This window comes from Miscanthus floridulus, chromosome 7 (genome assembly GCF_019320115.1).
Source record: "Miscanthus floridulus cultivar M001 chromosome 7, ASM1932011v1, whole genome shotgun sequence".
NCBI lineage: Eukaryota > Viridiplantae > Streptophyta > Magnoliopsida > Poales > Poaceae > Miscanthus > Miscanthus floridulus.
This window is the reverse complement of record NC_089586.1, coordinates 118193202-118254149: the sequence shown is the minus strand read 5'-3', so window position 1 is coordinate 118254149 and position 60948 is coordinate 118193202. Positions and strand designations below refer to the sequence as shown.

Below are 60948 nucleotides of genomic sequence, written 5' to 3'. Positions count from 1 at the left end.
ATATCTGGGTATCCGCCATGGGCGGTGGCGCCGCCACCGACGGCACCTGTAGGAGCAACCCCGCGGATTGGTCGCTGTCGTTCTGCGGCGTCGCGGAGTACGTTCCAGAGCTCCAAAAGCTATGGTTTGGCATCTCGTCCAGGGACCAGGGCAGCGTGCTCTGCGCGTTGGACCTCGCCGCGGCCTCCTTCTTGTAGGAGCATTGCCGTCCGCCGGTGTTGCATGAAGTTTTCGACGACGACGTGGCAGGTTCGCACAAGGGGTGGCATCTGCTAACGTCCCACGCCGTGCACCTCGCACTAGTAGAGAACAGACCTTTGATCCTCGACCAAAATGGGCTCTAGTCCCAGAATTTTTTGCCCCCGGGACTAGAAATACCTTTAGTCCCGGTTGGAGGCTCCAACCGGGACCTTTAGTCCCGGTTGGAGCCACCAACCGGGACTAAAGGTATACTTTTACTCCCGGTTGGGCAGGGACCTTAGTCCCGATTGGAGCCACCAACCGGGACTAAAGGTATACTTTTACTCCCGGTTAGTGGCTCCAACCAGGAGTAAAGGTCTACTCCCGGGCCGTGGCTACGCCCGGGGTTGGAAAGTTACCTTTAGTCCCGGTTGGATCCATCAACCGGGACTAAATGTTCTCCCTTTATAAATCGGTCGTCTCCTCCTTCCTCCCGGCCCCGAGCCCGAGCTCAGCACATTTTGAAGCTCACTGCAGTAGTGTTCTTGCTTCCTCCCTCCCTCCATTGTTCCTCCATCCATTCTTCGATTCCTCCGTCGATTTCTTCGATTCCTCCGTCGATTCTTCAGTTGTAAAGGTTACCAATCTCATACTCTCATTTTTACCATTGTCTTATCTCATTTTGTTCACTATATATATATGGTTTTTTATTGTGGTTTTTTTTTCATTTATAAGCAATTTGAGCTTAAAATCACTTCAAGCTTGCATATTTACATGAAAGAAGTTTAAAGTAGCTAGTTGAACTTGCGGACCGTGTTCATCTCGGCGACCATGTTCTCTGCCGAGCGGTAACGGACGTCAAGGAGGAGCTTTGATTCTACGAGGGAGAGCGGCAATGGTCGTGGAAGACCGTGTTCCCTTCCTCGTAGAATCGGAGCTCTTCCTTGACCAAGTACGGTGTCGTTCGGTGGAGAAATGCTCGCCGAGCTGATCATGTAAGCAAGGTCAACTAGTACGGATGGTTATTTATTCACATGTCCCAATATCGTCGCAGTAGTCTGTCAATCACCGTACCTAAACATAGTATATATAAATATAAAGTTAGAAAATAGTTAGAAAATTATAGCAAATCCTTACTAGTTGAACTTGCGGACCGTGTTCAGGTCGGCGAGGATGTTCTCTGCCGAGCGGTAACGGACGTCAAGGAGGAGCTTTGATTCTACGAGGGAGAGCGACAACGGTCGTGGAAGACCGTGTTCCCTTCCTCGTAGAATCGGAGCTCTTCCTTGACCAAGTACGGTGCCGTCCGGTGGAGACATGCTCGCCGAGCTGATCACGTAAGCAAGGTCAACTAGTACGGATGATTATTTATTCACATGTCCCGATATCGTCGCAGTAGTCTATCAATCACCGTACCTAAACGTAGTAGTCTGTTATGTGTGTACATTCCCATTCTTCTGTTAATTTGCGGAAATATCATATGAATTACTTACCTGCCGCAGTAAAAGACGAGAACACAATGACCATTAAAAATATCATTGTTTAGAGATCTAGATAATTTTATAGTTTGTTAATTTTATTTGTTTATAAAAGGAGAAATTTATAGTGTATTAAAAAATGAGTATAGAGAGTAGATGGCAACTGCTTCCGGGTCCTCGGCCTCTCATGGGTTTCCAAAGCGACTTAGGCCGGGCCTTCCTCTCATTCCATGCGGCAAGTGTCGTGATGAGACGAAGATTGTGATGGAGTACCGAGTGAAGAAGGAGGGTCCCAACAAGGATCGTATCTTCTACAAGTGTCCGGATCGCAATGTGAGTTATTTTATTGTATTTAATGATTATGGTTAGTTTATACCTATTTTCATGATGGTTGTGATTAAAGTTCTAATTTTTTGTTTTAATTTTAGTGGGATGGTAGTGGACGATGTTCAGGCTTCTACTGGGAGGAAGAGTATGTTGAACTTATGTAAAAATATCTTGCACAACAGGCAGATACGGCGGCTAATGAGGCAGTGATCCAGCCGAAGAAGCCCAAAGATGTTGCACAATCGGGGGATCTGTCTGTTTTAGTTGAGATTGGTCACGAAATCCTTATGCTCCTGAAATGTATTTTAGCTTTAGTTCTTTTAGTGGTAGTTGGGATTGTCTACATTGTAGCGATGCTTTCATAAATTTGTATCTTTTGTGGTGGCACGCATGTTGTATAAATAATTAATTATGATCTAGGTTTTAATATGATATTTATGTCATGTAATGCAAATGAGCCGTTATTGGATGTATAATGCTGATCGCTGCTCCCAAGAGTTCATTGACGGCGTGCATTCTTTGTTACGTGCGGCCGAGGCAAACAAACGCGACGGTTTCATGTGCTGCCCATGTGCCATATGTAAGAATACGGTGGAATATCCTTGCTCAAGGACTCTTCATTCACACTTGTTCAAGTCGGGTTTCATGCCAAACTATATTTGTTGGGCAAAGCACGGAGAAACCGGTGTTGTAATGGAAGAAGGTGAAGAAGAACAATGGGACGACAATGATATTATTCCTGATGGTGCGTGCTTCAATGATACTGCAATGGGAGAAGCTGAAGAAGAGGTAGCCGCAGAAGATGAGCCGGCTGATGATCTTTGTCAGGTCATTCGTGATGCACAAAGAGAATGTGAAAGTGAAAAGGAGAAGATCAAGTTCGAGCGGATGCTAGAAGATCACAAGAAATTGTTGTACCCAACTTGTGATGCAGGGCAGAAAAAATTGGGAACCACACTAGAATTGCTGCAATGAAAGACAAAGAATGGTGTATCTGACAAGGGATTTGGAGAGTTACTAAAAATCCAAAAGAAGATGCTTCCGAAGTATAATAAATTGCCCGCCACTACCTACGAAGCAAAACAAGTTGTCTGTCCTATGGGGCTAGAAATAGAGAAGATACATGCATGTCCTAATGACTGCATCCTATACCGTGGCAAAGAGTACAAGAAATTGGATGCATGCTCGGTATGCCATGCGTCGCGGTATAAGATCAGGCGAGATGACCCTGGTGATGTTGAGGGCGAACGTCCACGTAAGAAAATCCCTGCCAAGGTTATGTGGTATGCTCCTATAATACCACGCTTAAAACGTCTGTTCAGAAACAAAGAACATGCAAAATTGTTACGATGGCACAAAGAAGACCGTAAGGTAGATAATATGTTGAGACACCCTGCTGATGGGTCCCAGTGGAGAGCAATCGACAGAGAATTCCTAGAGTTTGCAAATGACGCAAGAAACTTAAGGTTTGCTTTAAGTACATATGGTATCAATCCTTTTGGAGAGCAGAACAGTAGTCATAGCACTTGGCCTGTTACTCTAAGTATCTACAACATTCCTCCTTGGTTATGCATGAAGCGGAAGTTCATTATGATGCCTGTGCTCATCCAAGGCCCGAAGCAACCTGGCAATGACATCGATATGTACCTGAGACCACTTATTGACGAACTTCTCATTTTGTGGAATAAAGAAGGTGTACGTGTGTGGGATGAGTACAAACAGGAACACTTTGATCTGCGAGCATTGTTGTTCGTAACAATCAATGATTGGCCTGCTCTAAGTAATCTTTCAGGACAGTCAAACAAGGGATATAATGCATGCACACACTGCTTCGGTGATATTAGAGGTGTATTCTTGAAAAAATGTCGAAAGGTCATGTACCTTGGCCATCGTCGATTTCTTCCTGCAAATCACCCCGTAAGAAAGAAAGGTAAGCATTTTAAAGGGAAGGCAGACCACTTGACTAAGCCTCGCAACCGAACTGGTGAGGATGTACTCGATATGGTCAATGATGTGAAAGTCGTCTTTGGAAAAGGACATGGAAGCCAACCTATTCCGAAAGACGCTAACGGTCACGCACCCATGTGGAAGAAAAAGTCCATATTTTGGGACCTACCCTATTGGCAAGTCCTGGAGGTCCGTAGCTCGATCGACGTGATGCACCTGACGAAGATATAGTGATTTAATATAGTGTGTGTTTGAGATATTATGTAATAATTGTGAATTTAGATGTTTATTATGTCATGTTTCAAATTAAATCAATGTTTGATTTGGTGGGATTTCTCTCTCAAAAAGGTAAATTAGGATACTGAGTGATGAAAAATTAAAATATTAACGTTAAAATGATGTGAAAACAAATTTCCTGTCCAAAACCAATAATTTTAATAATTTTAATTAAACACTACATTTTTGCATTAACGAAATAATAAATATTAGTCACATTATGTTTTATAATTCTAACAAAAAATAAAAAAAAGTTAGGTTATCGATTTTTCCTATGTGCAATAAACAAAAATAAAATTCATATTTTTAACAAAATAATTTTATGCCTTTTATTTAATTTACTATGTATTTAATAAAAACTATTGCATTTCTATTGTATTTAACAAGACTATTGCTTAAAACAGGCGGGAAACGAAACTGCAGGCCACCTTTACTCCCGGGTGGGAAGCCCACCCGGGAGTAAAGGTGGGCTGCAGTTTCGTGGCCCGCCAAAAAAAAGCCTTTACTCCCGGTGCGTGTTACCAACCGGGAGTAAAGGTATACCTTTACTCCCGGTTGGTAACACGCACCGGGAGTAACGGCACCTTTACTTCCGGTTGGTAATACGCACCGGGAGTAAAGGGTTTTTACTCCCGGTTGGTGGCTGGCACCGGGAGTAATTCTCTCTGCTATATAACCTCCAGCGCTTAGCGCAGATCGATCCGCTCGTCTTCTTCCTCGTCGAACACCGCCGCCCTCTTCTTCCTCGCGCCGCGTCCGTTCGCCTTCCGTGACACCGGCGCCGCCGTCTTCTTCCTCGTGCGGCCTCCACCGCGCGCGCCCGTGCCCCTCCTCCGCGCTTGCCCGTGGCCCTCCACCGCGCCCTCCTCCGCGCCCGAGGCCCTCCACCGCGCGTTGCCCCATCGCGCCCAAGGCCCTCCAGTACACTGCCGAGCTTGATCGAGGTGATATATTCGTCGATCTCTTTGTACATTCGTCCGAGCCCTCCACTGCCGAGTTATAGATCACGTCGAAAACTACAACTTTGGTGTAAGCCATGTCAACGGTCGAGGTCGATTGAAAATTCCAAATTTTGAATCACAAAATCTAGAAACTAAAAATGAATATTTGGAACTCTAAATGATTTTAAATAAAAACATATCTTAAGGCAAGTTTTGAATATTTGGATATTATATGGATAAATTAGCAAGTTTAATTAGAGTGTTAAAAACTGCATTTTATGGTACAAAAATACATTTTAAGATCACTGGGACCTGAACTCATGACAAGTATAATTAAGGACCACCAATGAAATTACTTTAGAAATTAATTAGATCGATGTAAATCCATGGCTTGTATAATAAACACGTTATATATTATTTGGAAACAACGCTACGAACCATCCGCTAATGAACTTTCGTTACAAACTCCTCAGGATGGCAACCATTGTCGTTGTCACTAAAGCTGAAAATGATCCAGCCCATCAACCGCCATATATTCATCACTATATAATATGCCATTATTTCAAGATGCAGTTTCAATAGAAGAATTTTTTCTATCTTCATAGATCAATGTTTGTTAATGAAATTTTATCCAAATATATTCATGTAGGGTCTTTTTTTTTTGAAGGATTTGTTGTAGGATATATAATGGTCAAATAGGAACTCAATTTTGATACCCAGTTTGTAAACTAAGCGTTTTGTAGTTTATCAAAAATATCACATATGATGATGTTAGCAGTTTTTGTTGGACTTGCATGCATGGCTACAGACAAATGAAGGAAAACTTCAATGTTTCTTCATTTGTGAACTTTGAATATACAGATATAATATATTAATGTTGCTAAAGTAATATGAGCATTACATATTTTTTTCCGGGAAGACTATCTTCAAACTTTATATCATAGCATCAGAGATCGCCTGTAGAAGAAGAAAATAAATTCTTATCATTTCGGAAATAGTAATGGTTATATGAGCAATAAGACACATATACTTACATTTCATAATGACTTATACTTACATTATTAACATAGAATTTTCTCATAAGATGAATGACTACATGGTTCACATGGTACATAGGATCACAACATCACGCACCGACACCGCCCCGGCCCGCCTCACGTCGTCGTCGTCGTCAGCACGCCGGCCCGCCTCACGTCATCGTCGTCAGCACACCGGCCACCGCGCCGACACGTATATATACGTCATTTGTATTCATATGCATTTCGTCCATGCGTTTCTATGTATATGGCGGAGCACCGCCGCCCTCGTTCACCCATGTGTACAGACATATATACGGCGGAGTGGAGCACCACCACTCTTGTCACACCGCCCTTTCTCATGCCCTAATTCGCCCTAGTACCGATGTAGTTCGTCCTAGTGTGGCGAATTGCGTCCGTGATCGAGGGGCAAGATTTAATAATGCATATTGTTTGTAGATTTTACGCATGTAATAAGCAAAGATTTGACGTACTATATATTGGTTTTGTTTTTTGAAGCTAGATGGCCGACCCGAGAAATATGGATGAGGAGGAGTTGATGATGAATTTGATCAACACTGGCATTCAAGTTGCCGGCGATGATGGTGCTAAAAATAACGTGCAAGAGGATGTAGATGACGGGAGTCAGTACTTAGCTCTTGAACAAAATGAGCAACAACATATTGGCCAAGTATATATTTTTTATTATTAGCTATATATATATTATCATATGTCTTATGTGTGCTCATGACATTAAAAATAATGTTTATGTTTTGTAGCCCTCTGGATCGACATCAACAACTACAACGAAGAGTAAAAATGTTCGAGGTTCCAAAAAGCCATTGGAGGGTCGCTTCATCATCTCGGAGTTCAATGTGGATATAGGAGAACCGGGGGGGCCGAATAAAATGAAATTTGTGCACCACTGTGGTTACCTTGTACGGGACCGGCTCCCGATTAGTACCCATGAATGGAAGAAGAAGACCAATGCTCCTCATATCAGTTTTGTCTTCAATCGTGACAAGGCGTTAATTTGGAATGATGTCTTGGTACATTTCACGCTCCAAACAGATGGTTATGATGATATAATAGATGGTGATGAATTGAAGGAGCGAGTTAGGGATTGGGCAATGAAGAAGATGGCCACCCAGTTTCAGACTTGGAAGAAACACCTATACACGACGTATGTCAAGAAGAACATAGCACCAGATTTTACTGTCTCAGGCCCGATCTCAAAGCAGAGGCCCTATTGGGATGAGTTTGTACAGTACAAGACTTCGGAAGAGGGTGTGAGTCAAGTGATAAAGAACCAACGTAATGCCCAACAGAAGACATACCACCATACCTTGGGATCAGGTGGCTACCCGACTGCCATTAAGAAGTGGAACAAAATGGAAGCAGACCTTCTTGCCAAGGGTATCAGACCAGAATCACTCGAGTGGGGAGAACGTGTAAAGAATTGGTTTTTCGCTCATGGGGGAACACTAGACTAGGAGACAGGGAAGTGCGTTTATGGCGCAAGACTGCAAGAAGCAGCAGAAAGATTGTTTTATGCTCAGAGAGCTACTGCTAGTGGTGCGTTCAGGCCCAACAGAGAGAAGGATGAGCTGACATACGCCATTAGGACTATTGAACATGGTGGCCGAACTAGAGGCAAAGGAAGTGTCTCGTGGGAGCATGGATTCCCTCAGGACAGACCTTCCTATAGAAGTCGCCAGAGAAAGAAGGAAGAAGAGGCATAGCGGCTCCAGAGGTTGGAGGAAGCGGTGCGTGAAGCACAGGAGCGGGAAAAAACCTTGAAGCGAGAATGCAGGAGAAAATCAAAAGGCAAGTGCAAATAGCAGTGAGTGCAAGCAAGCAGGCATCAGAGCCAGGAATCAACATTAGCCAATTTGTTCAGTTGAAAAGCAGCTGCGCTTCCACGGAGATACCAAATCAAGGGGACATAGGACTGCACTTCCCTGTGGATGACGTCACTGAACCTTGTACAACGTGTGAGCTACACATTCTGAAGGAGAATTTCACAATCAAGGTGGCTATCGGTCTTGTTAATCCTATCGACCGAACCAAGACACCAAGGATTCATGGGAATATAATCCAAGAAGGATATGCTACCATCTCGGTAGATAAAGCTGAAAAAGGTTTTAGTGATTTGCCTCTTGACATTCCTGGAGGTGATGGCGAGAAGACTCTAGGAGAAGCGGAGAAGACATTCATTCTATGGCGCAAGCACTACATCATCATTCCAGGGATGTCGGCTCCACCTCCTCCTGAACTACCTCACCATAGGTACGTGCGGATGAAAACACTACATCATTAATTTGTATTGGCTTAAATAATTAACAATCTGCTCATAATAATATGTCATTCCTTTTTTGTAGCAGATCCTCCCCCAACCTAAATCCAATTGTTCAATCGCCAGATCATCATAGTGCTCTGTACGATGACATTATGTTGGAAGACGAGGCTGCATCCACACCCTCTCCAAGGAGGTCTCCAACGCCGCAGCCGCCACCTCCAAGGAGGTCTCCAACGCCGCTGCCAACACCTCCAAGGAGGTCTCCAACACCTCCCCCGCCCCCGCCTACCAAGAAGCCTAGCAAGAGGCCAGCCCCTCAAACGAAGAACCAGTCCCCGCCTACAAAGAAAGCCACCGTGAAACCAAGGGCTATTCCCAAAATAATATCTGAAGAGAAGGAAGAAGGAACTGATGCATATAAAAAGACATGTCTAGATTCTATGACAAACTTAAAATGAATCAAGAAGCAAGGAGAAACCCAGAGAAACCGTACTTCTTCGTAGCTCCGGATATTTTAAGAAAAAAGGTGACTTCTTACCAGCAACAACAGCGGAAATCTCGTAAGCCGTCCAAATCAACGTTATCAGACTATGACCGCACTCTCACCAAGTCAATTGAGGCGGCACAGAAAAAGAAGCGGGCAGGGAAAGGAGTTGCCCAACTCGGACAACAAGCGCACCAATCAATCCCTCCGCTAGTTGTTGGTAATGAATATGGTTCGAATTTAGGATTAATGCATCAGGCAAACATACCTCCGGATGTCGATTTGGATCACCTTGGTGAATTTCTTGATGAGACTGGTCTCGACCTTTACCAGATGTTTGGTGATGGAAACATTGAGAGTGCGGCGAAGGTTGATATTTGGAAGAAAAAATTTGTACTAGGCCAGAGTCTATACAACCCTCAAGCCTTATCTGATCTGGGGACGCAAATATACCTGCTAAACAAGTGGTACATGCAGGCGTCTACCAGTGGAGACTTCTACGTTGGTGTCAGAATTAGAGACGAACATTGGTTCCGTGGCGATGATGTTATGTATGTTGACTTTGCAGAATTTCATCAACTATGCCACCTGACCTCTCTGGACAAAGTTATCATTAGCTGCTATTGCCTGTAAGTAATAATTCTTTCGATCTATTATTAAACTCATCATATGTGTGTATATGCATATAAATTATCCTAACAAGTACTATATATATACAGATTTACAATGACAGAGCTCAGAAAGGAAGGCTGCAATGAAATTGGTTTTGTTGATCCCCATATAGTATTCAAAGACCCAATTACTCCAAAGACTAATTGGAAGTCTGAGTCAGAGAGTAACCTCATAAACTTCTTAGTGAACCAACGCCACAAGAAGGATATACTCTTTCCCTATAACTTCAAGTGAGTGTTAATCATGTCGATCATAGCCTTAATGGCTCATATGTTGATTCTAGTTAATTAATGAGTGTTATGCGTTATATCCTATAAACACATGCAGTAATCACTGGATATTGATGGACATCGATCTGGTGAAAAGTCACTTGATAATCTATGACTCGATGAGAAAACCACAACAAGACTGCCAAGATATGATAGATATTATCCAGAGGTAATTTCGGGATCTCTAGCAACTATATATACACACAAACATGATGATTAACTATATCTGATGACGTTGCAAATTTTTTTTTGGGCAGTGTTTGGAAAACCTTTATTGAGAAGCAACACATGGAAAAATGCAAAGCGCCACTGAATGTAATCCCATTGAAAGTAAGTCCCCTGAATCGCATCATCTTTATTAATTAAACATATAGCTTTCACCGGATCACCAGATTGGATGACAAATCTTTTTCTCGTAAAGTGGTGTCTGAGGCAGGAACAGGGGAACAACTACTGTGGTTACTATGTTTGCAAGTTTATCAAGGTGCTCTCCCAAAGAACTCCTACAGAGAGACTCAAAGTACGTTAAAAATACACTATATATTCATTTAATTATTATTTTTGATTATGTTACTATGTCTTTATATATATATATGTACATATATTAATTTATTTTCCTTTAATTCAAACCTGTAGACTCGATGGTTGGAGGAAAAGGTCATACGGCAAGACCAAATCAAAGCAATTCAAGAGTCTATAGCCGGATTTTTTAATGAGCAGGTCATCGATTCCAAGGGCGAGTTCTACTTCGACCCAACACTGCCATTGAAGCCAAGCTAGAGGATGAGAAGAAACTTGTTATGTCACAACAACTATAATGCAATCTTTTGTAATATATGCACATGAAATAATATAATGTAAAATACACATATGCATGCATACATGTAAATATATATATGATGCATGCATGCATATATATATATATATATATATATATATATATATATATATATTTCTATGCTTGAATTGTGTGATTTAATATGTTCATTGTGCTTGAACCGAAACATACTATATGTGCGTATAAATGTATAATTAACAGCGTACAATACGACTTCGAAAACCTATTTTGAAAAGAAAACAAAAAAATGAAAAGAAAAGAAAAAAGAAAAAAACCTTTAGTCCCGGTTCGTATTACCAACCGGGACTAAAGGTGCCGGCCATCGTGGCATGTCAGGAGGCACCTTTAGTCCCGGTTGATGTTACCCACCGGGACTAAAGGTCCTCCTTTAGTCCCGGTTCCTGACCCGGGACTAAAGGACCCCCTTTAGTCCCGGATGCTTGCTCCCGGGTGGGGAACCGGGACTAGAGGAAGTTCCCCATCAGAAGTAAAGCTCGGTTCTCTACCAGTGTCGGTTCTGGCAAGTTCTGCATTGCTAGGTTCTTCGACCGAAGTAGTCCAAACATCCACCGATTTGAGCTCTGGGACAACTGCATCGTGTTTGCTGGCGTGGAGGTGCTCAGCTGCGACGGGAAGCTCCACATGGTGAAACACAGGTCGGAACGTTACATGTTCCTTGACGAAGAGCTCCACGTTGTGCTTTAGATAATTAGATTAGATTTGGTGTATACTCTAGCTGCAACAAGTTTTATTTGGTGATCGTCCGCTAGTCAATAGCTACTATAGGTTTGGGTTGCTCATGATCAGTCATGACCTGATTCTGACCGAGTACTGACAAACATTTCTAGTTCTGGTAACTGTTAAATAGCGCGTCTTATCTTGCTAGTTATCATCGTCATCAACCGGTTTGCTAGTCATTATCTCAGGAACCTAATCACCCCTACAAATACACCCGCACTGCACAGATAGTGTCCTTATGAAACTTCAGAAAGACTAAGCTGGAAGCTTTAAAATTACGACAAACAACTTATTATTGATGGGTATTGTCATCTAGCACTGAAACAATATCGTGATTAGATTCTGAAATTTAAACCGGAACAATTTGCATTATCTAAAAAAGTAACATACTTGTTGACGACCAAATTGGGCCCAAGTCAATTTCAGAATTGGCCCATGATAGTTTGGCCAAAACTCCATAAAGCGACGTAAGAATAGTATCACATTGGGTTTTCAACAGGATAAGACCATCCTACTCCTTATAAAATAAGGGGTACATGACCAGTTGAGACACCCAACAAATACAATCGTCTTTTTACATCTACAACTCCTTGACCAAAACTCAATAAAAGCAACATAAGAATCGACATAAGAATAGTACCACATTGGTTTTCCAACGTGATAAGATTACCCTACTCCTTATAAATTAAAAGGTACATGGCCGGTTAAGACACCCAACAATTCAATCGTCTTTTTACATCTACAACTCCTTCATGTCCTCTTTCAACCCCATGCTGCCGGTCATCGCATAATACGACGATCAAGGATGGCGTACGTCCTTGCCCCCACAGGGTCCTCCCGAGCGAGAGCTTCGACGGTTCCTTTGCGTCACGTAAGCACGTTGGTTATCCTTTGGTGGTTTGCTCGTAAACCTCTTCGTTCACCACGGAAGCGTGAAGCGTGACATCCTCGCTGCGTTCTTTGGTCTGTGGCGGACCGGGCAATCTAGCCCTAGCTGATGTGTGATTTGAGATCAATCTGGCATCAACAATACTATCCCTATTAAGGAATAAAAACTCACTTTTTAAAAAAAATCAAATCTGACACCCACTCTGGCTTAGTCCATATCTTTTTTGAAACTGGCTTAAGTCCATATCTGCTTTGTATCGCAGCAAGACTCCAGCCCAATTCCTCTACGTGGTGTGTTTGAGGTAACGTTTGCTCGGCTGTACTATGTATGGGCTAGGTCTAGAAGGAAATGGGCTTATGGCCCATTTGTTCACGGCAGTAGGAGAAAAGTCCGCAGGCTTAGAGAGTAGAGACACTGGAGGCCGCCAGATAGTGAGATAGAGCTGCTGCCTGCTGCTACAAAACACAGGCAGCTTTTGTCCAAATGACCTAACAAATCATGCTTCCCGGCTGATGCCTCCCTTGTGACTTTTGCCTTTCTGTCCAGTCCACGAGCATTGCTTTTCGCCTTGCTGGTGCTGCAGTGCAGGCAAAGAACTTGGACACAAGGACGCCTGTGCTTGGTTTTGGTTGGATCTGCCGCCTCTGCCCTCTTGTGTTCTGTTATCGAGGGATGCACGTTAGCTTTCTTTCCATCTGGGTTTCAGTTTCGCCCTCCAACTCCAAGCCTCGATTCTTTACTGATCATTGTGCCTAGCTTAGCTTGGTACTACTATAGCTTTATTCCCCGAAATTGTGTGAGCCCGATTGGTTCTGCAATCTGCAGGACCAGCCTCGGAACGCGAGGCTTGCATCCGTGACTGTTCCACAAGCTTAGGAGCCAAGCAAGGGTGCCCCAGCCTCTACCCCAAGTATCTGATGCCTTGGAGTAGACTACTAGACTTGGTACTCTTCTTTGTTTGCCTGTGCCATTTACTCGTTGTCTTCTCTGTGATATCACCCCAACTTTTCAATGCAAGAACTTGGCAATGTTCTGTTCGGCTGATACATAAGTCGGCCGGCTGAAGCTGTTTTGTGATGAGAGAAAAATACTGTAGATTCTATCTGATAAGTTCAAGCGAAAAGGAAGGGACGGTATCTTTCACATGTTGAATTTTGATGACAAAGTAAGTGGGATCACTGGCAGCTGCTACGCCTACGTACTAGTACTACTACTAGCTCACCAAATCCACGCTGCGTCATGGAAGACTGACGACTAGTTTCCTGCACTGGACTTCAGTCTTCGGACTCCTTTGCAGATAGTCGGTCTGCTGCTGCTGGTGCGCCGAATGCGATCGAGTACGCCCGGCCGTACTCCTTCCTAACCCGGGCCTGTGATATTCCTTTGGTCCCGGGAGTAAGCTTACCTGCACGCATTTTGGTGACCTACCGAGCTGTCACATTCCTGTTCGTTGCTTAACCAAACCTGCTGCTAATCAATGGCTCGGTCACACAGCCCCTGTAGTGACGCGTATAAATCATTGAGAGATTTTCCAAAGGTTTTACACTTGGATTGTTGGATCCATTACATGCATGGCCCCACCATTTTGTTCTTACGCTCTTTAATTATTGATGACAGCAAGAATTATTTAAAAAAAATCATTGACGCCGAGAAGAAGTCGTTGAGAGCTGTTAGTGTTAGGAGGACGAACGCCTGCACAGTGGTGCTCTAAGCCTCTAACCATTTTTTTATGCCACGCCACGAGACTGGAACTTCAGATGCCTTTGGAATTTAACTCAGAATCCGAGCTAGCCAGCAGGACTTGATGCCGCTGTCGCCGACGCTTGTCGTTACGATCTTCTTGCCTTGACGTCGATCGCCATTAGAATAACAGCGACAGGAGCTGGGCTTATTCGGTGGCCACACGGCTGCTCAATGGCTCGCTCGCGGTGGTTGGCTTTTAGGTGCCCCGACCCCGAGTTTGTTATGCTATTAGCGATTATCATTATCACTTACTCACTCTCAAGTGCTGTACCACACTTTTGATCGATTCATCGAAGCAAAAAGACAGGCTACTCTTGTCCCCCTACGCCTTTTGGCGCCATTTTCCATCCGTCTCCCTGCGGTGCACGAACCATACCAATCACCCCCCTAACAAAACCTCTGCGGCTGCCTAAACGCTTTTCTGTTCGGCGTAGATGCTAGGCTCCAAACGTCGATCCACCCCCCAGCACAGCACTGGCCCAACACATCACGTCGATCGTGAACCTGAACGTGCTCGCGCCAGCGGATGCGGATCGCCACGACCGCGACCCGGAGGCGCTCCAAAACTTCCGACGCGCTCGGTGTCCATGTCCTCCTCTCGCTGACACGGGATTGGAAAGTTGGAAACGGTGGTGGACCCGGACGGCCGGCCGACGCCGCGGCGGCAGCACACCAACCGGACCTGCTGCACCTGCCCATAATAGTGGCTGGAACGGGTAGCTTCCAGGAGGGGAGGTGTGGCCTGACGTGCATGAACCACAAGGCGATCGAGCAACAGCGATCTTCTAAAGATCACAGGGGCGATGTCGTTGGGCAGTGCCCATCATTGGCATGGCATGGCACATTGGCACTGTCCGGCCGGCCTAAAAGAACTCGTGCTCTTGTCCGTCGTCCGTCCCGGGAGTACGTACGGGTACAAAGCATGTGAAAGGAATTGAATACGATGGCGTAGGGTGGTTGATGACCAGCAGTGGGTGTGGGTGGAAGGAGTTCATCGCACTCACAAGGCTCATGGACTGTTTAAAAATACGAAATGTGAAAAGAGCAGTGGCCAAGGAGGAGGAAGGAATACAAGCAATCATTAGTTGCACTTGCCTTGCGTTTCCAGCTCTCCAGCTGGTCACTGCCAGCCTCCAACCTGGTCAGCTGTGTACAGTGTAGCCTTACACCCTTGCCAAGCGATGTGGGGAGCAGGATGTCGTGCACCGAGAGCCGTCCGATTGGGAGGTAGCGGCATCAGTTTCTCCCAGCGTGGTATCAGTGCATTGGACCATGATATTTAGGAGAGTGATTTGTTTTGTTTTGTTTCTTTCAGAATCGTTATTGCTCTGTGGTCTGTAGTGTAGTGGGAGCAAGATGCCCAGCTCCAGTCCAGCTGCAAAAGCCTACAGCTGCCTGCTCAAGTTATCGCCAGAGAGAGATGTCACTGCATGTGGAGTATGCCTCTTCGGCAGCTGCATTTCAGCCTCACCAATCACCGCAAAACATAATTGAGATGCTGATGCCGCTGCCGCTGCCGCGATTTCAGAAAACACAGCCTTTAGAACTTTGATGTTTATGTCAGGTTTCAAATAACTATCCTCCAATCCTACTGCATTCCTGCGGTCTGCTTTCAAAGATTCCATCGCCTGCGACTGATAATTTAAATAGAGGTCGTCTTTCTCTCTGGTTTTGTGTAAATTTAGGTGGCGTTAGTTGGAGGATTAGAGGTAGTATTAACACTGTATTATGAGTCTGTTGAGAAGTCCCCATCCTTATTGCTATTTTCCTTTCTTTGGAGCTCTCTTGGTGCACATCCATCTGTAAAGATCCTCGAGCAGTCTAATGCTCTTTCAACTCCTGATGCTCCTGCAGATGTGTAACACTGAAGAAACACCATTGGCCACAGCTCACGAGTCAAATCAAACAAGTCATCACCATCTTGGAAGCAACATGAACTTCCAGAACACAGGAAGCGGCATTTCAAGTTCAACAGCAGGTGAACACAGGAATCAAACATTAGCTGAAGCTTGTGAGAGGTCGAAGAACCAAAGGGTGTAGAACTAATAACAGCAGACAGACAGTACTAACAATGCCAGAACTACAACATGTTAGGCCATTCTGGATGGAGTAAGGATGACAAGGAGATAAATGAATTAGGCCATTCTTGCTGAGCATAATAAGCAAAACCAGAACAGCAAACCATTGTGCCATCCTAGATTGGCAGGACATCAGGCCATTCTGGATGATGGAAGTCACATCTAGAACAGGATTTCAGCAAAGAGCCTGTTCGCTGGTTGGTTTCTGGACTGATAAGCCCGACTGGTGCTGGTTTATTGTGAGAGGAAAACACTATATCATGGTTGATAAGCCCTGCCTGAAACCAACGAGCGAACAGGCTGAAAGGCACAAGACCAGGATGCACTCAAATTGTTTCAAATCAATTTAATTAATCCATATTATACGAGTGTACTGAATAGACATGTAAATGAAACAATTCTGAACTAATAGACCAAAAACTGAAACCTGTATCCTATCCAAGAATTGTACACCACCAATCAAGTAATTCCTTCCAACCCATGATAGTCACAACCTCCAAACCAGAGCCTAATGAATCAATCTGAATCATAGTGCAAAATGAACAAGAATTTCCTCCACCCCCCCCCCCCCCCCCCCCCCTATTCACTGTCTTCATCCTCTTGCTGCTGCTGCAATCTGTATACCGCCCCTCCCCTGTACAGCCGAAGGCGGCAGCTGGCTTGTAGCAGCAGCAGCAGCAGTGGCAATGCATTGCAAGGCAATTCCATTACCGGCCAAGAACCACGGCAACCCCAAATCAAAGAATTATTGTGTATATCTGAACTTCTACCATGCCGCCGATGATGACAAGGCTGACCGGGACGGCCCTGATGCTGATGATGAATCGTTCTCGCCAATGTAGAGGTCGTACGACCTCCAGGTGTGGTCGAGCGGGCAAGGCTTGCCGGCGTCGAGACGGTCCCAAGGCTTGCCCTTCCCGGACCAGTGCATCAGGCTGACGGGCCCGTTATGGAGAGGGCGGCAGCTGCCGAAGACGTTGTCGCCGCCCAAGCCGTGCTGGTTCCACCTGTGGTCGACGGCCTCTATCTCGCCGGCGAAGACGAGCAAGAAGGGGGGCAAGGAACCAAGCTCGTAGATTCTTTTCTCCTTCTGCATCTCCATCCAGCGCTCGATGCGCTGGCGGTAGTTGCCGACGCGCCATCTCCGGAGGTCGATGACCATGACGCCGGTGTTGAAGTAGCAGGGCGCGCGGCGGCGGCCGGCAAAGACTCTGGCGCCGAGGACGGGGTCGTTCCAGAAGGCCTCGGTGAAGTAGCGGGAGAAATTGGCGTGGCAGTACTCGGGCGCGGCGACGACCGCTGCGGCGGGCAGCCGCGTCTCCCAGAGCCTCCGCACGTCGTCGACGGCGAGCACGTCGGAGTCGAGGTATATCGCGCGCGGCACGCAGCGCGGGAGCAGGTCGGCGAGGTGGTTCCGCGCGTAGTTGAGCGGCGCCTCGAGCGCGGCGCGCACGGACGCGGAGATGAGCCCGGCGACCGCGTCGGCGCGGAACGGGTAGATCTCGAAGCGCAGGGACGGGAAGGAGGCGGCCACGGCGGCCCGGAGGTCGGCGACGGCCGGCGCGCCGCCGCCCTCCGCGGCGAGGAAGTGGAAGAAGAGCGACTCCGGGCAGGAGGCGTGCTTGAGCAGCGAGTAGATGGCCGCCATGGAGCCCCTGAGGTAGTGCGCGTCGAGCGTCATGGCGATGTGCACCAGGCCCGGGTCGCAGACCCCCGCGCCCGCCACCGGGGCCGGACACCCCTCCCCGTTCCTGTACTCGGGCGCCTCGGCGAACCTCGGCAGCCCCGCCACCCCTGCCGCCGGCCCCGATGCGGCCAATAACACCACCAGCACCAGCCCGGCCCACATCGCCGGGGACGCCGCGCCCATGGTCGCCGCCGAGGGGATCCCCGTTGGTCCCTGCCCCGGCCGGCTCACCGCTCGCCCTCGCCTCGGGGGCGTCGGGTCGGGTCCGGTTGCGTGGTTCCCTCCGTGGAAGTGGTCGGCGTCGTTGGTGTATGCGCCTGCGCGTAGGTGTGCGCGCGCGGGTGGCGTCCGCTCCGCTCGCTGGATCCCTCAATGGCAGCCTGGGCTGGGTCGATCGGCCGGGTCGTTTTATCGGGGACATTTATATGTGGCGTTACCAATAAAGCACGGGTGGAATGTGGGTCCCACGTGCGCTTCGTTGGCTTCGGCATTTTTCTCTTTGCTTGCCTACGCGTTCATCCGTCTGCAATTGCAATTGCAAGCAGGCATCGGTTGGGTGGGGCCGCGGCGGGGCAGGGTTAATTACGGCGTGGTTAACGAGCTGGGCTGTTTAATTAGGGCTAATTCGGGCGGGGATTAGCAGCACGCCGCCAGCTGTGTACGTACGGCGACGCGTATATACTCATATCATACACCGCGTACGTATGCAACTCACCTCTGTCCTCTTCGACGTCTTTCCAGTGTTCTCTCGTCGTCGTCTCATGCTTTATTATTCTAATTCTACTAGTGCTGCTGTTGGTAACGGCCACAGGTTAGGTTAGCACATGCGCGAGCGAGCTAGGAAGCCCGTGACATGGTTTTTCTTTTTTACTGTTGTGTGCTAGCAAATTGCCAAGTGGCTGGCGCTTAAAGCATGTTTGTTTGGCTGTAGCTTGTCGTAAACGATCGTAAATTTTTAGTCAGAATAGTATTTTCTCTCACATAAATCAGCCAGCAGTACTTCTTCACAAATCAGCAACGATACGAACCAGCCAAAACGAACAGGCTGTAAGCGTCTTCCACCCGACCCGACAACGAAACTACCCAAAAAAAAAAAAAAGTTTAACAGTCTGGACGGCCAAATGCGAAACGATCGTGAACGCACGAACAGGTACGCATGTATGCGTGAGGAGGGCGTGCACAATCTGGTCCGCCGCAGCTAGCTGTCTGCTGGATCGCAGGAATGCACAGAGAGCGGCACCCTGCAAATGGAGAGCGCTCAGCACGTAACTGCGATTATTATAAACCATTTTCGTTGCTAAAAGTGGAGTAAATTGAGACCAAGACCAGCTGCAATCCTGCTGGATTTGCTTTGCTGCACAGCTTGTGTTCCGTAGAGATCCACTAATCCAGGGGTCCATTAAAGTCCGTTCCGCTGGCCGGAGCCAGCTGATTCTTTCTCATAAAACACTGTTCACCTACCAGCCAAACAGTATTTTTTCTCACAACAAATCAGCCGAAAACGACTAGCCGGCTTTAATACAGCTCAACCGAACAAACCAACGTAGGTGCTTTGTTTGTGCTGTGGTAACTAAATTGTCCATTATCACGGGGTTACGAAATAGTCAGCCTTGACAGGGAAACCATGATGACTCCCAGGAAAGTTCACGGGGTTACGAAATAGCCAGCCTGGCCAGGGAAACCACGTAATCCGTCTTTTTCAGTTTATTATTTTTAGTTAGAACAGTGTTTTTCTCTCACAACAAATCATCTGGAACAGTGTTTCGGTTTGTTTTTTCAGCGAAGCGAACGAAATCTATACATGGACGAAATAATCATAACGCTGTACAGACAGTTTTACGCGTAATCTTGGTTCACCTTCCATTAAAAACTGCCAGCAAATTAATTGTATTTGTTCCAAGGGGGGGGGGGGGGGGGGGAGAAAGGAAGAAGGAACTGTGATATATGACGATGCTTTGTTATATATACTGTATATGCAATGCTATATAGGGCGGTCGCAATACATGGGTGTGTTTGGTTCACCCCTCCTAAAGTACTAAACTTTAGTCGCTTTTAGTTATTAAAATGTCAAACACCTCAACTAAAGTTTAGGAGTAACTAAAGTTTAATGGCTTTTAGTCACCAAGGGATAGCTAAAAGTGACTAAAGTGTACATAGGACTATTGCTTTAATGAATGCAACCAAATAGAGATCACTAAACTTTAGAGGGCTTACTAAACTTTAGGGACCACTAAGGTCCCGTTTGCTGGTCTGAAACTTGGCTAAAACTGGTTGAAAAATACTGTTCTGGTTGAATTATTGTGAGTAAAAAATACTGTCCTAGCTAAAAAAATAAATCGAACAAGCCGAATATGAGATAAACCGAATGGGGCCTAAAGTTTCGTGGATGAACAAAACAGGCCCTGTATCCAAGCCTGCCAAGTTCCGTTGATGTAACTCGTCGTGTGTGACAAAAATGTACATATATACGTCGATGGCAAATCTTGTTGCGTAGCATGTACATGAACACATACCAAAATTTTGTACGGTACCCGTGGTCTGCTCCATGTGACGTCAATATTCTGTATACCACACGCCCTGAATTTTGCAACTTTTGTATAAAGCGGCAAGGAAATCAAAATTGGTATCTCTGATTTAGATTTTAGGTGGGTGCCGCTGCCGCCAGGACGGTCCCGGTCAAAATTCGCTCACACGGCCCAGCGTCGCGGGCTAGCCTCGGGGCCCCCAAGACGGTGGGGCCCATCGAACAGTGACAGCTTTTAAGTGTGCACAGGCAGGCTGACGTAAACGTGGCGCCACGTGCTTGGTTCCACCTCCGTGTTCCTAGGTAGCGTGCTCAACAAACGTGCACAAATATACATGAGTAACGTCCACCAGCGGTCCTCAAATTTGGTAGAGTGTATCATTTCGGTTCTTAATCTTATAAATTGATTACTTAGGTCCTCAAATTTATTTATTTGTATCATCTTGGTCATTAAACTTACAAATCGCTCATTTAAGTCTACAAACTTGTTCGTCTGTATCATCTAGGTCTCTAAACTTGCAAATCACCCATTTAGATCATCAAATTTGGTTTGTTGTGTCATCCCGATCCGTAATATGTTGTAAATACTGTAAACTTGTAATTCAACATATATTTATAGAAATGTCAAAAAATTATAAATATAATTTTGTTAGATTCCTGATAACATGTACTTTAAATTGAAATAAAAAAAATCACCATGTACTTTGTATTTTTAACTCTATGCTTAAATGGCTAAATGGGCATGTATATTTTTACAAATCCTAAAAATGTACGTGCCTATTTAGTTATTGAAGTATAGAGTTAAAAATAGAAAGTACATGGTGATTTTTTATTCTAATTTAAAGTACATGTTACCAGGAGTCTAACAAAATTAGATTTATAATTTTTGGATAATTCTATAAATATATATTGAATTCATAAGTTTATAGTATCTAGAGACTTGAACAAGTTTGATGACCTAAACAGATGATTTGTAAGTTAAGGGACCTAGATGATGTAGCCAAACAAATTTAAGAACCTAAACGAGCGATTCGAGAGTTTAAGAATCAGAATGACATAAATGAACACGTTTGAGGACTTGAAAGGTCTATTTATAAGTTTAGGGATCAGGATGACACAGTCAAACAAATTCGAGGACAGCCGACGCACTTTTATATACAATACTTTTCTTCTCCCAAAAAAACGCCTAACAAACTTGATACTTGGCTGATTTATTGCAATTCATGACGGAATTCTTCACAACCAGCCTCCGGACGCGAGAAGCTTCCGGAAAACAGTATGAACATTACGTTGTGTGTTTTTGATTAGTTGACCATCTGAAGAGCAAACTACCCGACTCTGCCTTTCCGTGAACGTAGTATTTCTAGAAGAAAAGAGGTTTCCGTGTTGGAAGAGTCCTCTCCTACGCCGGTGGCCAATTTGCTGGTCCTCAAGGTGATGGAAAAAAAAGGGACCATACGCCGCCACATAATAACGGGAGCATTTCAGAATTCAGAGGATCTTTATATATGCAGCACAAAATATTGCTGAATTCAGAGATAGTTGCTCGCCGTCGAGGTCCCCCATCTCTGCTGCGGCTTTGGCTCTTCCTTTCCTTTAACCGTGGCTTCCGAATGAAGGCTTCCAACTTTCCAAGGCAAATGCCAGCAGCTCGTGAAGCACGGAAAAGTTGTGCCTGGACACGGATGCATCGCATCGTATATATGGTTCTCGAAGGCCATCTGGTGTGTGGTCGCATCCGCCGTGAATGCTTGACGTCGCTGCCAAGTATTTCCGTGGTTTAGATCAAGCCTCAGAGTTTTGGGTGTCACGTTGAATATCATGAGGTGTCGTATAGATATTTGGATACTAATAAAAAAACAAAATACAGAATCTATCAGTAAACAACGAGACGAATTTATTAATCCTAAGTAACCCGTCATTAACACATGTGTTACTGTAGCACTTTATTGTCAAATTATGAACTAATTAGGCTTAAAAGATTCGTCCCATAAATTAGTCGTAAATTGTACAATTAGTTATTTTTTAGTCTATACTTAATACTCCATGCATGTGTCAAACATTCGATGTGAGAAGGTATAAAGTTTCATTCCATTAAACCGGGAGCAGTTGGTGGATCGAATCAAGACTGTGGCCCCGTTCGGCCTACCCTATATTCGATTTATTCGGCTTCTTTTTTTAGTCGGAACAGTGTTTTCCTTTTATAATAATTCAGCTAGAACCGTATTTTTTAGCTAGTTTCCACTAAAATTCTACCAGACTAACGGGGCCTGTGTTTCGAGGAGAAGCTGGGATGCAAAAGAGCGGGCTCTGAACGCCCACCTTTAACAAACCGATCCAAAACAATAAAGAAAGAAAAAAAGAAATTTTAGCACAAGGTTCGCGAGACTTGCTTCTCGCTGCGCTCGCTCAAAGAAAGAGAAATCGAACGAGAGCTACGCTCAAGGGCTTAGTAGTAAAATCCATCGTGCCGTCTGACAGCCTGATGCGTAACAGCATTCCCTACTCAAACTACTGGACCAGCAATTTCCAGAAACAAATTCGACCTCGACACGTACTGGAAATTCGTTTTCTGCGTTCTATTATCTGCCAACGCTGGCTTCACCTCCGGAATGGCGAGCAGGAGTGGGTGGGCCTTCTCGCTGCTGTACACGCATGGCTTTCGCAAGTTTGCGACGCCGACATGCCTGCACGTTTTATTGGTTTTCTATCTGTGAGTTGCTGAGGAAAAAAGCACCGGGCAGCTACTCGATCAGCTGGCACATGTCTCCAATTCGTTTTGCAATTTTTAAAGGACAAAAGGGGCCCTTTGATCTCTGTAGCCTGAACATTTTTTTATATACTTGTGGCATTTTCCGCACATAAAGTGGCGTACACGTTGATACATACATTTATAAAACCTTGGCGATCTGGGTGGGACTGAGAACAGATCTTGACGAGAATCATTCCACACTAATAAGAACTTCATTTATTTGATTGATGGCAATACTGATTATAGACGGATACAGTATTGTATTTTGTACGACTACCACTAGTGCTGTACGTGTTAGTAGCCATGGTAGTACCGAGTACCGACCATGACAGGTTGCCATAAGTACTTTTCTACGCTGCAAAAGGCTTGGGCCCCGTTTAGTTCGATGGCAGAGTTGGCGCCGGCGGAATTTGTAACACTGTAGATACACTGTAGCGTTTTGTTTTTATTTGGTAATAATTGTCCAGTCGTTGACTAATTAGACTCAAAACGTTCGTCTCGTAAAGTACAACAAAACTGCACAATTAGTTTTTGATTTCGTCAACATTTAGTACTCCATGCATGTACCGCAAGTTTGATATGACGGGGAATCTTCTTTTTGCATAGTGCCAAAGTTGGGAATTTGGTAGAACTAAACAAGGGCTTGCTTATGTTGCCGGGTAATCCACGTCTAATCGGGTCCTTTTCAGGGTACGGTACGTTGGTAAAATTGGCAGCGTCTTGTCACCCTGAACTTGACGTCGCTGTCAGAGTTTGTTGCGTGCTTCTTGCAGTGATCCCTTCCTGTTGCTTTATGCACGAGCCTGACAAGTGTGAGAGGGCTAATGGTACCATTACCATAGCTAAGTTTGTTTTGGTTAGTTGCCTGTACTAGGCAAAGTTGTTTACCTGCATGTTCTGTTACGTCTCTCCATCCCGGATTCCTGATTCTGGGTAGCTTTTCCTTGCCGTGGATTGTTGTGCGTAACAGTCATCCGACCAAACGCAACAGTGAACGACGTCGTTGGTGACAGGTTGCTTTGCGTGCGCTAGTTTCCGACTTGGACAATGGACTACTTCTTCCAATAATTGCTCCCACAAAGTAACACCACACCACTACTACTAGTAGAACCTCGTAGCCTTCTCATAGAAGCAAGTATGTATGTATATGTACACAAAAGCTCTGAGCTGATTCCGGCAATTTAATTTGCGAGTGCTGACAATAAACAAATCCCCCAATTTCTCCGTGCTTTAACTGCTTATGCATCACTCGTCAATGTCTGAACTCTGAACCGGTCGTGCAGGCATATATGCAATTGGGATTGTCTCCGTCATGGAAATTAGAAAGAACGGGCACCGTACCTGCCGGCTCAGCGCATCTACTACGGTACTATAGAGTAGGAGTACTTAGGCCCTGTTTAGATTCCACCTAAAATCCAAAAAATTTTTAGATTTCCCGTCACATCAAATCTTACGACACATATATGGAACATTAAATATAGGTAAAAAGAATAACTAATTGCACAGTTTGCCTGTAATTGACGAGACAAATCTTTTAAGCCTAAATAGTCCATGGACAATTTTTGCCAAATACAAACGAAAGTGCTACAGTAGCCAAAAACTAAAAATTTTCGCATCTAAATGGGCCTTTACTATACTAGGCGTCATCCCTTATTTAGTTCCACCCCAATATCTCAAAAAGTGCTACAGTATCTGTCACATCGAATGTTTACGGCCCATGCATGAAGCATTAAATGTAGACGAAAAAAAACTAATTACACAGTTTGTTGGGAAATTACGAGACGAACGTTTTGAGCCTCATTAATCCATGTTTAAACACTATTTGCTAAATAAAAACAAACATGCTACAATAGCCCCAAATTCCAACTTCCTTGAACTAAACACAGCCTCAGTTTACTCGATCAAACCTGCAAATGACGCCCGTTTCCCGTCCGTACTAATGAATGGATCCATCCGCGTCTCTGTCTCACCAATCGCGTCTTTCAGTTGCAATTTGCCACTGGAAAAGCGATGCACGGGAAAGTCCGGAAGCTGGACAGCTCGGGCGCTGGACAGCTGCTTCGTCATCAGCATCCAAGCAACTGGTACTGAAACGACTGAATATGAATATTACGAGCCCATGCGAAAAGGAAAGGAAAACTCCAGTTGCGGCGGGTAGTCAAACCCCAACCAAGCCTTAACGCGAAAGCAAGAGAAATGTAGCCGAAACAGCCGCAACAACATCGAGCCGGATTCGAGAGTAGCTACGCCGCGAAACTGGACGGGCTCCTTGACCGACCGGGAGGAGGATGGGGATGGGCGGTCTCGATCGCGCGCGAGAGAACACGGTGAATCTTGGGAACAACTCTGGGTTTATTCGGGTTGGGTCGTTTTAACTTGCAGAGACAGAACGGACAGCGACCGCGTCTGTAGCAAGCAAGGAAGGAACGAACCCCAACGCGTCGCGAGTCGCGACACCGACGTTCACACGGAACGAACGACAAAACGGAGGAAACAAACGAAGCCAGATGAAATCAAAACCGAAGCAGCTAGTAGCTCGGCAGGAAACGGGACAGTTTTCTGGTCTCCTGCGGCCTGGGCTGGCCAGCATGGCACCATTCATGTGACAGATGCCCTGGTTTAAGAAGACGGCGTGTCATGAGTCGTGACAGGCGGGGGCGATCGCGTACGCGTGGGGCGTGCCCCCGAACAGGAACGTGTTCTTGGGTTCTTCCCGTCGCGTGTACCCTTGGTCTGCTTGGACCAGGAAAACGAAACGAAGGGGTGGTGGGCTCGCGCCGGGGCCATCCAGGAACAGGAACGGATGGTGCTGGTCGCGTGCCACCCGTGCAAGCTATTGACTGCTTCCAATTATGTGCCGCGTGCGCTGCAAGTCCTCGTGCGTGCGTGTGCTCGATTCGCGCGTCCACGAATTCTTGTGAACGAAGAATATTATGCTGTGCATACTTGTGCGCGCCAAGAGAAAGAGTTCGTCGCCGGAGAGGGAGGGAAGGAATTGTTTAGCCTTTTTCTTTGCTTCCTGCTAATCAGCCAAAGTTTTTGGATTTGGTAACGGTTTACGTATCCGATTCGCTGGTTCTGGGTGGCTAGTTGCCTTGTGCAGAGGGGCCTTCAGAGTTCAGAATATGTTACTAGCACCGAGCACCACACCCACCGACACCGTTCGGCGTTCGTCAGCGTGCTTCGTAGTGGCAGCCGGGTAAGTAGCAGTGACATCCGCATGGCGTCATCCCCAGGCGAGGACCACGCCAGTTTTCTGACGGGTTACGAGCCTACGACTACCAGGCCGGCGGCGTCGGAGCACGTAGTACTGGTACTACCGGTCTACCGTTCCAGTTCATGCGGCGCGCGATCCAACCGGCACCGGACACGCGAGACCGGCTGGCTCGTCACACGTGTCGCCTAGGCGCCCACGCGGGCCGCCGCCGGAAGCACGGCGGTGCGCCGGGACTCGGCCGGCGGTCATGGGGCGGGAACGGTAAAAAGTCTTGTCTCGTCTCGTCTCTGACGTCTGTGCCGCGGCCTAAGCCTACGCGGTCAAGCACCGAAGCAGCCAAGTCGCGTACAGCGACGGCCACGCGCCGGCGTACGTACACACACCGCGCGCTTTCCTTCCGCTTTTCTGAGCGTGCGACCGAGGCCAGCCTTCCGCCTTCGCGTCCCGTCGTCAGCTGTCCCGAGAGCGACGTGTGGCGCCGCTGGCCGCCTGGCCCCCTACGGTTTGGACCGGTAGTCTGAGTGCTCGACTCATCTGATCCCCACCGGCGGCACGGAGACGCAGCTCGCGATGCAAAGGCAGCGGGGGCAGCGTGTGCCTGTCGAGTTTGAAGCGGTCCCGCGACGCGGTGCGCGGCGGCGTTGGCTGTGTCTTATCGTAAATGATCGTAAATTTTCAATTGAAATAGTATTTTTCTCTCACACAAATCAGCCTATTTTTTTATGAACCAGCAACGATATGAACCAGCTAACCAAACATGCTGCTGATCGCGTTCGCGACTCGCTTACTAGCGTCCTGGTTCTGACGGCAGACCAACGGCTACTTTCTAACTGCGCGTGGCAGCAGCAGCAGGTGAACTTCCGGATGGTCAGTTGGGATTTGGTACCTGCACTGCATGCTTATGGGCTTGCGAAGACGGTCTCAATGACACGTAAACCTAAAATGAATAGTAAGAGAACCAAAATCAGCTTAGAGTATTTATACGGAAGATCTATTTTGGGTTGTCTGAGAGACACAACCCAAATATAGGCATCTTCTTTCCTGAAAACTCATTTGCAAAAAGAATTCTCTTTTTGGTCCTGTTGTTATAGAAGATGCCGAATATGTATTGAACGAATGGGTCTTGTATTTTGAATGTTGTTGTCAGAGATAGCCTAATAGGTCTTCCAATCAAGTATGATTTTTTAGACAAAAATAGTTGTTTGGCTATCTATAGAGCCTTTACCTACATCTACTGCTACCTCTGTACGAATAAATCAATTATATTATTATTTGTGTTAAAGTTTATTATGATTAACAAAATTTGTAGGAAAAGAACATCAATATTTATGACTAAATATGTGTGCTCTTTTTTATAATTTTGAATTTTGATCAAATATAAATTTTTTTGACTTAACGCAAGTCTAAAAAATTGGTTTATCTGAAGAACGCAGAGCTTACAAAAGTAGCAACGAATTTGGCGAGGAGAATGTCACGTATCGTGTCCAAAGTACGTTGGCACACAACCCGGCTTTTTGCGTCCAGGACCATCGACCGTCATGCCTCATGCCGTCATGCGAGGCTGCAGCCACAGCCCACAGGCAAGAGCCCAAGGTCACAGGCGTGGCATCGAGTCGCGTTCGGGCGTTCGGCCTAGGCTTGGGAGCGGACCGAAGCCCCAACTCAGGCCTACACAGTTTCTTTGAGAAAAGCCCACTCACAACTGTTGGGCCTCCAAAGTGTGGAAGCTGTTCCAGACTCCGAGGCCCGAGCAGCGACCCCAACTGAACTGCCGCATGTTCCGAAAAAAAAAACTAAACTGGCGCATCCTCCATAAATAAATGCTACAGTGCAACTAGCAGATTGGTTCCAACTAAAACGCTTAATGGCAATCGTCAGGAGAGATTTAGATTTTGACAGTTGCATGCACGATAATCTGAGTTACACTGTCTGATGCATACACCACGTTTGGTAGAAAAAATTAAACAGCAGTAGATGTGTAATGACGCACTGTATGCTTGTTAGAAACTGATCAAGCAATCACCGTAAAGCTAAGAGTGGGCAGGTCGCCAGGTCTAGACGTTAGACGTGAGCAAATTTATAATCTCCAGCTTCGGTTTTCTTGGACCGAATCAATTGCAGACGATATTAGCTTCAAAAAGAAGCCAGCCAGCAGCAGTTAAAACTGAATTGTAGAAATGAAAAAAAAGCAAAACAACGAAGCTGATCCTCCTGACAACGCATCTCTATACATGTTCATTTGGCAACAAAAAATTTCCAGCAATGTCTGCGGCCTTCATCAACGTTTATTTCTCCTGGCTATCATATCATATTACGAGGGCTGCCCATCATGCTGCCAACCTATGGAAGGGAAGCTCTCAACTCCTTCCTGTCTGGCCCAAATGACTGCACAATCAGCGAGTCAGGTCAGAACTAGCACACATGCCCATATAATCAAAATGCACAATTTGTAGTTGCAGTATATTAGATGATGACATCACAAATGAAGCAAAACCACCCGTTCCTGCACTTGTTACGCGAGATTATTGTAAAACAAGGAAATAAAAACTACCATTACAATGGGACTACAGTACACTTTCTGGACATAGAAACTTAACTTGGGCATACCTTTACCATTTTTTTAAACAAATTCGGCTATTAAAAGCTTTCAAAGATTTATAATAGAAATATTAAGCACTTTCATAGTAACACTGCAATCAAAACTAATGACTAAAGTTGTGATTCAAGACTATGCCAATGTCAGGAACAGAAGTGTTTGTGACCCAGACGTACTTCCAAAAGAGACATACTCTAAGAAAAAAAAAGAGGTACTGTAAGTCATGGAAACTACCATCTGAATAGTTGAACATATATACTACAGGCTGGAGAAGTTCAACTCCTTATAAACAACCCAATCTACTAGTGCCAAGATATCAGAAATGAGACTAATGTCACTTTGCATAATTAAGAGAATGCAACTAATTTCAGGTCGAGAAATGAAAGTTGGGTGTCATAGCCTGCTCCAACTTGCTTGGGACAAAAATTCGATGTTGCAAATGCAAGCAAGGTGTTATGCACTTCAGCTAAGATAATTCTGACAACTTACCTCCACGCCGAAGCCCTTCTTATAAACATTTGTGAAGAGCTCAGAAGTATCAGGCATAGAACTTTCCTGCAGATCAACAGGAGAAAATGAAGTGGTAAGCATAACTACTTTGAAGCAAAAGAACTAAAAAATCATATCTAAATGCAATGAAACCTTTGCTTTAGCAATGGCGTCATCTACTTGTTTCCTGATTTCTTTCTCCATATCCTGAGAAGATAATAAGCGTGTCAGACACTAGAATATGAACTGAAAGAAATAATATTTTGATAACAATTGCCCTTATAAACATTCTTTATGCTTCAATTATACATTTATATATTCTTCATGTATTTCCAAAAGAATCCTGTACCTTGAGCTCAGCAGCAGTTGCCAGGTCGTGAGTCAAAAGCAATTTTCTAACCCTTTCAATTGGGTCCCGTTCCTGATGATATTGTAACACAATTAATTGAAACACTCAAAGCATGACTTAAGTTTCAAACTGAAAGATTAAAACAACCTTACCTGCCTGACACCTGAAATCTCATCCCTGGTGCGGTAAGTGCTTCCTGGATCTGACATAGAGTGGCCATGGTACCTGTAGGTATCCATCTCAAGGACCTAGATACATAGAACGTGAGGGTTTAGTAACCATTATGCACATGAAATAAAATAATTATGAACCAACAAATAAAGCAAACAAGTTATCAGAAATAACACTTGAGCATATGCACTTATATTCAACCACCCAATGTACCTTTGGTAACAAATAGCAGCAGCAGCACATTTTAAGTTACTAAGTTAGCTTAAGAGTTAAATACACCGGCGGCCCTTAAACTTGTAGCTCTATACCACTTAGGTCCACGAACTCTCAAAATCGAAATCTAACTCCCTTTACTTGTTAAGTCGTGCACTGCAGGTCCATACCCCTTCATGTGTCTACTGACTAGGATAAAAATTTATGCAAAACACCTCCAACAATGCCCAGCTTATCCTCCGAGTCCCGGACTCCCGGTTCACTGCTCCAGCTGTGACGTGATCTCCTGTGCGTCGAAGGGGCTCTGGCACTTCTCCACGAACACACGCAGGGCGCTCACAGCGTCAGCCACACAGTCGTCGTATGCCGGCATGTTGGTCACCCTGGCCAGCGCATATGCCGCGGAGCGGAGGCAGTCCTTGTACAGCGCCGTGCAACTCATCACCAGGCGGTCCGCCGGTGACCCAGCGTCCCTCACGCCCCGTAGCTAAGGTTGAACGCGTGCAGCGTCGCCGATCTCCTGGCGGCAGTCAGCGCGACGATGGTGAGCTCCCGGATCGTCGTGGCGCGCTGCGACTCCGGTTGCTGGACTCTCGAGCAGGGAGACTCGCGCTGGTTGGACGTCCTACCGCAGGTCTGGGCGACCAGGGACGTTATTCGATGCTCATTATTCGAGTGAAAATTTTCATGATGGAAAACCTGTTAGTTTTAGTAGATGAATGATCGGTCTCTGGAGAAGGCGGAGGCCGGCATCATACGCGCCAAGCTGGAAGCGGGCTCCACGTGGCCGTGCACCGCGACGGCGTACGAGGTGGCCTTCGGCCCACAGCCGCGTCGGCCCATCCAGTCGCACCTATCCTACGAGGTGGCGGCGTCGTTTGGCGCGAGGCCGCCGCGCAGCAGGCGCGTCAGGGCAGGCTGTACAACTCGGTCGTGGCCACAGACATGGCCGCCTCGACGGTGACGGCAGTGGTGGCCGCCAAGGACGAGGCGCGGCAGGAGGCGGCCCGCGACCTGCGGTCGCCGTGCGAGTGGTTCTTTTGCGACGAGGCGGACGCGCGTTCCCGGTGCCTCGCCATCCAAGGCTCCAACTTGCTGGCGTCGTCGCAGGCCAACCTCCTGTTCGAGCCCACCGAGTTCGAGGGCACGGGGGGTGCTGGTGCACCGGGCATATCTATGAGGCGGCCAAGGGCATCTACAAGCAGGTGATGCCGGAGATCGAGGCTCACGGGCCACTCGCTCGGCGGCAGCCTCGTGGTGGTCGTCAGCCTGATGCTGCTCGCGCGCGGCGTGGTGACGGCCGATGCGCTACACCCGGTGGTCACGTTCGGGGCGCCCTCCATGTTCTCCGGCAGGAGCCGCGTCTGGGCGTCGCGAGGCGCACGTCCAGTCCGTGGCCATGCAACGCGACGTGCACAGGGCCTTCTCGTGCCGCTACCCGGGCCACACCATCGTGCTGCGCCTCAATGGCGTGCTCCGCAGTCCACACTCACCTGTGCCTCAACACGCACAAGGTGTTGTACACGCCCATGGGCGCGACACACATCTTGCAGCCCGACAGCGACTTGTCGCCGCGACACCCGTTCCTCCCCGAGGGCGCGGCGTTGTTCCGGCTGGACTCGGGGGAAAAGCTGGGCATTGCTGCAGGTGTTTTTTATAAATTTTATCCTAGTCAGCACCCACATGAAGGGGTATGGACCTGCAGTGCACGACTTAACAAGTTTAGGGAGTTAGATTTCGATTTTGAGATTTCGTGGACCTAAGTGGCACAGAGCCACAAGTTTAAGGGCCGCTTGTGTATTTAACTCTTAGCATAACAAGGTGTTCCTCTAGTACCAAGGCAGACCAGTGCTAAGCAGGCTAGGCAGGACAAAACACCTAGGATGTGCCACGGCGGGTTGTGGACTATACAAAGCACTAGCATATGATTCAATCATGCATCGACCGTATACTTAGCGTCATCGTATAGTTATTTTCATATTTCACAAGTGAACAAGGATCAATAACAGTAGCTGACATAGCTCAATTGTACAGCTGCTTTGATCAGAAAACGTACCACTCTATAGCAGACAGCCTACACAAATTGTCATTTTAATTGTACCACCTCTTTTTTTTAAAAAAGAAAGAAATGCTAATCTAATCCTACAATGCCCCTGTTTGTGACTGCGTTTCTCGCGGCGGCGGCCGAAAGAAGTGAAGAATCCCATTAAAACATTTGTGGTGTCTGTGATTCTTCTGACCGCACAAGAGACTATGACCGCAAGATTGAACTGCACTGCAGATTCCTGATACCGTGGCCATGGAGCCACAGTTCGGCGACCCGCACCGCGCGGCCACAGACTGCGGTCCCAAACAGGGCCAATGTTGGATCTAGCAGACAAATAATATATGCAGCCATGTAGGTAGTTCAACAATTAGTGCCACTATTGAAGACTTAATTAGCTGGAATAATGCTAACAAATTGTGTAAGTTTTCGACAATGGAAGTTCCATACATTAGAATTATATATTATGTTTCCCCAGCATAAAATGGTGAGTGCAGTGCTACTATGTTAAATTTCATGCGAATTTAAGTACTAAATCTAGCAAACATCAAAACAGCCAACCCAACCCCAAACCCAAACCCAAATAGTAGTTCTCCAAAATCAGGTGCACCCAAATAACAGAAGTCAGCAAAGAAGCATAGTACTCACAATTGGGCCATTTGCAACAGCATGATCTTTTGCAAATTTGCACGCTTGCTTCACAGCAAGAACATCCATTCCATCAACCTGCATGAAATACAATTTAGTTATATTTGTAGCAAACACTAAAAGTAATGCCAACAGGAAATCCAAGCTTAAGCTATTCCCTTAACACTCAATAAGGGGGAACAGGATGGTTCGAGAAAATGCATACATCATTCTTATATAATTGCAAATCAATACAAGATGCTTTTTCCATTCAACTACATGCCATCCTCAACTGTATGGCTATACTTTGATGATCAATGAAGCCCTATTCAGCAACTAAAGGGTGCAACACAGAGAACCTAGAGTCCAAGACCCCATATAAAACCACCCTATACAATCAAAGACATCACAAACATAATAAACAATCAAACATACCACAAACAGAAACCAAATTTATCATACCAGCCAGCTATCGTGAATCCAGACACAATACGAGCGAACCCAAAGAATAATTACCTTCAATCCAGGCACATAGTCGCCACGCTTGTAGTAGTCAGGGCTCTTCGCTGCCCTCCATTCCGCTGTTCCCATCCCATCTATACAACAGAAATCAAACCCAGATCACGTCATATTTCTTACGATGAACAATCAGATTTATCACGATCTAACCCCGATTCCCGGAATTGATGCACGAACTCACAATGGTTGTTCTCGCAGACCAATATGGCAGGCAGTTTCCAGAGGGCCGAAATGTTGAGAGCCTCAAAGAGCTGTCCCTGGTTAGCCGCACCGTCACCATAGAGCGCGAACGTGGCCGTGTCCTCCTTCTTGTACTTTTGAGCGAAGGCGAGGCCGCATCCGAGGGGCACCTGCGCGCCGACGATGCCGTGCCCGCCGTAGAAATTGGCATCCTTCTTATAGAAATGCATGGATCCGCCCTTCCCGCGGGAGCAGCCGGCCTCGCGGCCCATCAGCTCGGAGAAGGCGGAGACGAGGTCCCCTCCGCGGGCGAGGTAGATGCAGTGGTCGCGGTAGGCGGTGATGATGGAATCGGAGCGGGTGATGGCGGCCTCCATGCCGACGGCGACGGCCTCCTGGCCGTCGTAGAGGTGGCAGAACCCGCGGATGAGCTTGGCCTTGTAGAGGGAGTCGGAGGCGATCTCCATGCGGCGCATGAGGGACATGTCGCGGAAGAAGGTGACGAGCTCGGCGGGGGTGGTGGTGACATCGCGCGATGGCGGGTCGACGAGGTGGGAGGTGAAAGGGACAGAAGTCTTGATGGTGAGCGCCGCCGTGGAATCGGAGATCGGGCGCGCCGCCATGAAGGCCGTGGCCGGGGCCCGCACGGCGGGGATGCGGCGAAGGAGGGCGGCCGCGGCCATGGCGACGATCCGCTAGGGTTTCGGGGTGGATGCGGGGCAGTGGGCGTGGGGACGGAGGGGAGGAAGGAAGGAAGAAGATAGACGCGAGATTTTTATTCGCGTAGTTGTTGCATTCTTAAGGAGGTGGGTTGGTTTGGTGTTTGGCCTGCCGCCGGCGCAGACCGTGTACATATATTATTCTAATATACTTAGAATTGAATTTATTTTAATAATTATAATTTAGATATAGATTAATTAAATTAATATAGTTGTATATAGAATATATTTATATATTTATTATTAGACAGATAAAGACCATTTATATGTTACATTTTTATTGTACAAAAATGAGTTGAAAAATACGCTATAAGAACAACTCCAATAGAGCACCCAATCAAGACTCCTGCTTTTAATTTGGGTGCTCCAACTTATTTTTTATTGGCTCAATTTTTTTGTTCGACTCCAACAGCCGCCTCTAAACTTAGGCCCCAAATCTGTTTTGGGAAAGAATGACAGGACCCACTCGTCAGTCTCTTTCTTTACGGGCTTCGGGGCCTCCTCCGTGAGGCCACGCTGCCGAGGCCTCCAGATGGCCTCGCCGCCGTGCTGCAGGGCCGCCTCTGAACCGCATCGGAGGCGGGGTCGGGGCCGCTCGCGCATTGGCGCAGCGCGCCCGTGCGACGAAAGGACGGGGCCGCTCCCGCGTGCCCACACGGCGGGCAGCCGGAGCTCGTTGCCGCGCGGGCGGAGTCGCACTGGGAGCTCGTCCTCTATGCGGCTGCTCGCCGGAGCGAAGGTGCTCGTCGGAGGGGAGGATGGGCGCGCTCGCCGGAGGAGCGACCGTTTTATGAATCTGACATAGGCTTATTTATATGGTTAAGAAAGTTATGGAACGGTCAAATTTTAATTTAAATAGTCTAATTTATTATGTAGATTTTAATTTTTCCAAATTGAAAGGATCCAAACGGTATGGTTAAATAAATGACAGAAGACAATTGATAACATGATTTTATTTGGAGAAAGAACAAGTGCATCTGATTGACCTTTTAATATCATAATTTCGTGTGGTATCTGATATCCACAAGTTTTCTCGATTATAAAATAAAACATTGCCTGGTTGACAGAATTATGTTTGAAGCAAGACAATGGCCGGCTGAAATTGGCTGAAAAAATGTTGTGAGAGAAAAACACTGTTTTGGCTGAAAAAAGAAGCAGAACAAGCCGAATATAAGGTAAGCCGAACGGGGCCAATGTACCTGTTTCCATCTTTTCACTCATGGAAACTAGTAGTGTATGGAAAATTACATGCAGAATTAGTTACAGCATCTGCAAGTAGATTAGAACTTTCTTATTTGCACAAAGATCTGAGGCCCAAACCAAATCAATTTGGTAACAAGTTGTAGCCAAGAGAACAGCTCTGTAGTTGAGATGCTCTCCATAATCCAAGCAAAAATCATGAATGGTTGGTGGATATAGTGTTCCTGTCGATGATGTTGGGGGAATATTTGATTAAAATTATTATTAGGTAGACAAACCAAAAGACAAGTAGACAACTAAACATCTTTATTAGCGCATGATAGTGATAGAGCGTTGGAGTACTATTTTGGTCAGATCCATTTACTCAAAATAACAGAGCTTTTCTTTTTTGCATGAAATGAACTGGTCACTATCAGTTGCTTTCAGGCCCCAGAAACTGTGATCCCAATATTTTGGTTGTGTGGGCTGTCCTTACATCATCTGGATACAATTGAGGCAAGACGATTGGGCTGTCTTTGCATAATCTGAATACAGCCATACAGGCCAGGCCTGGAGACTTTCTAGCGTCCGAATTGTAGCAAGAATTATGATCACAACAAAAATGAAAGAATGAATAACATGTGTGATTGTATCTGAATTGTAATTTAAATACATTTTTTTGTCGTGATAGACATGTGCAAGATATACTCCATCATTATGAGAAGTTTCATCAGCATGGCCGGTGACAGACAGAAAGTTTTAGAACCCACATAGGTAAGCACATGAACAACAACAATTAACAATAAAGAACCCACATGGGAGATGATAATGATGTTTCTATTAAAGAGATTGGAAAACAGCTCGCACTCCTAGGGTATTTCTATTAAAGAGATTGGAAAACAGCTCGCGCCCCTAGGGTATCTCTCTAATAGTTCCACTCTAGTTTTCCACCTGAAATAGCCTAAAGAGATCCTGCATTGAGTAAATACAATGAACCCTAGGCCCAATCATGTCTTTGTTTCCTCCCCTTTTAACAGATTGTACAGGTAAAATACACAAGTGTGCATTAAGAACTGCAATGATTGACCCTATAATTTGCCTACAAAAAATGGTTAACAGAATGGCCAAAGTGTTGTTGCATGATGTTGCTGCCTTGAGCAAATTCAGAATACCATGTCTTCCACGCTTCGACATAATGGGCAAAAAGATCACTGAGTGCTGCATTCAGAAAAGAGGGAATGCTTTAGTGTAACATAGTATAGGTGAGCACATTCTATATCTAGCAATTATTCCAGTCCTACTTCAAGCTCCCAATAAAAGAGTTTGCATAGACGTGATAATAAATGTCAAATGGTCATAATGAACTATTGGGCATTGGCTAGCGTCCTGCATAATAGCTTATAAAAATCAACAAATCTCATATTAACTTCTAACAAATAGAAGATAATAATGTAACGCTAGAGATGTGTTGCAGTGTTCCTGAGGTCATATTTCATTTTAAGACATTCTAGCTGATTGCAACAGGGGCTGCCAAAGCTATAATGAAGAAACAGGATGGACAGAGAGATTCCATCTGAAGACAATCGGATGCCACTATTAGCTTAAGCCTAATAATATAAAACTACAGCTAGAGAGACACACGCTATACACATACTTCTGATGCTTAAGAGTTAAGAAGTTGAAAAATTCTAGCATTGTCCTAATAAGAAACAAAACAGGATTAAAGTATTGAACCCACCTTGGTTCTGGTACTGTGGTCGAAATGAAGCAGAAAGGCTCTCCCAGTCCTGAGCCCTCTCCCTTTGCCCAGGTTTATTGCCGCCATCAAGTTCATGTTTCCTTGCACCAGCAGGGTGGAAAGGACCATAGACAAAGCCACTTTGTTTACCCTGCCCAAGCTGACTCCGCACAGCTAATTTGCAATTTGTCAAGACATCACCACCACTCTGTGCCAGTTTTGCTTTCTTCTGAATTTTTGAATCTAGATTACTTCTATGTGTGTCGATGTTAGTGAGTTCAGTTCCAAATGCTCTTTTGTTCGATGTGGTCTTCCGTGGTGGGGGTACAGCAACTGTCACACCATTTTCTGTGTTCGGCATTGTGGCCCTACCCAACCAACGAAACGCAGGCTTTCTCGAGTCCCCTTGCTGTATCTGGAATCCACAGTTCAAGAATGTATGTTAAGAAACATGCTACTACAAGATTGCAACTTAATCGTCAGCAAGCATCGAAAGCGTACCTTCTCAATTAGATTCAGTGAAGACAGGACATTGGCAATGTCATATAACCTCCGAACTTTAGCTGCATTACCAATTAAATATCAAGATTAAATTAAGTTTTATTAGTCCTGATAGTGCTACTGCTGCACGTTTAGATAAAGACAAAATGAAGTACTGACTTCTCATATTGGTCTCTTCGTGACCTTCTCCAAGGAGCAGCTTTGCAGCTTCATCAAGTGAGATCGTGTCAACCTGCTCCAGGTATAGATTTCATATGAATGGACTGATCACGCATGAATCTTAAGGCAGAAATACAGAGTTTAAGAATTTCTCACCTCCATGGTGAGGAAGAGCTTCACGAAATTCTGTGTGAGCAACCCAAGTGATTTTTCCTTCCTATGATCTGAAAACGTAACAACCAAAATTCTGAGCCTGGCAGACAAAATGGAACAGCACATGTAACACATGCTAAATCAAAATGAAGCAAATAGCATAGCAATGTACCAGATCTAAGGCGGCAGCGGGGTGCACCAGGTTTGTCAGAAGGATTGTCCACAGTCTGACTCAGTTTCTTGTTCTCGATATCAGCACCCAGATTGACCAATGTATCATCATCTTCGTCATCAGAAATCTTCGCAAAAGAACACAGGAGAAGAACCACTTCAGTTAGGAACTAATCCCTCTGTCCATAAAAGAACACAATTCCCATATTACCAAGTCAAATCATTTTAAGTTTGACCAAATGTATAAAAAAACATCAATGTTTATGATACTAAATAAGTGTCATTAGATTCATCATAGAACATATTTTCGTAGTATACCTATCTTGTGTCATGAATTTTAATGTTTTATTCTATAAATTTGGTCAAATTTTAGATAGTTTGACTAGAGACAGACCTAGAACTGCATTTTTTTCAGGACGAAGGCAGTAAAAATCGTTGTGGACCAGAATCAGATACATCGGTTCAGATGGAAGGGAAAGATACGAAGTCGTACAGTGGCAGCTGATTGCTGCTCGGTTTGCAGAGGAGCCAATCCAGACTTCTCCCTTAACGCCCTCTCCTGAGAAGACAAGAGAAATGACGGGTTAGATGGATGAGATCTACAATTCTTGATCGAAATATCACGCAGGAGACTAGACGCAGACCTTGAGTTGTCGCAAGGCCATTGGGACTCCGCCGAAACCTATCCAGGTGTAGCGATTCTTGGCTTTCCTCACAAGAATCTTCTCACAAGGGGAATTGAATCAGAACTAGAATCATACTTCATATCCCGAACAGACCGCACAAGAAATCAAGAATTGTGTCCCGGAAAGGCAGAAGAAGAAAGAAAGAACTAACCCCAACGCTCTCGAGCACGTTGACAATGTCGTAGATCCGGCGCCTCTCCACGCCGAGGCATTTGGCCGCTTCGTCCAGCCCGATGGACTCCACGTCGTCGCGGTTGTAGAGAACCACGAAGCTAAAAGCAGCACGGAGAATTGGGTCAGAACAGCAAGGAGAACTCAGTAGCTACCAATCTCCAGACGCGTCGAGGCTGCAAGAGGCTCACTTGGAGCAGAGGAGGCCGAGCGACTTGTCCTTGCGGCTGTACGCGTGGTGGCGGCCATTGGCGCCACCGCCGCCGCTCCCCGCGTGCATCGGCCGCGGCCGCGGTCGCGCCTGCTGCTCCTGCGGCAAAGCTGACGCCATCGCCGCCGCCGCTACCTCGGCGACGGAAGAGGAGGACGCTGCCATCACCGTCGCCGATCCGCGTGAGGTGCCCGCGAGGATTTTGCAGGATTTGTGTTCGCGTGGTGCGGTGCGGGTCTCGGGAGAGCGGAGAGGAGGGAATTCCTGGAAGTTACGGATCTGACTTGTAGGAGGCGCGGCGCCGGCCGTCGAATGGATTTTGGAGGGCTTGATTTGGCGCGGTGGTGGCGGCCTTGCCCGCGTTTCAAAATTTTCTCTGTCCGCTCCCGTGCGGCTGCGGCCGTTTCGCCTGAGGTCGGCTCGGCGTGGCTCGCAGGCGCAAGGTGGGGAAGGGTGAGCCGTGCCCGTGCGTGAGGGCTTTGCCTTGGCCAGTTTGAATTGAAATTTAAGCGGCTCACGCGCGCGGGTGAGCCGGGGAGAGGAGCGGGTGCCCGGCCCGGGCCGGGCCGGGGGTGCCCGTGCGCGGAAGCGACAGTCGGATTCGGAGGTTTTTTGCGCGCTTGGGCGATTTTCTTCGGCTCATCGCGGCGGGCGCGCGCGTCTCGAGGGGATCTCGTTTAGGGGAACGGCACGTGAAGGAGGCGTTGTGGCGCGGGGGAACAGGTGTGCCACGTGAGCTCGTGAGTCCTGACGGTTGGCTGTTTGGCTTCAGTGATCCGCGCCGTCGCGCGCCCTTGCGCCAAATCGCCTACATGTGATTTAGGTAGGATGGGTTTGGTCGTTAGATTTACATGGATGGGATGCAACCATCCATGGATTAACAGTGTTTGCATTGATAGATCGCTGGATATGGAATATACCACGAGACGCTTGATTTTCGGGGTCGTAAAAATCTTGTGGATTAGCTTATCCAAGTCTTCTAATCTCTATCATTAGTGAATAAATTAAGGATTATTAATTATGATGATAGGATTAGTTTTGATAAGTGCTGATATGTTGATGAGTACATGTTTCGTGTGCTAATTAGGATATTAGTGGTACTAATTAACATATTTTATTTTAAATTAGTTATTATCATGACAAAATTAGTATTAGTGCATATTTATCGGTGTCTAATTAGTTGTTACTATTTTAAAATAATATATATAATTAGTGAACTATTCTTATTCCATCCACTTTCATCTATGCAACCAAACAGAAAACTAGTTCATCTTATCCATCCAACCAAACATGCATCATGTATATCCTTATCACAATGCGAATGAACGAATTGCAGTACTACACTACTACAGGGTCTACAGCCCTGTCATAGAGCCCGTTGTGGGGTTCAAAAAATAAAGATTAGTTAAATTAGTTAAGATTAACTAGTTAGTTGGTTAACAACTATTTAAAAAATGACTAAAATTGACTAAAAATTAGTCTTCTTATTAAGATCAGAAGGGCTAGCGCTGGGACATCAGGACGGACGGCACGTTCGAACACACCTCCCACAACCCGTCCAAAATACGGAAATGAGCCCCACTCACATCCATCCCGCGGCAGCGCGCCTTGCCCACGTCCATCCACAATTCCACGCCTCGCCCTATCTGGACGTAGCACCACCGTCCGCATCGCATCACTCCCCAGTCTTGTGTCCCATCCCGCTCCAGTGCCGCCGAACTCCGCATCCAAGTCGAGTTCAAACTGTCGCGGCTTGGTGGAGGAGGGGAGGGAGGGGAGGAAGAGGAGAGGGCGAGGCGTGCCGCACGAGTGTAGGGTCAAGATGACGACTAGAGGAGGGGTGAATAGTCGTTACTAAAATTAATCACGTCAGCTAACCGAAACAATTGCGGAATTAAAACAATCGGTCTAGCCAAGACTACAGCCCTCTATCGAAGTTCACAAGCACCTTATAAAGATCCTAATTAGGTAACTAAGGTGCCGGGATAGCTAGAGCTCACCTAATCAATTCTAGAAGCAAGGTCACACAAACCTATGCCACTAGTACTTTAAGCAACGAGGAGCTTCTACATAATTCTAGTATGCAAAAGCACTAAGCTCCTAAGCTCACTAGCAATGCTCAATAACAAGGCAATCAATGTCAAATTAGAGAGCGTAAATACTTAGCTACACAAACTAAGCAATACGACTAACAATGCTACACAAAACCAAATTAGCCACGCAAGGGGGCTATTTCTATGCCGCAAGCAAGAAGGTAATTAGTGAGCTAAACAAGCTAACTAATTACAAGAGCAACTACACAAGCACAATGTATATGAAAGTAACTACAAGCTTGTGTAAGGGAATTACAAACCAACGGCAAAAATAAGGTTAACAAGGTGATTTTCTCCTGAGGTTCATGTGCTTGCCAACACGCTACGTCCCCATTGTGTCGACCGCTCACTTTGTGGTTCGGCAACTAATTGGCATCACCCGCCAAGCCCGCATGTCGGGCACCGCAAGAACCTATCCCGAAAGTGAGGGTAGCTGTCGGGTTCATAAACCCGGGGTCCCTCAGGGACCGGCTTCTGCGCCAAGGCTCGGCCCAAGAGTCTAAAAACAATAGGGCAAAGGGGCGGTCCAGCAACCGACCGGAAGGCTAGGCCCAAGAAGAGCCACGCCCGCTCGTCAGCTACTTCGGTCCACCTATCCGACCGGAGTGCTCGATTCAGGCTCCAGCCATCTCCGAACGGCCTCTCCGATCGGAAGGCCTGCCCCGAGCCCTACTTCCGACTCCAACCACGCGTCCCTCCGACCAAGGCTCGTAAGAACCCTGCTCACCGCTCTTCTCCAACCGGCGCACTCAGAGCCGACTGGAGCCATCCGACCGGAGATGCCCGTTCGGTAGGAACCAGAAGGCGTGCGGAGAAAGGCAAGGCAAGGCTCAGTCAAAACCACTATACCAGGGACCATACCCTGCATGAAACAGTACTCTGCAGCCACTCTAACACAAACAGTATTGTAGGCGCCGACATCTCCCTCTATAGTATTGTAGAGGCCACTAAAACTCCCATACGGTAAGACCCCCTACGTGTCTCGAGACATCAATAGCGGTATGGGCATCAGGATTTACCGTATGGGGTGAACATAGCGAGACTCCTCACATGTCTCTAGGCATCAAATAGTATTTACAGGTACTGACATCCACCATCTCTGAAAAAGGCAGCACAACCTCCCGTGTGCATCTGACATTCTACAGCGACATCAATAGTGTTGTAGGCGCCCACCATTATCTGGTACCCATCGGTATGGGCAACAAGGCTCGGTAAGCGTGGACAACAAGGCTCGGTAGCATACGCCCCCTTTCCCTCTCACTTGTAAAGTCATCCCCTTCATCTATAAAAGGGGGTGCGCTTCCTCCAACAAAAAAGACTAGACCGATTCCAGTTGATCAGAGTTCCTTAGATCTATAGCTCACAACCATAGAACCACCTGGTTTAGACTTCAAGCACCCGCTTGAACACTTAAATCATAGCGAAGTCCCTGTCACTCTCGGCCCTTCCGGTCGAAGCCGACCAGACCTCTTGTACACCCCATCTTTCTCCCTCTCGTTTATAACCCCATTGCAAACTTTAAGCATCTGGACTTAGGAATAAAGTCACGGACCAACCCCGACTGGACATCGGGCATGTTGCTTGAACCAGTATAAATCATGTATCATTGAGTGCTAGGCCACCTCCGATCACAACATACAGTAAAACTACAAATATTCACTAGTTGGTCACCTTTTGCACCGATAGTTGGTGTCGTTCGTGGGGAAGACGTTGTACGTTCAACACTTTTTGGTCATCGGATGACCCACTTTTCCGCCACCCTCGCCGTGGCGGGCTTGGGCGATACAATTCGCTTCGGCTTGTTGGAGTTTCCCGCACTCTCACCCACCGGGATGAGGGTTCCACCCGTCTTCGAGCCATCCCAGGCCTTTCTCTTCGGAAGCCTGAACTTCATCGTCGACCAGCTTGGCGTACTACACCACCACGAGAAGGCTCGCGACCCAGCACCCATCGGAGGGACGTCCTCCATCGACTCTGGGACGCGTGACTTCGATGACATGGCATCTGCGCTTCATTCCGAGCAAACTCTCTGCTCAAACCCCACTGTGAGTAATATACACGTTATTATTTACTTACTATTCTCTATCTTCCGCCGGTTACCCGGTGGAACCCCGTTGTCCCCAACGCAACCGTCGTACGGCCGGTTCCCCTATGGCCTCGCGTCTTTCGTGGATGCATACGCCCGAGGACTCCAAAGGATGCCTGCGCCACCCCCTTTCGCATCCAAATTCGTGGGAATGGCGAGCTATGCTCCTACCTGTTTCCTCGACCTCTTAGATGACGATGGTGAGAGTGACGGCTCTAGCATCGGCGACATGGCACCTAGCCACCATCTGTCCTAGGAGTGCGCCATGGCGGACCCTCTAGGACACCCACCAGTGGAAGTGGAGTCCTCACGGACTCACGCCCCTCTGGGCCCTCATACGGAGACCCCTGAGCTCACACATGAGCACGGAGAGGATCTATGACGACAGTGGCCGCATCAGCCACCGATTGCACCAGCACGCTCGGCGCACCACACTGTGCCTCGTGCGCATAGACCAGCGAACGACACTTGGGGTCGCACCCATCAGCCCCAGTGCAACATCTCGGTTAGGGGGACCAATCCCCCATAGTTTGCTCAGACCAGTCAGAACATTGCCGCCACGGCAATGCTCGTACGCGACCTGTCTGAGCCAAACGACCCTCGTGAATGGGCGATCCACCAAAACCTCTAGGCACTGCTAGAGACCGCCACTGTTCAACAAGCGGAGTGCTCCGTATTGCGACGCTGACTCGCGACCTCGCTCCTCGTTCAGGGAACAGGGACACAGCAGATGGGGCACTACACCCTATCACCGCAACAACCATAGAGTGCGGCATAGGAAGCCACAATGGCACCTCACCTCGACTTGATGACCGCTCCATGCCGACCGCCTGTCCATGCGTGGCTCGGGCCGAACTGAGATACGCGCAACATCGACTAGAGTCCCAGCCCTGATAGCCTGGGACCACAGACCTTTGTCCAACACCTCCAGCAAGCGTCGTTCCCACCGCGCTTCAACGGAGGCCACGGCAAAGGTAAGGCCAAGCGCCAGGATCAAGACAAGGGCCCCTCCATGCAGAGGCAAAAAAAGAACAGAAAGGATCACCGCCGACCGGCCAACTTCGCATCGGTCGTCGTGGCTGATCACACGGGCACATAGCCCTAGCAAGACCCTCTAGGCCACTTCCATGATCTCATGGAGAGCCCATGCACCAACCACGACTACCCCATCAAACACCTCTACAAGGACTGTCAGCTCCTCAAGCGCCTGCTGAGGTAAGTTGGTAGGCCAAAGGAAGAAAAAGGTGAGGAAGCAGCAACTGAAGAAGGGGGCACAGCGGACAAGGATTTAGATGACTAAAGGATGAAGTGATCCGACCGAATGCCTACCAACTAAAGGACAACAATGACGATGCTCTCTCTGAGCACCTTGGAACAGCTATGTCGTTTCTTTTCTTCCTAAGTTTCAGTCTTACCTTTGTTTACTTAGCGAACGCTCCTATAAAAGCACCCTGACCCAAACACTTTTTGGCTCGAGGCGCTCGGGGGCTCTACTACCCCTCTGTTTTGTTTTTACTTTAAGTACTCTTTTACTTTCATATGGAGAAACTTCTTCCTACCCAAACAAAAGGGTAGTTCATTCCTTTGATTACCTTATGTAACTTTGCTTTAAAACATTCTGACTGATCGCACCTCGCCTTTTCCTACGGTTGCGAGCGGCTGAGCCTCACGGGCCATGCTCTGGGCTCACAAGGTTGCAGCCTATGGGACAAATGGGCAGGTACGAGAAAGAAAGAAATAAAAAACAAAATTATGCTAAGGGAGAACTAAGGAACGAAAGGGAACAAGCTTCCCCGAACGAAGCAACTCCATCACAAAAACAAAAAATGATTGCAGTCATTAAAACACACATGAATGTTTTACACAGGGGCTCCCCCACAAACTTAAACTCTTCAGGTTTACTAACTACTTATATTTTGCAAGCTATTGGACCGGCCCGGCGGCATCTGCTGTCGGAGCGACCAACGAAGGCGCAGGCTGCTCACTCCCCGACAGCACGATGTTCGGCTCGATCGGGGCTGAGGCAATGTTACTCCCTGAACCAGGCTCCGTGCTATCCATAGGCTCGAAAGCGTCCTCCCCACGCATGCTTTGGCCTATGTCTTCACGGCGAATGTCCATCACCCACTCGGTGAAGACTTGCTCCGACACTGACCGTGCGTGCGACAGTAAGCTCTCCCCAATCGACTAGATGTCCTCCATGCTCAGGCCTTCAGCATACCCACTGTAGATAGTGGCAAAGTCTAGATTCAGGTGGTGCGTCGCCACCAAGGTCAGCACCCCCAACGCCCCGTAAAATAGCCCGCTCCTGACAAGGTCCTTGACCATGTCTGGGACCTCCGCCAGCTGGATAGCAGGCGCGCTAGTGCTTGGCACCAACCCGAAGACTTCTGAGACGATGAGCTGGGCAACATTGTGGATCTAGTCAAGGTCCCCCTCAAGAGCACGTCGCTCTTCATGGGACTTGGCCAGCTCCTCCACGTTTCGGCTGAGGGTCGCCTTGGTCGTCTCCAGGTCCTGCTCCAGCGTCTTCACCTTTTCATCCAGCTCTGAAGGAGGGGCGACAAGCTTAGGAACAGGCTAAAGAAAGAAACCAACACAACAAAAAACAAGAAAGGGTACATACCAGCGTGAGAGCTCTCAAGGGTGGAGAATTCCTCCGCCTGTCGAGTCACCTGCGCGCACAGCCGGGTGTTCACCTCCTCTGTCCCCATCACCTGGCCTCAGAGCATGAGCACCTCCTAGTCCACCTCCGACCGGGCCCTCCGCTCCGCCTCTAGGGCCATCCGCGTCGACTCTAGGGCGGCCCACTCCGATGCCAAAGCAGTCTGCTCTGGCTCAAGGGCCACCAAGGCCTCTTGAAGCGCCATCTCGGTGCTCACCAGGGATGCCCGTAACTCCGCCTCAGTCTCCGCCTGGCGGGCTTTCGTCACCTCAAGCCCTTGCTTGGTGGTAGTCGCCCACTCTGCTGCACGCTGCCCCTCCACCCATGCCACGGCCGCCTTAACCACCTGGTCCTAGGACTCACAGTGAGCGGACTCTACTCGATGCTCGAGCTTAGCCATCCGAGCGTATTCCGCCCGAAGGAAGTAAGACTTACGGGACGATATCTTCCTTATATCCTATGAAAAAGAAGCATGCTAAAAACAACCAACGAAAGATTCAAAGGGCAAGGACAAGTACCAGAAACTCACCTTCATGGTGAGCTGCAGGTCGCCCTCAACCAACTTCTAAGCGAACTGAGCCTACTTCCGGGCACTTTCAAGCTTCACGGACAGCTTGGTGAGCTCGGACACCACGGCATGCCCTTGCCCCCCAAAAATGTCCTAGAGCTGACGCTCCCAAGGATCCCAGAGGACAAACCACACCTTCTATGGGTCCTTAGGGCAGGGCCACTCTAGGTCACCCTCCGGCGAACCGCCGAAGGGCCCAGCCTCCAACTGGACCACCGCCAGCTCCTGCAACGACACTGCTGGCTCCCGTGGTGACATCGCCAGCTCCCACGGCGACACCAACGGCTCCGCCATGATGTCCACCTCATCGTCAGACGGATGTCCACCACCTCATCCACGTGGAATGCCACCAAGCTTCCTAGCTCCGTCCCAGCCGCCCTTCCCTCTGGCGCCTTCGGCTTCGATGGTAAGGATAAGCCGTTCGGTCCTCCACTCGCAAGATAGGGAGCTCGCCCTCCCTTGTCTCTTTCACCACGACTGATAGAGGAGGGGTCGCAAGGGTTACCTCTGACGCAACCCCCGCCATCAGCACCAGGATCGCCGCCAACACCGCCACCACCGCTGTCACCTTATCAGTAGCCGCCCAAGGGACACCACCCCTAGGAGGGAACGCTGTAGGGTAGGCCTCCAAGTCTCCTACACAGGGGTTAGAGCAATGCTCAACCTCGGCATCCCCCGATCGCTAACAGAAACTGTGGGTAAGTCACCCTCCGAAAAAGCTCAACCAGCGGAATATCGGAAAATAATAGAAAGAAAAACATACCAGAAGGTGAGTGGCATGACTCTAAAAGCAGGGCCCGATGTCGATGGACCTATAGCACAAGGACCGCTCCTAGGCTACAACACATGCCCCCTCACTTTAGATAGGGGCAAAGTCGTCCTGACTGGCTCTGCTCGGCCTACGAGTCACTACGACCCCCGGCTCAGGACTCCCCGATTGGAGCAGCGAGCGGAGCATCCTCCAACTACAAGTCACGCGTCGCTCGGGCGTCAGTCTGCTCCTCAGACCACCTGGACTGCTTGACCACACCCATGGCAAGCAGGGCCTCCTCCGGCTGCGAGCCAGGCGTTGGCACCGATCCCTTCGGTGCACAAGTACCAGTCCACTCCTCGGGCTGCCCGACTAGCTCAGCCGCATCCGCCATAGGCGATGATGGAACCGGTGACACCACCGAGGGCCGCGGTGACCATGTTCGCTTCGCCGCCCATCCACCAATGGCGTCCACACTCACCACATGCTTCCTCGATGTAGGAACCTCCACACACCGCGTCGCCTCCTGCTCCTCACCAACGGACGTCGTCGCAGGGTCACAGCGCTCCGCCGAGGTCACAACGACCTCCCGGTTCTCCTCCTCGTCGAAGAAGACCATGTCATCCAAATCCGTAGGATCATCCGACACAAGTTCTGACTCGATGTCACTCCTACGTTTCCTAGCCCTCACACGTCGGGTGACCTCCTTCTTCTTCCCTTCCTTCTGCTGAACTTCCCTGGTTCTCTTCTTCTTTCGGGCGTCTGCCGCCTCCTTTTGGGTGGCCTACCGGGCCCTGCCCTCTGGTCCCTTAGGAAGGTGTAGCCGAGACTTGTACCTTTCAAGCCCCTACGGAACGGATGGCCTAGGATAAAAAAAACAAGAAAAGTAGAGGAAGAAACATAAACAAAATAAGGGATCATACCAGGTTGGACACGACCGAGGCATTAAACGATATGGGTTTCCCCACAACCGTGTCCTTGGGCCTTAGCTACAACACCCGGCCAAGGCGACTCTAGACCTTGTCGTCTGACAGGTCCTCCAACGATGCATGGTCTGGGTCAGACCGACCACCGTACATCCACATCGGCTGCATCCTCTCCACCAATGGCGCAACCCAGCAGCGAAAGAGGGTGTGGAACACCCGCACCCTATCGAGGCCAAGCCTTATGAGCTTCCACAGCTCCTCCTCGATGACCTCCACCTTGTGTCTCTTCGTGCAGGTGCAACCCCACGACCAACTTTTCTACTTCACCAGCCTTGCACCGATGAACGCCGAAAACAGCGCCTCCGTCGGATTCTGGATGTAAAACCACTCCCCATACCATCCTTGGTTGGAGTCACATGGGGTGTATGTGGGGTATGAATCTCCCATGCTAGACTTCCTCTATAGGGTGAAACCTCCCACCAGCGCGGTCTTGGCTGAACTCCCCGCCGTTAGGGTCCTCTCGGAGAACAGCCGTCGGAAGAAATCCACGTGTGGCTCCATCTTGAGGAAAGCCTCGTAGACGGTGACAAAGCCGGCGATATGCAGCTCCCCCATTGGATTAAGGTGCTGCAGCTCCAGACCCCACTCGTTGAGGAGCCCGTGCATGAACCAGTGCATGGGGTATCCTAATCCACGCTCATGAAAGGTAAGGAAAGAAGCTACCTCGTTGGGATGAGGTTGCGGGAACTCCTCCCTCCTAGGGACCCTCCAGTGCGCCACCTCCTGCGGCGATAGAAACCCCTTCATGATGAAAGCCTCCAGCACCGACACCCTCATGGTGGATGACCTCCAGTCTGACATTTCGGTGAGTTCCTCTCTTCTCCCTCGCTCTCTCCCCTTCCTTCCCTAGAAACCTCCATGGCTCTCAGGAACGCTCACGGCAAAATAGAAGAGAGAAGGCGGCGGCAGATGAAGAATAGGCAAAAGAATGGAACAAAAACCCTCTCCCCTCTCCTACTTAAGGAAAAGGGAACAACAGTTAGGGAAGGACGCGCCGATCGGGGAAGCAGAACGCCGGAGCGAGAATTTCTCTCTTTTCCATTTAATGCAGATAAGACGTGCCCTGACTAATGAGACATGCTCTGCCCGATGGAATGACTCCTGATCAGAAGGAACATGGCCTAGCCATGGCCCACCACTACCATACGATCAACCACTACCGCATGACGGGTACAGGAACCGAAGCGCCACCGCACGCGGGCAGCTCCCTGCTTCCTCGGGCTAGACCTAGAAAAACCCAAATGACAGGTAAGGATAGACACCGAATGATAGGTAAGGAAGCAAAGGGGCGCCCCCTATAGGCCATGTTGACTCCATCACGAATGACGAGCATGGGTCCCGGTCGGTCATTTCCGACTAAAGCTCTCCGAACCCCATCACTCAGGTCGTTAAGGTTTCGGTCGGACATTTCTGACCGAAGCTTTCCAAAACCCCATCACTCAGGCCACCAAGGTGAGCATGTGTTCATTAATACAAAAACTGTTCACACAAGGACTCACCCACGATTGACAAGCGTAGGTCTCGGTCGGACTTTTCCGACTGAAGCTCTCCGAACCTCGTCACTTAAGCCATCAAGGTGAGCAATACCGAACCCCTCTATTTCCTTATAAGTCATTTCGTACATCCATATGTGCAAATCATTCCATACGCCCACGCCTCCTGGACGATTTGGGCCCTGAATCGCCTGGGGGCTCGGGAACTAAGCATCGCATGTGCAGCAAAATGCATCAGAACGTTCCGTGTTGCATCACGAAGCGGCGGTTGCCTCATTCGACATGAGTAACCAACAGAGCCAGGGGAGAAAACCGTAGATGAGCACTGTGTGGCCCTAGCCCGGTCCGGCAGACTGGGTCATCTCAACCTTCTCGTTCGATCCTGAACCTCTCGCCAGGCTCACAAAATCTCCATTGAGGAGAGGCCGTTAGGCCACCTATGTCGGTCTCCGGAATGACCTAGGCATCTGCCAGGTTACAGGTAAAGGAGTAGTGGAATGTCACAAGAGGGCTATGCCAACCCTGTCACGAACGATGGACCTAGATTCCGCTCGATCACACCCGTTAGCGAACTCACCGAGCTAGTCTTCAAGCCCGAGCGATCGGGACAAGCGACGAAACTTAGCCCCTCCGGTTGTGAGGAACCGAATGGGGTAACGCACATAACTCACATCAACCCCCATAAAGGCCCGATAGGGCTCAGGGGATGAAGACAAATGCCAAGGAAGCGACCTCGAACTCGCCAGATCCACAACTATGACTCGCCTGGTCCCTCGATGAGCATCGACGCCAAGATCCACAAGCACCGCCTCGTCCGATCTTTAACTAACTAACTATGCTTTGTCCGCGCTCCAAAAACCCTAGGACCGCGACCCCAAACTTGCATTGATAGGATCTACGACATCTAGCTATGGCTTAGGACCGTGACTCCAAACTCGCATCGATAGGATCTATGACATCCGGCTACGGCTTGGGACCATGACTATGAACTCATGTAACGGCTTCACTTCTGACTACGCTCCAAAAATCCAGGGACCACGACTCTGAACTCGCGTAACAGCTTCACTTCCGACTACGCTCCAAAAATCCAGGGACCACGACTCCGAACTCACATGAAAACTAACTAAACTAACTACCTCAGCTGCCCAGGCTATGCCAAGGCCAAGGATCCATGACACCAAGAACCATGGGCTCGGTCTCGTCCATCCCCTGAACTAACCATTTCAAAACCATGGCGCGCACCAACGCTAGGATCAGTGAGCTCTCTCATGACCGAACTAACTCCCTCACTTAATCCCACGGCATGCATCAATGCCAAGATCAGTGAGCTCTCTCATGCTCGGACTAACTTCCTTGCCTGATCCACGGCGTGCTTCGATGCTGGGATTGGTAAGTTGAAAAACGCCTCGGCTGTACAACGATGCCTTGGTTGATAAAAATCCATCTCAAACTAAAAACACGTACACACGCTCGCTAAAACAACACCCCTATACGGTTCTGCCTGAACCACATGGGGGCTCGAGGGCTACACCCATGGGTGCGCTTGCGTGCACCCGTCGGCAAGACAAAAATCCCCTAGACGATTATACTCGAATCGCCCGGGGGCTCAGGGGCTCCTGTCGGTTTCATAAACCTAGGGTCCCTCGGGGACCAGCTTCTGCGCCAAGGTTTGACCTAAGAGTCTAAAAACAATGGGGCAAAGGGGCGGTCCAGCAACCAACCGGAAGGCCAGGCCCAAGAAGAGCCACGCCTGCTTGTCAGCTACTTCGGCCCACCTATCCGACCAGAGCGCTCGATTTAGGCTCTAGCCATCTTCGGATGGCCTCTCTGATCAGAAGGCCTACCCTAAGCCCTACTTCCGACTCTGACCCCACGTCCCTCCGACCAGGGCTCATAAGAACCCTGCTCATTGCTTTTCTCCGATCGGCGCACTCAGAGCCGACTGGAGCCATCCGACCGGGGACACCCGTTCGGTAGGAACTAGAAGGCGTGCGGAGAAAGGCAAGGCAAGGCTCACTCTCTTTACATTACCTCAAACTAGTTGCCAAGCTCTTTAGTGTAGCTAGTTGTGAGAGCTTGTTAGTTTGGTTAGTGTGGCTCTTTAGTTAGCCTTTGAGAGCACACTAACTTAGTATAGTGTCATAGCTATTGTGTGGATAGAAACTATATAGACCAGAATTATGGTAGGTGGCTTGCATTTTTAGTTGGCTAGCGCAACACTTACTTTGCCTCATAATCGTCTAACCGGTTTGTTAAGTGTTGTTGTAGAAATTTTTAATAGGCTATTCACCCCCCTCTAGCCATTAGGACCTTTCAAGTGGTATCAGAATCAAGGTCACCGTGATTTGAGGCTTAACAACCTTCGGTGTAAAAATAGCTCAAATCAACAACACCAAGAAGCCACCCCAATTTGATGGCACAAATTATCCATATTGGAAATCAAAGATGACCATACATATCAAGTCAATCAATAAAATGTGTGGAAGGTGGTAGAAACCAAAATTGAGATTGGTTATTCAAAGAATCCTACCATGGCCGAAGAAGTGCTTCTCCAAAATAATGACATTGCTCTAAGTGTCATTCATGATGCAATTGATGAGAGAACATTTGAGCAAATCAAGAATATTGAGATGGCTCATAAGGCTTGGAAGAAGTTGGAAGAATTATTTGAGGGCACTTAAGCCGTGAAGGGTGCAAAGGCATACATTCTCAAAGAGAAGTTTGCAAGCTTCAAGATGAAGGAGAATGAGAGTGTGCCAAAGATGTTTCATAGGCTTTAAGTGCTTGTCAATGATCTCAAAGCACTTGGAGAAGAGGTGAAGGACAAGGGCTTCTCCCATAAGTTCTTGAGATGTTTGCCTTCAAGATTTGGCACATTGGTCACTATTCTAGTGAGGAGCGGTTTGGACACCATGACACCAAAACAAGTGTTGGGAGATATAATGATCGATGATATATATAGAGATGATGATGAGAAGGAAGAAAAGAAGGAAAAGAAAGATGAGAAGAAGGATGAGAAAAATAAGAGCATGGCATTCAAGGCCACATCATCCAAGGGCAAGGCAAAGCTAGATACATCAAGTCAAGATGATGGTTCATGGGATAATGATGATGATGAGAAGATGGCTCTCTTTGTCAAGAAATTTGGTAAATTCATGATGAAGAAAGGGTACCGTGCTAGAAGAAAGAAATCTTCATCCAAGAACAAGGAAGAGTCAAGAAGGTGCTTCAAATGTGGAAGAAAAGATCATCTTGTTGCTCGATGTCCATACAATAGCAACAATGATGATGACAACAAGAAGAACAAGAAGGCCAAAAAGAAAAAGAAAGAGAAGAAGGACAAGATGACCTTCAAGAAGAAGAAGGGTGGTTCATATGTGGTCACTTGGGATAGTGATGCTTCCTCAAGTGCTGATGATGACAAGACCACCAAGAAGAAGGCACTCGCAAGCATTGCAATCAATGAGAAGCCTTCTCTCTTCGACACTCCATCATGCTTCATGGCTAAGGCCACTAAGGTATAAAATTGTGATGATGGAAGTGACGAGAAACATGATAATGAAAATGAAAATGAAAGTGATATTGATGATGATGAACCTACTAAGGATGAACTATTTGACATGCTAGAAGGTGCTAAAGAACACTTTGACATCAAGAGAAGGGAATGCAAAAGCTTATGTAAGGAACTAAAAGCCCTTAAGCAAGCCTTTGATGAGCTCAATGCATCTCATGAGAGGCTAGAGGAAGCCCATGAAAAGCTTGGCAAAGCTCACAAGAAGCTTGAAAAGGCTCATTCCTCTTTGCTTGATGAGCAAAATAAAAAGAAGCATGTTGAAACTTGCAATATAGGCTTATTGTGATATAATTGATGAATCATTATCTATGCCTATCATTGTTGCTCCCACTAACCCTTCTTGTAGTACTTCTACTTCCACCTCATCTAGTAGTGATGGTTTCACTTGTGATGCCTCACTAATGGTTGAGAATGAGAACCTCAAGAAGGAGGTCAATAATCTCACTTACGCCTTGGCTAAGGCCTATGGTGGTGAGGACCGCTTGCTTATGTGCTTGGGTAGCCAAAGAGCTTCTCTCTACAAAGAGGGATTGGGCTATACCCCCATAAAAGGCAAGGCGACTTTTGCTCCTCACAAGACTAGTTTTATGAAGAACAATAGTCGGTTTTGCACTAATTGCAAGCAAGTTGGTCATAAGGAGCATGAAAGCAAAAACAAGAGTAAAAATACTAATGTATCCTCCATTAAGCTTGATTCTTTCTATATGCTTACCAATGGTGCAAATGGTATAAAGGCTAAGTTCATTGGCAAATCATGGATGGGCTCAAAGAAGAAAGTCATTTGGGTACTAAAGATCTTAGTGACTAACCTTCAAGGACCCAAGCAAGTTTTGGTACCTAAAAAGAATTGATCTTCTTTTATAGGTCAATTACAAAGTTGGAGAAAGGCATTAGGTTCTTGATAGTGGGTGCACTCAACACATGACCGGTGATGCAAGAATGTTCAACTTAATCAACACCAATGGTAATGATGGTTATGATAGTATCATATTTGGTGACAATAGCAAAGGGAAGGTCAAAGGGATTATTAAGATTACAATATCCAATGATATGAGCATATGTAATATGTTGTTGGTAGAGAGCTTGAACTTCAATTTGCTATCCGTGACTCAATTGTGTGATCTTGGATTCAAATGCATATTTGGGGTAGATGATGTAGAGATCATAAGTGTAGATGGCTCTAACTTAATCTTCAAAGGCTTTAGATATGAGAATCTATACTTGGTTAATTTCAATGCTAGTGAAGCTAGATTATCTACTTGCTTGTTCACTAAGTCTAGCATGGGTTGGTTATGGCATAGAAGGCTTGGTCATATTGGAATAAAACAATTGAATAGATTGGTTAAGCATGACTTGGTTAGAGGCTTGAAAAATGTTGTGTTTAAAAAGAATAAGCTTTGTAGCTCTTGTTAAGCCAGAAAACAAGTTGGAAACACCCATCCCAAGAAAAGCATGATGAGCACTAGTAAAGCATTTGAGTTATTGCACATGGATTTGTTTGGACCAACACAATACACTAGCATTGGTGGTAACAAATATGGCTTTGTGATAGTGGATAATTATACTAGATACAAATGGGTATTCTTTTTAGTGGACAAAAGTGATGTGTTTGCAATATTCAAATCTTTTGTCAAGGGCATTCACAATGAGTTTGAAACAACCATCAAGAGAGTTAGAAGTGACAATGGTAGTGAGTTCAAGAACACTAGAATTGATGAGTTGTATGATGAATTTAGAATTAGACATTAATTTTTGGCCAAGTACACTCCACAATCAAATGGCCTTATTGAGAGAAACAATAGAACTCTCATTGATATAGCAAGGTCTATGCTTAGTGAGTACAATGTGAGTCAATCTTTTTGGGCCGAAGCTATCAACATAGCTTGCTATTGTAGCAACCGCCTCTTTTGTCACCCATTGAAAGAGAAGACACCATATGAACTCTTGAATGATAGAAAGCCCAACATTATATATTTTTGGGTCTTTGGTTGCAAATGCTATATCTTGAAAAAATGCACTAGATTGGGCAAGTTCGACAAGAAATATGATAAAGGATTCCTACTTGGTTATTCCAATACAAGCAAAGCATATAGAGTTTAAAATTTGGATAGTGGTACTCTTGAGGAAGTTCATGATGTTGAATTTGATGAAACCAAGGGTTCACAAGTAGAGAATGAGAATTTGGAAGATGTTAGAGGCATTCAACTTTCAAAATCTATAAAGAACGTGGATGTTGGTGAATTGAGGCCTAGGCAAGTGAATGATGATGAAGATGATCAAGTGCAAGTGCTCTCTAACTCAAATGTGTAAGATGATACAAATCAAGTTAGCACAAGTGGTTCTCATGACAATGAACAAGATCAAGTGGCTAGCACTTCATCTCAACCTAATGATCAAGTAAGTGCAAGCAATTAAGTTCTAATCCTCCAACCAACTAATATTGCAAGGGATCATCCATTGGACATTATAATTGGTGATATTTCTAGAGGTGTGCAAACAAGATCAAGATTAGCTTCATTTTGTGAGCATTTTTCATTTATGTCATCCATTGAACCAAAGAAGATAGATAAAACATTAAAGGATGTTGATTGGGTGAATGCTATGTATGAAAAATTGAATAACTTCATAAGCAATCAAGTATGAGAATTAGTAGAGAGACCAAAGGGACACAATGTCATTGGAACCAAATGGGTCTTTAGAAACAAGCAAGATCAAGATGGGATAGTAGTAAGGAACAAAGCAAGATTAATAGCACAGGGCTATACATAAGTTGAAGGTCTTGACTTTGGAGAACATATGCCCCGGTTGCTAGATTGGAAGCAATTAGAATCTTGCTAGCCTATGCTTGTGCCCACAACATCAAGCTCTATCAAATAGATGTCAAGAGTGCATTTCTTAATGGTTACATCAATGAAGAAGTATATGTTGAACAACCTCCCGGTTTTGAAGATGACAAGAAGCCTGACCATGTGTACAAGTTGAAGAAGGTATTGTATGGTTTGAAGCAAGCACCTAGAGCATGGTATGAGAGATTGAGGGACTTCTTACTCTCTAAAGGATTCATAATGGGCAAGGTTGACACCACTCTTTTCATCAAGAAGATTAGAAAAGATTTATTTGTGTTGCAAATCTATGTTGATGATATCATATTTAGATCAATAAATCAAGACTTTTATGATGAGTTTGGAAAGATGATGGCTAGTGAGTTTGAGATATCTATGATTGGAGAGTTAAGTTACTTCCTTGGTCTTCAAATCAAGCAATTGAAGAATGGTACATTTGTAAGTCAAGGCAAGTATATCAAGGACATGATCAAGAAGTTTGGCATGAGTGATAGTAAAGCCATTAGCACACCAATGGGAACAAATGATAACTTAGATAATGATGCAAGTGGAAATATGGTGGATCAAAAATTGTATCGGTCTATGATTGGAAGCCTACTCTATGTGACCGTATCAAGGCTGGATGTCATATTTAATGTATGTATGTGTGCAAGATTTCAAGCCTCACCAAAAGAGTCATTTGAAGTCTACAAAAAGAGTATTGAGGTACTTGAAGCATACACCAAATGTTGGTTTGTGGTATCCTAAAGGAGCAAAGTTTGAACTAGTTGGTTACTCCGACTCGGATTATGCGGGATGCAAGGTTGAAAGGAAGAGTACCTTGGGCACATGTCAATTATTGGGAAGATCACTTGTTTCATGGTCATCAAAGAAGTAAAATAGTGTTGCATTATCAACCGCCGAAGCCGAATACATATCCGCCAGTAGTTGTTGTGCACAAGTACTTTGGATGAAGGCCACTTTGAGTGACTTTGGAATCAAGTTCAAGAAAGTGCCATTGCTATGTGACAATGAGAGTGTAATCAAGTTGACCAATAATCTGGTTCAATATGCAAGAACAAAGCATATTGACGTCCTCTACCATTTCATAAGCGATCACCAATAAAAAGGGGATATTTGCATTGAGAGTGTAGGCACCGAAGATCATATTATTGATATATTCACCAAGCCATTGGATAAGAAAAGGTTTTGCAAGCTAAGGAATGAGTTGAACATATTAGATTTCTCAGATATGTGTTGATGCACCCCCCACTTATATGACATGCCTCTCCTTCGAGCAATCCAAGGTAAAAGTTGATTGGCATGGCATACATCCTTGCTAAGGACATGTTTAGTGCATCTAGACATCTTTCACATTTAATAGGCTCATTCATGAAAATCAAATGAATTTGATGATTATATGGTACCACTATTACTTATATGCTTATTTTGATATAGTGGTAGTATATGGCATATTTATGGTCTTGTAAACCTAGTGTTTAATCTAGAAAATGAGCTATAAGTGTTTAACTCAACATGGTATAAGATAACCCTTATTTGGAGGTGTGAAGAAGCTTGTCCTTGTATCAAACCGAGTTAAATATCTTTGGCAAATGATCTAGATTGGACTAAATTTGGGAAAATAATCCTCACCCCATTGATTGACATTGATAATCTCAACATATCTATATTTTGAACCTTTGTAGTCATTGATGACAAAGGGGGAGAAATAGTGTACTAAGATTATAAAAGACAACAAAGAGGGAGAACTTGACATAGGGGGAGAGATATGACAAAGGAAAAGAATCAATTAAAATTTTGAGCACACAAGTAGGGGGAGCAAGCTCATGAACTTGTATGGTGCATTTGAATGTGCATTTCATATGTTTGCTTGCATGGCACAAGTTTTAAATTTCAATATTCATGCTTGTGTGGTGTATGCTAGTTATAGGTTTGAATGATAAAATGAAAATCTAGCATGCATAGGTTATCTAGTGATTTCATTTCTAAGTGTTTCCAAGTGGTATCTTGCTAACCATGATGTTAAAGATGGTATAATGGTGCACTTCGATTGGTATCATGCTTCAAAGGTCCATCTTTTATACCTTAGCATCATTTGGTAGACATTGTCTCCTATATTTTCTATCTAAGCATATGTGCAAGCTTCAATCCAAACTCTTAGCACATATGTAGGGGGAGCAATTGCTACCATTTGGAGTTTATAAAACTTGTCCATATCCTTTTACACATAGTAAATATGCTTAGGCAAGCAATATGGATTTAATTGAATTTCAATTCATATCTTTGTGAAATGGTTGTCATCAATTACCAAAAAGGGAGAGATTGAAAGCTCTAGTTTGGTTTTGGTGAATTGATGACACCCTAAGTGCTAACCTAGTTTATCAAGTGATCATGAAATAGGTAGCACATTTTAAGTGGTGAAGCAAATGAAGATCATGACATGATGATGGTGATGCCATAGTGATGATCAAGTGCTTGGACTTGAAAAGAAGAAGGAGAAAAACAAAATACTCAAGGCAGAGATATAAATGGTAGGAGCTATTTTATTTTAGTGACCAAGACATTTAAAGAGTGTGATCACATTTAGGTTCGATAGCCATACTATTAAGATGGGTGAAACTCGTATCGAAATGTGGTTATCAAAGTGCCACTAGATGCTCTAACTCATTGCATATGTATTTAGGATCTAGTGGAGTGCTAACACCCTTGAAAATATTTGTGAAAATATGCTAACACATGTGCACAAGGTGATACACTTAGTGGCTGACACATTTGAGCAAGGGTTAGGAACTTCACCGGTGCCCTAGACAGAAAAGACAGAGGTCACTGTAAGTGACTGGACGCAGGTCTCGGTTGGACCGCGTGTTCGGTCAGTGGCAGCAGAGGGCGCACAGCGTCGGTCTCTGACTGGACGCTGGGTCACTTAGTGACCGGACACTGACAGGGTGCGTCCGGTCTAGCTGACGTGGCAGCGCATAGGGGAGTCGCCGTGTGACCAGACGTTGGGTGTGTCTGGTCGAGCATGACCGGACGCGTTCGGTCGTAAAAAGTCATCTCTGGATGCTTACTAGAAACGACCGGACGCTGGGGTTCAGCGTACGGTCACTTTGAGCTGCTGCGTTCGGTCATCACTTGACCATTGAGATCGAGTGATCAACATTTGAAGAGAGGAGACACGTGGCACGCATCGCATGACCAGACGCCGAGGTCCAACGTCCGGTCAATATGACCGGAGCGTCCGGTCACCCCGTGTTGTGCCCAGTGAAGGAGTACAACGACTCTATTTCATGGGGGCTTCTATTTAAGCCCCATAGCCAGCTCAAGCTCACTCTCTTAGCCATTTACATTAACATAGCAACCTTGTAAGCTTAGCCAAAGCCCTCCCACTCATCTCTATTATAGATTCAACATCTTTGTGAGATTGGGAGAGAATCCAAGTGCATTGCTTGAGTATTTGCATTTAGAGGCACTTGGTGTTCGTGTTTCGCTGTGGGATTCGCTTGTTACTCTTGGTGGTTGCCACCACCTAGATAGCTTGAAGCAGCGAGGATCATCTAGCGAAGGTTGGTGATTGTCTCTAGCTCTGATCATGGTGATTGTGAGGGGTTCTTGACCTTTCCCCGATGGAGAGCCAAAAGGTACTCTAGTGGATTGCTCGTGGCTTGCGTGATTTTTATCTTGTGTTGGTTGTGTGGCACCCTATTGAGGGTTTGGCGTATGATGCCAATTAGCTCGTGAACCTCCAAGTGAGTGAATCACCACAACAAGGAGTAGCTTACCGGCAAGCAAGTGAACCTCAGTAAAAATCATTGTGTTCATCATTTGATTCTGAGGTGATTGGTCTTTATTGGTATTCATTCTTGTGATTGATTGGCTCCTTCTTCGATACGGCGGTATAAACAAATTGCTCACTCTCTTTACATTACCGCAAACTAGTTGTCAAGCTCTTTAGTGTAGCTAATTGTGAGAGCTTGTTAGTTTGGTTAGTATGGCTCTTTAGTTAGCCTTTGAGAGCACACTAACTTAGTGTAGTGCCATAGCTATTGTGTGGATAGAAATTATATAGACTAGAATTGTGGTAGGTGACTTGCATTTTTAGTTGGCTAGCGCAACACTTGGTTCACCTCATAATCATCTAACCGGTTTGTTAAGTGTTGTTGTAGAATTTTTTAATAGGTTATTCACCCCCCTCTAGCCATTAGGACCTTTCAGCTGGTTACCGTGCCATTGGATGTAGGCATCACCGTGACAGGATAGGCACTGGGGCAGTAATTTGAATGATTGAATCCTGAAGTTCTGAACCCGCCTCATTCTGAGCATGACATTTATGGCATATTTGGGACAGCTCCACCAAGGCAAAAAGTGAATCTAGATCTAGGATTCACCTAGATCCACGGTAGAGCAGCTCCGCTAGCGGAGCTGGAGGTGTTTTGGACAACTCCACCTTCATCTCTATTTCACTTCCACATTGGTCCCACACGTCAGCTCTTCATCCACTCCATCTTCCTCCTACGTATTGGATCAGAGCAGAGCATCGCGCGTCGAGGTGGAGCGGAGCTCGCTGCCCAAGCTCATGGCCGACGTGCGGGGGGGGGGGGGGGGCGGAGGCCGCGACCGGGGCGTTGGCATACTGTCGGAGCAGAGCCGCAATGTGGTCG

General features: G+C 46.7%; 3 protein-coding genes and 1 pseudogene across 3 annotated transcripts; 1 reads left to right on the top strand and 3 right to left on the bottom strand.

Annotated features, from left to right (window-relative positions):
- Positions 1-16741: 16741 nt before the first annotated feature.
- LOC136464433 (probable galacturonosyltransferase-like 9) lies at positions 16742-18194 on the bottom strand. The gene has a single exon (XM_066463384.1). The coding sequence runs from the start codon at positions 18043-18045 to the stop codon at positions 16942-16944; it is 1104 nt and encodes a 367-aa protein (XP_066319481.1). The 5' UTR covers positions 18046-18194; the 3' UTR covers positions 16742-16941.
- A 10211-nt stretch (positions 18195-28405) lies between these two features.
- Positions 28406-34348, bottom strand: LOC136464432 (pyruvate dehydrogenase E1 component subunit alpha-1, mitochondrial-like). Its single transcript, XM_066463383.1, has 8 exons — positions 33545-34348; positions 33361-33440; positions 32866-32943; positions 29942-30037; positions 29790-29861; positions 29594-29647; positions 29441-29506; positions 28406-28740 (listed from the first exon to the last, which is right to left on the bottom strand). The coding sequence occupies exons 1-8, from the start codon at positions 34224-34226 to the stop codon at positions 28696-28698; spliced, it is 1173 nt and encodes a 390-aa protein (XP_066319480.1). The 5' UTR covers positions 34227-34348; the 3' UTR covers positions 28406-28695.
- Positions 30546-32750, top strand: LOC136464431 (phospholipase A1 PLIP1, chloroplastic-like; annotated as a pseudogene).
- Positions 34349-36309: 1961 nt separating the features above from the next.
- LOC136464430 (E2F transcription factor-like E2FE) lies at positions 36310-39481 on the bottom strand. The gene is made up of 10 exons (XM_066463382.1): positions 39212-39481; positions 39001-39121; positions 38808-38885; positions 38657-38722; positions 38165-38291; positions 37996-38063; positions 37840-37912; positions 37681-37742; positions 37180-37594; positions 36310-36659 (listed from the first exon to the last, which is right to left on the bottom strand). The coding sequence occupies exons 1-10, from the start codon at positions 39394-39396 to the stop codon at positions 36541-36543; spliced, it is 1314 nt and encodes a 437-aa protein (XP_066319479.1). The 5' UTR covers positions 39397-39481; the 3' UTR covers positions 36310-36540.
- Positions 39482-60948: the final 21467 nt, after the last annotated feature.

Coding starts and splice junctions, on each gene's coding strand:
- LOC136464433 (XM_066463384.1), bottom strand. CDS start 18,045: ATGGGCGCGGCGTCCCCGGCGATGTGGGCCGGGCTGGTGCTGGTGGTG.
- LOC136464432 (XM_066463383.1), bottom strand. CDS start 34,226: ATGGCCGCGGCCGCCCTCCTTCGCCGCATCCCCGCCGTGCGGGCCCCG. Junction 33,441..33,544: donor GGTCTGCGAGAACAACCATT/GTGAGTTCGTGC, acceptor TCTGTTGTATAG/ATGGGATGGGAACAGCGGAA. Junction 29,507..29,593: donor ACGCCATTGCTAAAGCAAAG/GTTTCATTGCAT, acceptor GTTGATCTGCAG/GAAAGTTCTATGCCTGATAC.
- LOC136464430 (XM_066463382.1), bottom strand. CDS start 39,396: ATGGCAGCGTCCTCCTCTTCCGTCGCCGAGGTAGCGGCGGCGGCGATG. Junction 38,723..38,807: donor TGGCCTTGCGACAACTCAAG/GTCTGCGTCTAG, acceptor TTGTCTTCTCAG/GAGAGGGCGTTAAGGGAGAA. Junction 38,292..38,656: donor AGCAGCAATCAGCTGCCACT/GTACGACTTCGT, acceptor TCTTTTGCGAAG/ATTTCTGATGACGAAGATGA.